At 56.0% G+C, this 68,711-nt stretch overlaps 2 protein-coding genes, 1 long non-coding RNA gene and 2 other non-coding genes across 12 annotated transcripts in view; 3 read left to right on the top strand and 2 right to left on the bottom strand.

The window, feature by feature from the left end:
- The window catches only part of LOC132243333 (zinc finger protein RFP-like), a 12,952-nt gene extending 11,431 nt beyond the window's left edge, over positions 1 to 1,521 (bottom strand). For all 3 annotated transcript variants that reach the window (XR_009455747.1, XR_009455746.1, XM_059715180.1), the window contains exon 1: positions 1 to 1,521. This exon is cut by the window's left edge and continues 434 nt beyond it. The gene's annotated coding sequence lies outside the window, so the exon portion shown is untranslated.
- A 12,179-nt stretch (positions 1,522 to 13,700) lies between these two features.
- LOC132244140 (maestro heat-like repeat-containing protein family member 7) lies at positions 13,701 to 28,006 on the bottom strand. Of its 6 annotated transcripts, XM_059715173.1 has the most exons (11): positions 27,504 to 28,006; positions 22,853 to 26,567; positions 22,206 to 22,677; positions 21,093 to 21,617; positions 20,558 to 20,672; positions 20,185 to 20,264; positions 19,929 to 20,031; positions 19,734 to 19,820; positions 19,423 to 19,530; positions 18,647 to 18,741; positions 13,701 to 18,429 (listed from the first exon to the last, which is right to left on the bottom strand). In XM_059715173.1, exons 5-11 carry the CDS (start codon positions 20,648 to 20,650, stop codon positions 18,288 to 18,290), a joined length of 708 nt encoding a protein of 235 aa, XP_059571156.1. In that variant the 5' UTR covers positions 20,651 to 20,672; positions 21,093 to 21,617; positions 22,206 to 22,677; positions 22,853 to 26,567; positions 27,504 to 28,006; the 3' UTR covers positions 13,701 to 18,287. The 6 variants fall into 6 exon arrangements, with proteins under 6 accessions (XP_059571156.1, XP_059571155.1, XP_059571157.1 ...); XM_059715172.1 differs by having other exon boundaries at positions 22,206 to 26,567; XM_059715175.1 differs by lacking the exon at positions 13,701 to 18,429 and adding an exon at positions 18,851 to 18,986 and having other exon boundaries at positions 18,652 to 18,741; positions 22,206 to 26,567.
- A 9,230-nt stretch (positions 28,007 to 37,236) lies between these two features.
- TRNAR-UCU (transfer RNA arginine (anticodon UCU)) lies at positions 37,237 to 37,309 on the top strand. The gene has a single exon. It is a non-coding gene; the product is annotated as a tRNA-Arg (tRNA).
- Positions 37,310 to 37,369: 60 nt separating this feature from the next.
- LOC132244139 (uncharacterized) lies at positions 37,370 to 43,154 on the top strand. The gene is made up of 2 exons (XR_009455745.1): positions 37,370 to 37,537; positions 42,049 to 43,154. It is a non-coding gene; the product is annotated as an uncharacterized LOC132244139 (long non-coding RNA).
- Positions 43,155 to 49,552: 6,398 nt separating this feature from the next.
- On the top strand, positions 49,553 to 49,634 carry TRNAS-GCU (transfer RNA serine (anticodon GCU)). The gene has a single exon. It is a non-coding gene; the product is annotated as a tRNA-Ser (tRNA).
- The last annotated feature ends 19,077 nt before the right edge of the window (positions 49,635 to 68,711 follow it).

The following is a 68,711-nucleotide window of genomic DNA, read 5'->3' as shown; positions in this document are numbered from 1 at the left end:
AGGGCACGGGGTACTTTCACTTTCCTGAGCTCAGGGCCGGGCTCACCCTGGGCTGTTTCCTTCCTGTGAAATAACTGCACTGATGCTGAGCTGGGAGGAGCCGGGGTCACGATCCAGCCCTAGGATCGCAGGGGATCTGGTAACCCTTCGTGGAGCAGCAGCTCGGCACAACTTGAGTGAAAACAGCAGAAAAAGGGTTTGAAGCCACTACACAATAATTCAACACACCCAACACTCCTCACTGCATCTGCTGTCAGCCAAGAGCTTTTCAGAGCTGTCAGGACTGTTATTTGGGGCTGAGAACTGCCTAAAACCTCAGAGCAGGCAAGTGTCTTTGGGTAGATCTGATATCTTTGGTTAGACCAAGTAAATAGTTGGGAAAAAGTTCTTTGCAAGTTTCCGGGCACAAACTCCCTTCTTCAGGCATTAGGAGACTCCTCCGCTGTTACTCCCAAGTTGGCGTAAGCAGGCATATTTACTACACAGTACAGGCGTGCACATGTAGACACGCACCTATACTGTGCAGTTATTTCAGTTACTGCGCAGTAAATGCACACGTGTAGATGCACCCAGCATCTATCAGAGCACTACAATCCCTCCCTGCCCCAAGGAGCCCCCATGCAGCTCCCAGGGAGGGTTGCAACAACTGAAAGGACACTCGTGCCTGTTGTCTCCTGGTTTCAAGCCACAGCCCTTCACACACAACTTTGGGCCATTTCTGCCGCGATGACATGGGAGAAGGTTCAGCTGCTCTGTGTGCCACTTCCCTGCTCCAGCTGGTTTGAAGCAGAAGGATCTGACGACAAAGACATCTCGGTCCTTCCCGCCTCCTTCCAGTAGGATTGTTTGCACAGACGCCTGAACAAGAGTGTTTGTGCCCAAAAGCCTGCAAACTTTTCCCCAATTATTTAGTTGATCCAATAAAAGATATCACATGTACCCAAAGAAACCTTGCCTGCCTATATCCTTAGACCAATATGGTTACAAAAAACAACCCTAAAAACTCAGGCTCTCCTGAAAGTGTTCAGTTTTCCCTGGACGAGCGGGATGGGGGAGATATAAAAGTATAAAAGAAAGAAAAATAATCCAGCTCTCCCCTCCATTGAGTCTGATCTCTCATGTTTCATTTCAAAGCTCTTCAATGGCAAAGGCTGCTCCAGACCTGACCCTGCACCTGCGGGGAGCCTGGTGCATCGCTCCTGAGAGGAACCATGCGGTTCTCCTCTCCAGCTGGGGCAGGGCCAGCGTCACCCCAGGGCACCTGCACGGGGTCGGGGGATCGGAGCCTCCAGCTGTCCCCGAGGACACCCAGAAACTAACACATGGGCGTCACTGCCACAGATTATTCAGTCTCTGCCTGGGGACTCTTCCAGCTCCCCGAAGTCCCAGGTCTTCCTGTGTGTCCTCAACCCGGTGATGTCCTGCTCCAGCATATCATCAGGTGGTTGCAGGCACCTGATGAAACATTCATTTCTCATGTCCTTGTGCCATCCCTAATTCCACACATTTGATCAGGATTTCACTGACCTGCAGGTTTTGCCCTTCCTCAAGCTGAAACATGTCAGCGCCTCCTGCCCAGCCGCTCGTAGAAATACAGATGACTTCCCATGGCTGGGTTTGATCTCTGCCCTGCTAGCCCCTCAATACAGTTCAAATCTCTGTTCAGGCATTTCCCATTCTCTGCCAGTTTCCCTGACAGAAGCAGACCAGGCGGAGGCTGCTCACACCCAGTTTAGTTTCCTGGTGCCCCTTAGGCCACCCAGGGACTCTGCTATGGCTGGAGCTGTGACCCCAGATCTGCATTGCCCTGCGCTGCTGTGCATGGATGGGCCTTTCTTGCCCGCCCCGCATTGCTCACAGCACAAGACTGAACAGCAACATGACGACCGCTGCTCCTTCACTCCGCACTTCCTGCACCACGGACCCTTCTTGTGGGATCAGGGGACAGCCGTGGAGTCAGGGAGAAACAGCCTCGTATTGACGGTCGGGGAGAGCAGCTTCGCCTGCAGCCCAGCTCTCAGCCTCACAACAGCCCCATTTGGAGAGACCGTCTCCAAACGATAATCTTTGGCTTCCCTGCCATTGCAACCCTGGCGGTCCCTGTACATCCCCCCTGGACTTTGCCCCGATCCTCCTGGCTGCTCCCCGGGCTCCTGCACCTGGGACTTTGCCCTCCTTCCCTGAGTTGCCATCGCTGGGATTTCCACCTCCCCTGTGTGGGTGGGTCTGTCTGTCCCCACAATGGCACCTGCCCTGCCTGTGTCACCCCCTCTCCACACCCAGCCCAGCCTCTCCAACCCTTCCCGCAGCCACAGACCCGTCCCCAGCTCCCATTTCTCACCCTGTAACCGCTGGTGCCAGTGGATCACGGGTAACAGCCCTCGCCCCTCGTGCCCCACAGGGACCTGCCCCCAGTGCCCTCCTGGCTCTCCCACAGCCCCATTACTCCCCAGAGCATCTCAAGTCCCGGCCCCTTTGAGCTTGGACCCGCTTGGCTCTCGCAGACCCCCGGGTTCATCATGCCTCGAGGGCCTGGGCAGCCTCCTCCCTTGGAGGGGCAGCGTGAGGGTGGCAGAGAAGACATAGCTGATTTCCAGCTACACTGAGCCCCCTGCCTGCCCCAGCCCTGCTCAGGTTCCTAGGCCTCAGCACGTCCCCAGCAGCAGGGTGGCTGCGTGCAATGGGACGCTGTATGAGGAGAGGGGCACAAGCAGTCTTGTGGTGTGTGGGGTCGCTGAGTACCTGAGCCCACGGGGGCTTGGATCTGCCACTGGGGCTATGTCAAAAGGGCCCAAACCAGAGTCGTGTGTCTAATCCCAGATGCTGTCTGTGCTCGTGGTCCAGGTCAGGCCGAAGGGCAGTAACCAGGGAGCTCTGATGCACAACAGGGTAGGCAGGGGCAAGATGCTGGGCTCAGAGGCTGGAGCAAGGCTGAGGCCTGGAGGGACACTGAGCACGTGGGGGTACCCCCAAAGGGAAGCACTTGAGTCTGTGTCTCTGTGACAGTGCCCTGGGATGATACAACACAGGCAACCTGCTGGGTGACAAAGCACAAGGGACCCTGAGCAAAAGTCACCGTGACCCCAGCTGGTGCCCAGAGCAGTTTGTAAGGGAGTGAGGCAGAGGAAGGGGAGGCACAATGAGCGGGGCTGCTGCCAGGCTGGTCTCCCTTGTGCCAAGGGCTCTGCTGGGCCTGATCCCTCTCTAGACACCAAGTCAGTGCAGGGGAGGAGCTGAGCTGAGCTGAGGCTGTTCTGAAGCAGTGAGCAGAGCTGGTACAGCATGGGCCGAAGCACCGGGAGCAGCAGCCTCATTCAGGAACTCCCATAGGGGCTGGGCCTCTGGCTGGGAGAGGGGAGCCGATGCCCAGAGCAGCATGTCCCGAGGGGCAGAGATGGCCTGGCTCTGCTTGGGGTTTGTATTCACTAGCGCTGGAGGACAGCCCTGGGTGGGGGCATGGTGGGTGCAGGCAGTGGCTGACTCCATTCAGGCACTACATTTTGCCACCTCGCTGATGTCGACTTTCCCAGGTGTTTTCTGTCTTTAGCCCCTGGATGTCTTGCTGTGAACACATGGAGTGTTGTCCATGAGGAGCACCCAAGGAGGTCCCCAGGGGCATGTCCCCATGGTGTGCTGTCATGCCAGGCAGAGACCCCTGAGCAAGATCCACATGAGCTGGTTCATCTCTGGGAATGACAAAGTCACATTAGCCCAGTGCTCAGCTGGGACCATCAGTTCAGCTCCTCAATGAGCGCAGTGACCCTAGGCAGGCTCCACGCTAACATGGCCAGGCTGTTCAAGGCCAGGAGTAAGGGCATTTGGCTCTCACTTGGGTCTCTGCAGGGCACTGCATTGGGCTGGGCACAACCACTCCTGGGGACCAGGGGTCTGGGTTGGGGATCAAGCTGGTTTCATTTCTTTTGAATGAAAGTCCTCCGTAATCCCACCCAGCCCTTTCCACTGCCCCAGCACCTGCCAGGAGGGTCCTATCACAAAGCCACCTCTGCAAACAGACAGCAGCTGGTTTTAAAACATGTCAAAAACAGCCGTGTCCCTCCCTAGTGTGCGCCCACCCCAGAGATACTGCGTCCCAGGGGCCGGAGGCTGGGCCGTTCCTGCCACCAGGGCACTTGGCCCAGTCCTGGGAAAAGAGTCCATGCAAGGGAACTTCAGCTCTGTGCACTCACGTACCTGGGCCCACGTCTTGTTCATAACAGGCCCCCGCACACAGGGAAAAACTGGAGAAAACACCACGTGGCCTGTGTGTGCAACAAAGCAGCACAGCCCCAAGGACAGGCAGCAATGAGGTGATAAGTTGTTCTGAACAACAAGTGAGGACAAGAAATTTTGAGCCACCAACAAGTGATCCTCAGCTGAGAAAAGGAGCAAGAGCAGACACATCCCTTGGTCCCCGTGTAATGACGAGTGGGTGACACTGAATAGGGCCTGCTGAAACAGGCGGGAGTCTGGGTCCCTCTGGCCATGGTGCATCACAGGGAGGAGGATGTGGAGCTGTTTCTTTCTCCCCCTCAATCCCTGGGGCAGCAACTGGCTGTGGATCGGGCCCCTCCTGACTCTGCCCATCAGCAGTTCTCACCAGCCCTGCAGTGGTGGGCACCAGCACAGACTGTGATGGGGGCACGCGGGCTGTCTCTGGCCCACAACAGTGGAGATGTTGGGCTGTAAAGGGGTTTCATACCATCTGGCAGGTGTGCAAACACCTATATGTGACTCACAAAACCAACCTAAAGCTTTGAAATAGCAGCATCAAAACCGTTTTTGAACTGTTGTGGCCTTTCTGAGTTCTTTGCACCAGAAGAACTGCTGTACAGGCAGTCCTCGACTTACAGCGTTTTGAGTTACAACGTTTTGCACTTATAATGTTTATAAACTGACTTTACCATGTCAGTTTTGACTTACAACACTTGATCCAATGCAATACAATGCCAGTGAAAAGTTTCGCTGTGTCGCTCATCTTCCTGGGGAAAATCTCTCCAAACCTGCTTGGACTCTTTCTGTAAGAAAGCAGACAAGACTCCTGAGAAGACGCCAGCCAAGAGCCCTTCAAAATGTCCAGCCAAGAGCCCTTCAAAAAGTCCAGCAAAGTCACCTCAAAGAAGTCCTTCCAAATCAATATGATTGCTAGTTACAATATAAAGACATGAATGTAGCTATATTACTCATCTATAATTGATCAAGTACAAAATTCTGGGGTATTTTTGGTGAAAATAGGGTATCAGGCCTTGGTTCAGGTACCAATCCTCCATTTATAACATTGTTTCTTATGAGAAAATCGGTTCCGAGTTACAACGTTTCGACTTAAGACATGGTTTTCAGGAACCAATTGTGTCTAAGTCCGAGGACTGCCTGTACTGTATTTCAGTAGCAAAGCAAGTGGAAACGAAGAGCAGGCATTTTCTGAGGGTGCCTTGGGTCTATTGAGGCGTGATCTTGACTCTACTAAGGTTGGAGAACTATTGATGTGGACTGAGAGGCAGCCAGCTGTGTTACTCTGAAGTCAGGGAAAAAGGCAGGATAGAGATGCACCTTATAGACTCCGGAGGGCTCAACGCCTGACCCATGGGGCAGATCTTGCCTGCAGAGCCAAGTCTCCCATCCCCACAGACCCAGTAATTTCGTGATGAGTGAAATTTGGGAGTTGTTGGGAGCCCCAGGCAGTAGCAGAGTGAAGTAGGAGATTGGGACACGTGCCCTGGGCACCGACCCCAGGGGCAGGAGGTGAAAAAACAGTAGCTGCTGCACTGCCAGGAGCATGGCTAGGGATGCTGGACTCCCCTCCCTGCTGCCCCCAACTACCCGGGCACCCTGTACCCTGGGCACTGAGGCACAATGTGATGTGTGCTGGGCCTGGGCCCTTGTGCAGTCCAACCCCACACGAGGCCCATGGTGTGTGGCCCTGGACTCGCACACCAGACAGCTTGAGCACCACCAGACTCCCTGAATCCCAGATGCATCAGCTTTCAGGAGCAAGCACTCACCTCATCAGCCCGTAAGAAATGATGTGCAGAGAGAAGGATGTGCAATGCAGAGGTATTTATTTTAAATATAAAAGGGAATGGAGGGAGGAGAGGGGAAGGGATGGGGGACAGTGCTGAGAGGGGCGAACAAAGTAACCAAGTAAAAACCCCAGAGGGACTGCAGGGATCTGTAAAGGAAGGAGAAGAGTTTGGGGCTGGTCCTCCAGAGGGGTGCTGTGCATCTGTGGATTGGGAGATGAGCCCTTGGCCAGGGCAGCAGCAGGGTCCAGGCTGGAGCAGCTCCTGTGATGGAGACCCCAGCCCTGCCCCCACCCTGGGGGCACCGAGGGGCTGGCAGTCGGGGCGTGGGCAGAGGACAACCTGTGCCATGGGGCATGGCGGGGACAGGGATTCCCTCAGGGCTGGGCTGGGCTGGGACCGGGCACAGGGTCAGGGGAGCCGCATTTCATTGATTCCCAATTATACTCTATGGCCGAATCTCCGAATTGGCTCCAAATCTACAGAAAAGTGATTTGAATCTCTGAATCGAATCAGCCAAATCTGAATTTGAATCGAATAGTTGCGTCTTTGCACAGGCCTATTGCCTAGTGGGGGAAGATGGTGGTATAGATCTCGGGTGAGTGGAAGAGGCTGCAGACCTCCAGGGTGACCAATAACAGTGTCCTGGAGATCACAGGGGATCTTGCTCCAGAGGACCAGGCGAATGACAGCTTTGTTCCCTTCGGACGTATGCAGCCACTCGTGGAAGCGTGCAACCCCCAAACGATACACGAGCTGGGCCTGGGACCTGGGAGTCCAGGGGTGGGAGCTGTGACCTTGGTGCCCATCGAGGGCAGCCCCAGCTGTCCGTGCCCTGCCATCCCCATGGGGGCCCTAATCTGCATGGGCTTTGCTCAAGCCAGTGGGCACCAGCCCAGCGTGAGTCCTCACCCACCCCAGGCGTCCTGCCCCAGCCCAAAGCATGCTGGGAGATTGCACCAGGCAGCAGAGCCAGGGGGCCTGAGCTATCTCCCTGCTCTGGGAGAGGGAGTCGGGGGCAAGCCAGGAGCCCGGACCCCTGAGCTCCCCTTGCTCTGGCAGGGGCTGGAGGGTTACAAGGGGGATCTGGGAACCCAGGCACCTGGGTGCCCTCCCGCACCCCAGCAAGCGCTCACCCACCTGAGGTCGGTCTTCAGCTCCACCGCCACGTCTCTGCCCCCCACGGGGAGAAGAGAAGGGGAAGCAGAAAAGCTGGATGGGGAAAGGGCAAGAGGGGCTGAGCCCAGGGCAGGGCACAGAGCACCTCTGCCTGGACGCCCTGCCTTGCGCTGGGCACCAGGGGCGCCCGCCCCAACTACATCATCCCAGCCAAGGCTTTTTCTAGCTGGGGCTTCAAAACCTCCAAGGATGGATATTAGGGAGCCTCTCTGGGAGCCTGTTCCTGTGCTTTACTACCCGCCTCCTGAGTTTTTCCTCTGATCTAACCTAAACTTGCCTTGATGCAACCTGAGACCATTGCACTTTCTTATACACAGGCCAATGTCTCTCCCCAAAAGCCAGCCACCGCTCCCATCCCCACTATAGCCAGCCTGACAACCCCAGAGCCAGCTGCAGCTCCTGTCCCCATTATATCCAGCCCAATGCACCCAGAGCCAGCTGCAGCTCCTACCCCTCTCTTTTGCAGCTGGTCACTCCTGCCAGACCCAACCTCAGCTCCTACCCATTATACCCAGGCTGGTGCCCGCCAGATCCAACTCAGGGCAGCTGGAAAACTGAGGCAGGAATGGTGTGACCCACAGCCCAGCAGCAGGTTGCCAGCGAATGGGGTGAGCACCCCCGTGCTGTCAGGATGTAGTCATAGGAGTCTGGCGGGAAGGGACTGTGAAGAGGCTCCCAGTGCCTCCCTCTTCAGAGAAGAAGAGAGGACCTGGGGAAAACTGATCGGCACAGGCGGAAGTGACCCTGATGCAAGGAATCATGTTGTGGCCAGAACGATGTCTTTCTAGCTGCTGCGTTAGTCAGATTGGTGCCCCACGCAGCCACTTCCCTACATCCTGGGAGGAATCTACCCTGGCAGGAAGCTTGTCTCAGGAGATGAAGCAGGAGTGCGTGGAAACTTTTCCCTATAGCTCGGCAGATTCACCCTGGGGAAGAGGCCAAGACCAGATACCAGTCTTGGAGCTCAGAGAAGCTCAGACTTGGCAGAAGGGCTTGGCAGAGCAGGGCGCCCTGAGAGCCTGGCACCCAGAAGCAAAGAAGACCTAATCGCAGGACATGGGACAGGCAGGAAAGGTCCTTCTTTGTTTTCTTCCTTGTGGGACTTCAGGTTTATTTAATTGAAAAAAAAAGGATTAAGACACTGAGAAAAGGCTGGCTTAGGTTTGTGTAGGAAGAAAGGAGTCGGGCCTTAAGTACCTGAGTATAAGTAGTGTAAGGGATTGTGCTGATTGACTGTGAGGGTTTGTTTTTTTTAATTAAAATCCCAGGAAATGTGACAGGTAAATCATGACACCCCAACCAGGAAGCTGGGGGAAAAAAAGAAAATATATAAGAAAAAAAATGATGGGAAGCAAATAAGACTTTGAATTCCCAAAGGATAAATACTTACCTGATGCCGGTCACCCGAGGTACCGCTCCACCCTATCTCCAGTGAGGCAGACTGCTTTCCTGCAGAAACTGGTGTAGCCCTGGTGAGCTGGAGGTAACCTGGAGGAGAACAGGATACAGAAGCTATTTTTAGGAGGAGAAATTAATTTGGCATAGACAGGAATACTAGACGACTATCAATTGCATATTAACAACTGGTCAGTGTTTGGCTGGAGTATAAGGGGAGGTTGGAGCCGCAGGAGGAGCAAGCTGGATGCCCCAATGATTAACCTTCAACACAGCAACACCTCCTGAGTTATAAGATACATCAAGACATGGCAGGGGAGAACTGGACTGTGATCATTGGTTAATTATTCAGGGCAAAGAGGCTCTGGCTCACAACACAGACCCACAAGATGCTGGGACACCAAGGGCCTCATCCTATATCGTGCCCCTCTGACAGACCCATACTACATACACAGACAGAATCCAGGTGTTCGGGCCACACACACATGCACACACACGGCAGCTGGGGTCCAAAGGTCGCTGGTAGGGAAGGCACGGTCCAGCCTACACCCAGCTTCCAGCCCATACACTGTCACCCCTTCCGGGAAGACCATTAGTGATGCTGAATCCATCTGTCTGCAGATGACGATTGGCAAGTGAGTGTTTGTTGGTTGTGACCAGCATGAGGGGCTCCCCGGGGCTGTGCGTCTGTCCATCTGCACTGCACTGCTTCCCACAGCTCTGGCAGAGATGCCCACATCTGTACAGCAAATATCCAGCCACAGCCAGAGCCAGCATGAGAATCCCAAGCGCTATGAGGACCACTTTTTGAGCAGTGACTGCATTACAGAGTGCGGCGAAGGCAGGAGGCCAGAGGAGCAGCAGGCACCCAGTGGTGCCATCTTCTGGAGAGAGGCTGAGAAGCAAAACCTGCCAGACGGCACTCAGGAGGCGGCAGCAGCAGCTCCTTGCAGACCCAATGGGCACAGAAGATGGCCAAAGGCAGGCCCTGGGGGCATTTGGAGCTAGGTGTCTTGGGGAGGGAAGGGCAGCCCCACTGGCTTCTAGGGCTGGCGGTGGGAGGACGGCACAGGGCAGGTGCTGTAGAGGCCCTAACCGTGGACTGGGGATCTGATCCTGCCATCTGCACCCAGGCAGCATTCCTGCTGAAGCCAGCACTGGTTGTATGTAGCGTGGGGGTAGCTTTGTCAGTGAGGGTCATGGTGAATGACTGATCTGTTTTTATTTTCTCTCCCTCTCTTCTTCCCCGGGACTCTCTGCCAGAGCTGGGTAAGTGCTGGTGTTGGTCTCTGCAATGTCTTGCTCACTGATCTGTGTCTTGTGGGGTTCGTGCCTGTTTGTCTGAACTCTGGTTTCTACCTCTTTCAGCACCTGCCAGAACCCAAAGACATGCAGGTGAGTGAAAGCGATGTTTTCTCAGGGCCTCCTGGCCCCTCTCCCCAGGTGTGTTGGCTCCTGACTCCCGGGGTGCTATCTGGCAGGGTCACAAGTGCAAGGAGACAGACCGTGCCTCAGAGCCCCCAGGGGCCCTGCTCTGGGAAACCCTGAGGCCATCAGACCCTGGTCCAGCTGCCCTCCCTGGCGACTGCTGCTTCCTGCTAGTGAGGTGCTGAGCTGACCCCAGCCCTGGCTGTGTCTGCTGAAAGACTCCTTCCTCTGTGTGTGATGCAGCGGTAGGTACCGGATGGAGGACAGGGGAGAGCTGGATACCCGCAGTGATTGCTGGGGTGAGGAAGAGGGTGTCCAAACCTCACTCACCAGAACTGTAAGGTCCCCTCCAAGGGAAACAGGAGCTGTGTCCCCTCCCCAGGACCCAGAGCCCTGCCTGCCCTGCTCAGCTGCCAGGGGTCTGGCTGCATCCTGGAGAAGGCAGCAGTGCAGGGGCAGGTACTGTGAGACCTCCTGCAGCAGGATAAGCAGGGTCTGTAATGCCTCGTGACAAGTGCCCTGCCACATGCACCCACCCGAGGCTTGTCCAAAAAAGGATGTGGAGAAGTTGGAGAGAATAAATGGCTGTGGGACTGGATTTGTGAGGAGAGGCTGAGGGAACTGGGTTTATTGAGTTTGGGAAGGAGAAGACTGAGAATGGATTTGATAGGAGCCTTTACCTACCTGCAGGGTGGTTTCAAGGAGCACAAAGCTGGACTGCTCTCAGTGGCCACAGATGACAGAACAAGGAGCAATGGGCTCAAGGTCCAGCAAGGGAGGGTTAAGTTGGACGTTAAGAAAACCCCTCTCGTTAAGAGGGTGGTGAAGCACTGATACAGGTTTCTTAGAGGAAGCCTACAAACATCTTAAATTCCTTCTTACCCACACCTTGGTTGAAGATTAACAATTTTACCACAGGTGGGAATTGAGCCCACAATCCCTAGCTTAGAAAGCCAGCACCCTGTCTATTGGGGTAGCAGAGCTTCTCGGTGGCCTGCTTCCCAAAGGATGGGGTTCCCTGCCTGCACCCATGTGTTCTGAAAACATCAGTGGACAATGAATGCTTTTCTTCTGGCACTGAATAAGGACTGCCATTTACTGGGTGAGACCATAGATGCTGCATGCCCAGCCTCCCGTGTCACACGGTGCTAGACAGCGGATGCTGAAAGGCAGAGCAAACGGGGTCAGACCAGGGTATTTTGCACGGTTCCTCTTCCACTTGCAGCCTCCAGTGTTTAGGGTCTAGGACGCTGCGATTCAGAGGCTGTCTGCTCTAGAAGCAGCTCCTGGGTGGCACCATGCTGTGCTGGATGGCAACGCGCTTCTCTTCAACCCCAGAAGCCAGGTTCCTCTCCTGCTCGCTGGCCACCTGCTCCTGCTCGCCCACCTCTGCAGCTCACATGCCTCCCTCTCCTGCTCCTGCCACCTGGTGCCAAGCTGGCAGGTTGACCAGCCACTCCTCCATGACGGTGCCCAGCTGCCCAGCAGGAGGGTGCTGTCCTACGCCTGGTGCTGGTGGAGACGGTGCATTCAGAGGGTCTGGTCAGCTGTTTGAACACGCCGTGGGGTGCCCAACCCACTATGCCGTCCTGCTGCTGATTGCAATGATGCCCCGGGTGCACATGAGAACCTGTTGCAGGGCTCTGCACTTCAGTGGTGCCCCGGGCAATCCCACACTTCCCCGCCGTGTGCGTCGCTGCCTGGAGGGCTACTTCTGCCTGTGATACGAGGCCCTGACCCCCGCAGCGGAGGTGGAGGTCACTGGTGCCATCAGTGAGTTTCTCTGCACGTGACAGCAGGGGATAGCGAGGTCAGGCAGGGAGAGAAGAAGAGGGGAGGGTGAGGAGGGGATGAGAAGGGGGCCGTGTGGGGCCCCTAGAGCCAGGCCTGCAGCCAGGTGTGGGCCTGTGAGGTGGCATGGGAACCGGTGGCCACAGTGCCCCCCACCCCTCACAGCCAACCCCCATGCAAGGGGCTTACCAGCTGGGCATGGCAGGTGGTCCTGGCAGGTGGCCTTGGCGCTTGGTGGCGGGGAGGCGGTCTGGCTGCTTGCGGGGTGCTCGGTGGCAGAGGCCCACTGCCTGCCACACGGCCACTGACCCCCTCCAGGAAGGAGCTGGAGCTGGCCATGGGCCGTGTCCTCCCTGGCCTGTCCTCTGTGCTCTGGCTGTGGGGAAGATGTCAACCCGGGCACCAGCACTGGATGAGGAAGCCATGGGCAGGGAGGACACAGGCCACAGATGCTGCCGGCATGAGGGCTCTTGTCTGGGTCTTCTCTGCAGGTCTGGGCTGGTGCAGGGTCTTTGGCAGACCTCCAGTGCTTGAATAGATATGCTGCCCATGGCCTGCACCCCAAATGTCTCTGTGTGAAGTTTCGGAGGGAAGGGTGGTGACAAACATCTCAGGGAAATGGCTACAATAATTTACAACCTTTTACCACCCATGGGGGATAACGAGGGCCCTGAGTGCGCGTGTCCTCTCCTGCCCTTGGTGGGAAGGACAGGAGGACTTGCACCGAGGTGACCCCTTTGGTCCACCCTGCTCCGAAACCCCTCCTGTCCATCACCAACAGGGGCTCATCCACGCGGTATCGTGCTCTTCACGGGAACCGTCTTGGGTAGGGAATCCCCCCTGGGCGGCAGAAAATGGAAGACATTCCCAAGCCGCGCAGGGATCAGAGGGTCAGGCTGGAGCAAAAGGGCCAGCTGGGTGAACGCGGGTGCATGATAAAACACTGCGGGGTGAGACCTGCCGCGCGCAGGGCAGAGAAATCCCATTCCTGGGGAGGGTTGTTCCTTCCTGGTGCCTGTCCAGGCAGCTGCTCAGCTTGCTGCCAAGTGCCCCCTGCCCCAAGATCCCCCGAACTCCTGGGGCTTTCTAAGCCGCGCCAGGGGAAAGGCCAGACTGGGAATGGGATGACAAGGTGTGTGGGGAGCACAGTGCCCACTTGGTGTTCCCACTGCGCTGCTCCACCACAACCTCTTGCGAAGTGACTACTTTTTGAGGTAGGATGTCTGTTATGTGGGCTGGCCTGGTGTGGGCATGGCAGGTGTGGCTGCACTGGCCTGCTGCTAACATTTCCCCACTTGGCTGGAGCCCAGAGCCCCCAAAACACACATATGCCCAGGGTCTCACAGTGCACAAAATTGCCCATCTTGCACTATTTCAACAAATTGGCTCCTGGCGAAGTCAATGGCAAGACTCCTTGTAGAGGTGAGCAGAGGGACAACCAGGTCATTAGTGCTTCAGCCCTGATTTATACAAGTCATTCACAACAAGGATGGGATTCAAACCCACAGTGTAGAACACAACAGACTAGTAGTCCATTGCTTTAACCACTCGGCCACCTTATCATGATTTGCTGCAAAATTAATTTTTACACAGAACCCAGCCGTAGTTTAGCTGAAGTTTGATGACTGTAATTAAAAATATGAGAGACGATGAAATGACAGCAAAAGTATATTCAATTACTGTTGATTGCTGTAGGCTTTTAAACCAGCTTGATTATCCTATTAATCTCTGTCTACTCATTGATAGAAAACGTTTTCTTTTTTTTAATTTAACTTTATAACTTAAATTAGCCGATGGTGCGACTTGTGTTGAGTTCATACATTTCCCCTGCATGCCTCTTATGTCTTGTACTGAAACTACACACGTAAATAATTTGAATGAAGCCAAACCTTTGAAAAGACTTAAATTGTATTGTTTTGCAGGCAGAAAGATCGATGAGTTTTTGGTCTTTGGGGAGCAAAGCTGTGCTGTATTGCATGGTGATCCTGCAGTGAGGTGTATGAAAGAGAAATGCATGCAGGCTTTTTCCCTAATTTTTTAAAGCAATTATCCGATCATTCATATTCCTCATCATAGAAACATTGGCCCTCAGTCTTATCTTTCTGGTGCCTATTTCATGCGTTTGGTTACTCCTGGATTTCATATAAAGGAGAGGAGACAAAAACTCTACCGAGAGGTAACACAGTCACCGGTTACCTAAGGACTTTGGAAAGCTGAGCTTCGTTCCACCCTCTGCCACAGCCTGCCCTGCTGACCTTGGGCACATCCTTTGGTCCCTCTGTGCCTCAGTGCGCTGACCGTGAGTGGGAATGATCCTTCTCTACCTCACAGGGAGGTTGTGAAGATATATCCACCGTAGGCTGTAAGGCACGTGGGTGCAATGGTAATGGGAGTCAGATGAGCTCCTAACATACAAAAGATAAAATGTTAATCCTTCTGTCCCCAGACTTCTGCTTAAACTGAGTTTTTTCCAAGTTCGTGGTCAATGGCTGGACCCCTCATTTAAAATTTCATTCCAGCATCCAAGCTCTGTGTTAGTCAAATATAAAATCCTCTGCTCTGCTTTTATCTCTGCTCCAGCACCATCGTCACGGCAATGTGATGGCAAAGAGGACACGCGTCACAAAGCAGCCTGAGCCCGGCCTTGTTGAAGCGTAGTCGGGCAGGGACACTGGGCCAGGTCCTGCCCCCAGTGCCCCACCAGACATTGCCATGGTATTTAGGTGTCTTGGGGATCCTCTCCCTTCCTGAACCCCAAGCAATGCAGAGGGGCAGATCCTCCTCCTCCTCTCTGATGCTTTATTATCCCTCAGTTGGAGAGCAATACTAGGCAACATTGATGTATTAATGGATGCATGTTGGAGCAGGATTCAAATTAGATGCTCAAGCATCAGGAACAATGGGTTCAATCCTGTGTTGGTTCATCCAGAGGCTAGGCCCATTTGGGATGCCATGAAGGGGTTAACTCATGAACATCCCCAGTCTCAGCCTTGTTGGTGAACCAGGTCCTGCTTTGAACATCCGTACTCAGCGGTGACCCACCCGGAGACCAGAGTCTGGCGGAGAAGCCAACCCTGCTGCCCCAGAGAAACCTGCCTCTGGAAAGCAGAAACCATTGGCCATCGTCTGTGGTTGTGCCGTAGAGCAGAGAGGCAGCGCTGTACGGGCACCGGACCGAACAGCAGTGGTGCCCATCAGCTCCCAGGGATCGGTTTGTCTCTTGTCAGCAGTGCCCTGTGCAAGACCAGAAGCTGTCTGATCTACCGACGCACGAAACTCTCGGTTGAGACCTGTGTGAAAACGGGGCTGAGCAAGCCGCAGACACACTCCCAGAAGGCAATAGGAGAGGGTGGTGAAGAGATGGCAAAGATCACGTAGCAGAGGGTCCACTGGCACAGACTGTTTAAGGACACCACCCCCACAGCCTCTCGCCTGGGGAAGAAAGCAGGGACGGTGAGGAAGAAGTTGAGGACAGCGAAGAGGAAAGCAGCTTGGGCGATGAAGACAGCGCCAGTGATGATGGACACAATGACAGCGCCATCAAGTAACAAATCAAGATTAGAGACTAAGGAAAGGAAGAGAGGAACAGAGGAAGTGCAATGGTGATGGGCGGAGGGTGGGGGCATGGGTGTGCAGGAGCACGATTTCTAATTGCTGCGTGGGTGCGAGACGCTGATCTGCACCTAGAGCAGCCCATCTAAAGGAGATGCTTTGTAGTGCCCGTTGTGCTCAGCCCCTTCAGCACCAACTCTTTGAGCCCTGGTAACGCCCCCACTGCCCTTACTCTTTGGTAACTCCCCCATTGCCCTACACCCCCAGCAAGAACAAGGAGCCTCCCCTACAGCCCCGTCCTGCTTGTGCTTCCTCCACGTCACCCAGTTCCCTAAGTGCCTCAGGGCTTTGGTCACCATCGCCCGGCAAACCAAGTTTAAAGCCCTCCTCGCTAGGTTAGCCAGCTTATCTGCCAACGTGACCTTCCCTCCTGCGCCTGGTGGATCCCAAGTCTCCCTACCAATGCATCTTCTGGAACAACATCCCATAGCTGAAGAAGCCAAAGCCCTGCTGGTGACACCACCTGCAAAGCCATGCACTGCTCTGCAAAATGCGTCCACTCCCTGTAAGACCCTTCCTCTTGAGCTCAAGGATTGAGGAGAAGACTACCTGAGCTCCTCACCCTGTGTTCGTTCTGGTGCGCAGTTGTTGTTTGGTCTCCCCATGTATTTTCCATCAGGGCATTTGGTGCATTGGATGAGGTATATCACATTCCTGGAGGTGCAGCTGTGAGATCCTGGGATGCTGATGGCTCTGTTGTGGGGTGTAGTAATCGTGGGGGCGATGGAGATGTGGGGGCAGGTTTTGCATTTCTTGTCCTGGCACGGTCTGGATCCTTTTGGTGTGGTCTGGGCTTGAGGAAGTTTGCTTCTGGTGATGAAGCTGGCGAGGTTCGGTGCTTGTTTAAAGGCTAGGATGGGCAGCTCTGGGAAGATCTTTTTAAGAATAGGGTCTTTCTAGTATGGGTTGCAATTTTTTGAGGATTTTCCGTACTGGTTCGAGGGAGGGGTGATACGTCATAACCAACGGTGTGCGATTTGTGGGTGTTTTTCTTCTGTACTGCAGCAGTTCTTCACGTGGTATCCGGGTGGCTCTTTCAAACGTGCGATCTCTCTCTCTGGAGGAGTGTCCTTGCTGGGTGAAAGCCTTTTTAAGATTGGTGAGGTGGCAATCCCAGGTGCTCTCTTCAGTGCAAATGCGGTGGGATCTGAGGGCTTGGCTGTATATCACAGGTTTTTTGGTGTGTTTCGGGTGATTGCTGGTTCTGTGCAGATATGTATGTTGGTCTGTGGGTTTCTTGTATACTGTGGTCTGTATTTTACCCTTCTGGATACTGATCATCGTGTCTAGAAAGGAGATGTTGGTGCTGGAGTATTCTAGGGAAAGTCGGATGGAGGGATGGGGATTGCTGAATTTCTGGTGGAACTCAATCAGAGATTGCAGGTTTTCAGTCCAAATGATGAAGATGTCATTGATGTATCTTAAGTATAGCAAGGGTTTGATGGTGCAGTTCTTGAGGAAGTCTTCTTCCAGGTGGCTCATAAAAGGGTTGGCATACTGTGGGGCATTTTAGTGCCTATAGCTGTTCCCATCCTCTGGAGGAAGTGTTGATTATCAAAAGTGAAATTGTTGTGTGTGAGGATGAAGTGTATAAGGACAGTAATATCTTTGGTTCTGTATTCTGAGCTGTAATCTTGTTCCTGTAGATATGTACGGCAGGCTTGGATGCCATCCTGGTGTGGGATGTTGGTATATAGGCTGGTAACGTCCATGGTGGCTAGGAGGGTGTTGCTGGGAAGGTGGTCTATGTTTTTAAGTTTCTGTAGAAAGTCTGTAGTGTCTTGGACAAAACTTGCTCTGTGGGTGACAAGCGGTTTTAGGATTGATTTAACAAAACCTGATATTTCCTCAGTTGGGGTCCCATGGTTGGATATGATAGGTCTGCCAGGGTTCCCTTGTTTGTGGATTTTAGGGAGCATGTAATAAGTCCCCGGGTAGGTAGCGGAGGGATGAAGGTCTGTAGTTTTTCTTGTAGTCTTGATGGAAATGATTTGATGGTATTGTTGTTTCTTGGTGAAAAGGGGAGTAGGAACTTCTTGTAGTTCTTTGTAGTAGGTGGTGTCTCTTGGCTTCCTTTATGTAATCCTCACGGTTTAGGATGACTATGGCTCCTCCTTTATCTGCTGGTTTTATTACTGTTTGGTGGTCGGATCTTAGAGATTCTGTGGCCTTTTTCTCTAGTGGAAAGAGGCTGTTGTGGTGGCGCGTTGCTGATTATTTCATTCTTCATTCTTTCCCTGAAGCAGTCAATGTAGCGGTCAAGGTTAGGGTTTCGTCCACTGCGAGGTGTCCAATCTGATGTTTTTTTGGGCTTTTTGGCATTGATCCTTTCCTGAATGTTGTCAGAGGATGAGTTGCTGTAGGGAGTGGGTTCAGTTCGGTTGTGGAAATATTCTTTGAGGCGCAGGCGTCGGAAGAATTCTTCTAGCTCTCCACATTGAAGTATTTTATTAGGGTATTTTTCTGGACAGAAATTTAGGCCTTTAGAAAGGACAGATTTTTCAGTTTTGGTAAGCGTGTGTGTGTAGAGATTGTGTGTAGGCACTTGGCACGCTTCCCGTTAGCCTGGAGGCCAGTGTCCACACAAGTCAGGGGAGAGCTGCAACTTATAGACAGGTGCAGGCTTCAGCCTCTGCTGACGTGACCTGCGGGTCACCGTTATCTTGAGCTTTATATACATATCTCACAGATTCAGTTCATCTATATGGTGCAAATCAACCTTGGCTTGTGCTAAAGCTCACACTGCCATGGCTAATGACCTCTCTCTGCTCCTTGCAATGCAGGAGAGAGACAAGCCGTGGCGCAGAGGCGAGGGGCCCTTTCTCAGTCCCCTGCACACAAGGTGGCTGCTGACCTTGTCCCCGATCAGGAGGCTGATATCCCCCAGGATGGCGTAGAGGAAAACCAGTGCAGCTCTCTTGATGTGCATCCGCCCATGCTGAATTGCCAGAATGGTCCGCTGCAGGAACGATCTCTTTTGTTCCTCGGACAAGATCTTTCCCAGCACCTGAAAGCAAGAGGATGCAAATCTTGGCGCATCTGAGAGCCAGGCTCCATCTCTGGGGCCTGGGACCATGTCGCTCTGCACACCTGCAAGGCTCTAACCCGCCGCAGGAAGATCCCTGCGAGCTGGAGGGAAGCAGCAGGCATTTCTCCAGAGCCCAGCACGCAGCCAGCCCAAGGAGACACAGCCCCAGCCCTGCAGCTCGGCGCAGCATCCTCACCTCTCCAACTCTCGCCAGGTCCCTGTAGCACTGGACCAGGCTCCGCTCCAGTTGGCACTCGCCCAACATCTCGTCTGCCCCTCGCATGTCTCAGCCTGCAAGGAGTGGAGACACGAGGCTCTGAGCTGCCATCCTAGCTTTGGACCAGGGTTGTGGGATGCACCGTCTGCATTGTGGTCCTGTGCTTGGGATGGGTCTCCTTACCCCTCTGGTGCAGGAGGATTCGAGTGAGCCAATACAAGCTCTCCATGGCGTCGCAGCTGATGGTCTCCACTGGGTCACCGATGGACAGCCCCAGGCGCGCTGCCATGTCCCCCACCTCAGGCACATCAGGAGAGCCCTAAGCAGAGGCAGAGGACGGGGGAGCCCATGCCTGTCCTACCTTCCCAAACCTGCAGCTTCCCGAAGCCCACCTGCTGCTCTTTCCATCTCCCCCCACCACCATTACAAAGCAGGAGGGGGCCAGAGATCATAGTGCCAGGGAATGAAATCCTTCTCTTCCCACAGGGACCTGGAGCCCAGGCACTGGCACAGGACCCCAGAACGAGTCCCCGTGCCTGCTGCTCCAGGGCTACAAAGGCCCCAAGACCCCGGGGGACGGGGACAGTGTGCCCGAAGCAGGCCATGGAAAAGAGAGCCCAAAAAGAGAGCCGGGGGCACCGGTGAGACAGAAGCAGAGCCCTGGAGTGAGGCTCAGTCCCCAGCTCTGACTCCTCTCTCCCAGGAGGGTCCTGACAACCGCAGGGGACCAGGACCCTGGGTCGGGGCTCACTGACCTCAAATTGTGGGAGCAGGAGGGCAGCAAAGGACATGAGGGTGGTGCTTGCCCTCATGCCCAGGGCTCGGTGCTGGGCATCCACCGCCTCCATCCAGAAGGTGAATTGCTGTGGCAGGAAGGCATCAAGATCAGCGGCCACATGCCCCTGCTGTACAGACCAGCCCTGTCTGCCGCCTCCTCACGGCCGAGGCTTTGAGCTGGGGCTTCAGCCTCTGCCTTAGGTCTCCAAAGGTGTTGAGACAGGCTCGTGCAGGTCACGGGGATGGAGGCCGGCCGTCCCTGAGCTCAGCCGCTCTGCATCCTGCTCACCTCCCACAAGAAATTCAGCCTGTCCAGACTGGGGGCGCTGGACAGCAGGCACCACAGCAGGCCCTCCAGGTTGCCTATGTGCATCCTCTGCATGGCCAGGAGGGGAAGGGAGAGCCCAGGTTCAGTACCAGGCAGCTTGTGCCCGCACCTGCCAGGGGCTGGTTTGTGGGACAGGGCAGTGCCAGGGGGACCTACCAGGTTGCTGATGTCGTCGTGCTCTACGGCCTCAAAAGTTTTGCAAGCTGCAGCTCGGAGGAGGCGCGACTGCAGGAAGGGGGCCAGGCACATCTCCCGGTTGCTGGCAGGAGAGAAGAGCCTGTGTGACACTGAGCTGTGCAGGGCAGGCGTGGCACTGGGCTTGGCAGGAAAGAGCCAGGAAACCTGGGCCTGAGCAGCAGAGATCCCCCTGGCCCATGGCAGAGCTAGGCTAGTCGGGCAGAGGTCCTAGTACCTGAGGCACCGGATGGCAGCTATGATGTCTGGGGTGGCATTTGCTTGATCTTCCTCCCTGGAGACATCCTCCATCAGCTCCTGTGAGACCCAAAGAGAAGGGCGAGGTTAGGGCAGCACAGCCACAGCCCCATCCCGCACAGGAGACCACCCAGTGCTCCAGGCGCAGGCACCAGGATCCGCCCGCCCCATCGGGGTGCCCCACACTCAGGGAGGAGCTTGGCAGTGTCTGTGGCAGGAGGGGACCCAGGTGGGGCTTCACAAATACACCCACCCCTAGCACTGCCCGCGGGCGAGCGTCTCCCCTTGGCAGCTCCGGGTCAGCGGGATGGGCTCCCCCGGGGAGGGAACAGAGGACTGAACGGGTTTCCTACCTTCCCGCGGTCCTGGAGGCGCTGGGTGACACTGAGCGCAGCTTCCTCCAGGGTCTCCTGATCTTCCCTCTCCTGGTCTTCCTCGTCCTGCATCTTCTTTGTGGCCGGACTGGGACTTATCACACCAGGAAGGAAAGTGGGGGGTGAGTCCTTTGCCCCCGAGGGAAAGACACGTGCGGTGTGGGGGGCAGAGATGGGGCCGTGCTCCCCTTGCCAGCCAAGGGCCCCCCATCTGCAGAAATCTCCCAGGCCCCTCTCCATCCCGCTCCTCCGCCCCCGCAACCTCACGGCCCCCATGGCTGAGAACACACTGGACTGCCTCGCTGCCCTGGGAGGTCCCTGTGCCCCCACAAGTGATCCTGCCTCCCCCATCACCCACCCCCACCAAGGCCACCCCACGCACGGGGACCTGGAGGTCGTGCGGCTCAGCCCCCTCGCCTTGGCCCGGATACCCCTGCCCAGCCCTGCTCAGGGTCTGCCTTGCCCCCCGGAGCGAATGGCCCTGAGACTGGGTGGCCCCAGCGCGGCTCCTCACTGGTGCAGCTGGCACCAGGGGCTGGGGGGCTCGTGGACCCCAGGGAGCCGTGTGGGTCCGCGGAGGAGGAGCTGCAGCTCAGGCTGGGGCTGGGGCTGGTGTAGGACAGGCTCAGGTCCTGCCCCAGGGAGGCTGGGCCCTCCTCCGCGCCTCTGCAGGGGCTGCCTCCTGCCGGGGGGCCGCAGGGCCGGGCTCCAGGCTGCTCCATGCCACGGGCGGGGGGCTGCACGGCTCTTGTGCCCGGCGCTCCTCTCCGGGCTCCCGCCTGCCCAGGCGCACCCAGGGCCACCTCCACTTGCACCTGGAGGTGGTGGGCTGCTGCAAATGCTCTTCTTTGGTGCTGGCACGTGCTGGTTTTTTTACGCCAGCACACGGGGCACAGCCACGTCCTCGCCTTGATGGGCCCCTCCTCTTCATGGCCGGGGGGGGCCCAGATGTTCCTGCCCAGGCCCCCCGCTGTGATCTGCTGGCACGAAGCACACCTTGGTGGTCCTCCTGCTCAGCACCCACCTCAGCCTGTCCATCCTGGCACCGAGCAGGAGCAGTCATCAGCTGGGCTTCAAGGCACCCCTGTACACCCTTCTGCCCCCGAGCCTCCTGCTCTCCAGGAGACAGGCCGGTGTCCCTGGGGATGCCCCCATGCCGCCAGCCTCCTGATCACTTAGGGATCATGGGCAGGGAAAGCCCTGGGCTCAGGGGCAATGACCAGCAGGCAGCTGGTTTGGACACAGCTCCCTGCTCCGGCCCCTGACCTCTGGCTCCACATGCCTGGCTCAGGGCTGAAGCCCCTGGGAGTCCAGGCAGCTCCTGGGATAAAACCCAGGGCTGGGATTGGGGAGTGCCGGGCAGAGAAGGGCAGGGACCCCTTCCCTGGGACCTGTGGGTGCCCGTCAGCGCCGCAGCTTTGGGCTCCCTGCCCGCTCCGGCCGGGCAGCGCGGGCTGAGCTGGGAGGGCTGGGAGCTCCTGTACCTGGGGATGTTTCCAACCCCGTGGAGTGGGTGTGAGAGCATCAGGGCCGTGGTCACCACCTTGGATCGGGGCGGACTTTCCTCCCCTTTCTGCAGTCCCCTGCACAGACATGGGACGCCCCCGCAGCACTGCTGTCCCCTCACCTGCCCGGGGGATGGAGCGCTGCTGGGCGGGCGCTCAAAGGCCCTCGGGATGCCGCGCACTCCTCCTCCAGCTCCGGTACTGAGGCCGCCTGCCTCGCCTCTGGGGAACGTCCCTCGCCGCCGGGATCCACGGTCGCTGCCTTCGCCAGGCGATGACGCCTGCCCCTGCAAGGGACTAGAGCATCCTCTTTGAAGCTATCTCTTCGTATACGCTCTTCCCCTGTAACAACTCTGCACCTCTCCTCCCTCCTACCCCTTTCCCCCTCTTTTTGTCCACTCCAGGAGTCCTGTCCCCCCACACCTTCCCTTCAGGCCCTTTTCTGCCATTAAAGGAAACTCTAATCGCCCTCCGGCACGTTTTTTCCACCTCTGGACTGCTCTTGCCTTCTCCCTGGACCTTGTTTCCATGCCTTTCGTGACCCAGGACAGCCGACTGCCCTGCTCTGCACCAGCAAAAACCGTGCCGCTAGATCTAATGTAAGAGGAACCCGTGTTTTAATCCACACTGGCTGTGCACCGCACTCCAGCCATCCTGGCAGGGACGGCAACCCGGGCCCGGTTTTGAAGCCCTGCAACACCTGTGCAGGAAAAGCTGGCCTGAAGAGGCGATAAAAGACACACAAGGTTAGAGCGCAAACATTTCTTACCACGGCCTGGGCAGGGGATGGCCCCAGAGCCCGCCCGGCTCCTGCCTCCTACACACAGCGCTGGCAGGGAGCATTACGCAGCCCCTCGCTCCCAAGGCAGGTCTTGTCAGCTCCGTCTCCGTTCTGCACTTCTCTCCAAACGCAGCCACAAGCCTGGAGGCAGAAGAGCCCCTCGCTCCCCTCCCAGACCTCCCGCTGCCGCAGCCTCTGGCGGCACTGCCGAAGGACCTCATCCTTACCTGCTCCCTGCTGGGTGAGAGAGCAAAGAGCGAAGTCCTCCCCGACCCCGGGTCTCCCATCGCTCTCTACACGGTGCGTGTCGATCACTAAAAGAAAGAAGATGGCAATTTGAAATTGCACAAAATACTTGTGCCTCTGGACTGTGATTTCAACAACAGAATGAATCCTCAGGTGTTGGGAGCGATCCGGGTTTGTGCTTCAATCCTGTGCTGCTTGAAAAGAGGTGAAACCCCAGGTCCAGGTGCCTTCGGTGCGGCCGCTCGGCCGGGCACGGCTCCGTTTCCTCGCTCCGGGCTTTACACAGGAACAAACCACCCCCGAGAGAAAGGCACTGGCCAGGTGCCCACTCCTGGCTCGTCACAACCTGCAGGATCGGGCACCACTGCCCTTCCTGGACAGGTGCTGTCATGAGGCTTCTCCGGCTCTGTGTCCTCAGCGCGATGGAGCAACCGCTCAGTGGGCTGTGGGGGGCATTTTGCCTCAGGGCTTTTGCCGGTTGCCATTTGGGGCCAGGAAGGAATTGTCCCCCAATCATCGATGGAAATCGCTTCTTTCTGGGGGGTTTTGCTGTCCTCTGAAGCACCGGGGCATCGTCAGACCATCCCGGCCCCTGTGGGCTTAGCAGCCTGCCTCGGCGCTCCCCCTGAAGGGACAATCCTTTGTGGGCCAAGGGGGAGAGAGAAAAGCAAAGGCACCGTGTGTGATCTAGACCCTAGACCAGGGGTAGCCAACGCTTTTTGGCCAGAGTGCCGCAACCCCGCATTGTCTGCCCTGCGCGGTGCTGCAGTGCCGCATGCCACAAAAGCAGACCTGGGGCGGAGGGGTGCGCGGCAGGACGCGCTGCGTATTGAATACTAGCAGCACTCATTAATGCGCTTCACTGTCTTACAGTCCTAGCAAGCTGGCACCAGGCGGGGAGCAGGTGCCCCAGGCCACAGCGGGACCCACAGCCCCGGCGGGGATGGGGTGCAGCCGGCCGCGCAGCCCCGCGGGGACGGGGCGCAGCCCCCCTGGCCGCCAAGGGCCGCTGCCTGGCTGGGCAGGCCCGGGCCCGGGGAGCGCCCTGCTCGGGCTCTGCGTGCAGGGCCAGCGGGAGCCGCAGGCTGGGCATGCGGGGAGGCCGAGCCCGGAGAGGGGAGCCCCCCGAGCCCGGCGTGCTCCCCTCCCACGTGCGCAGGGGGCTGTGGCCGCCGCCGAGGAGTGCGCGGGTGCCCCGGCCCCGCCACGGGCACCCCCGCCGCAGCCCCGCATCCCGCCCCGGGCGGAGGGAGAGAGAAGATGCCCTCCAGGTATGAAACAAACCATTGGTTAAAAACATGCCAGCCTCCGGGCACCAGTGCGGACAAGGGATGGGCACCACGTGGCAGGGAGTGTGCGGCTGTCACCAAGTCGGGCCCGAGGTCCCAGAGCCAGAGCAGGGCACCGGCAAGGCAAAGGACGCCCGACAAAGATGGGCAAGGGGACGGAGACCCTCGGCTTTGAGAAGAGAAGGCCCCCGGCCTGACTGAGGGAAAAAACAGCATCGGAGAAGTGGGGACTTGGCCGTGTTGCCCAGCATGGACACTGGAGTAAGGCACAGGTGCGCAGGGAGAAGAGCATTAAGACCAAGGCACAGATGAAGAGCCAGCTAGCAAAGGGCATACAAGGAAACAAAACGGCATCCTACAGGGATGCTACAGAGAAAACCGAAGGTGCAGCTCCCTCTTCTCTTGGGAAGTGGGCTCTAGTCACGGAGAAGGAGGACAAGGCGTCTGTACCTCGGCTGTCAGAATAAAGGGCTGTTCTCAGCTGAAGACAGCAGCTGGCGCAGGGCCGGGGGGGAAGTAAGCAGCCCAGAGTACAGGAGTATGGTTTTAGAGATGGCTTACTTGGAGATCATGGCGGCATGGACCGCATCTACAGCATCACTCCAGCGTGACCATAAGCTATGTAAAGAAATGTAGCACCTCGAGTCAGATCACTTCTCTTTATTTGAGGGAATCCCAGGGGAACTCAGACTAAATCCGATTCTCTGTCCCTGCTGCACCGCCTTTTCCTTCAGCGTGGCCGGAGAGTGGGGACCAGGTATCCGAGCAAAGCGTCTCACCAGGGAAGGTGGGCCCAGACTTAAGGGTGGCGGAAACTATTATTTGGGGAGGCCGAGCCCCACTTGCCCACCCTCGCTCCCTCCAGTAGTGCCATTGCACGGCCAGTGTGCACTGTTGCTGCACGTGGCGGCGGAGGAGCGGCACCAGGTGCTGCGGGCGGCCGGCGCTGTGGCGCTGCTGTCGCTGGCCGCTGCCAAACGCTTGCGGGGGCTAAGCCCCCTTAGTCCTGGCCCTCCGCCGCCCGTGGGTGCAGCACACAGAGCTGGCAGACGCTCCCCTGCTCCGGTGACAGGTGTTGACACCAGGGAAGCGCAGGCTCCCAAGGGACCTCCAGGGTCGTCCAGTCTGCCCCCTGCGCAGATGCAAGATTTGCTCTTCCTCAGCTGTCCCAGCGAGATCCCGCTCCAGACTCTTCCTTGACAACCTGCAGCGAAGGAGGTGCCACGACTTCCCTAGGCAGCGTGTTGCACTGCTGCTCTAGCACTCGGGAAGGGTTTCTTTGGAGAATGACTCGAGATCTCCTTGGCTGCAGCGTGAAGCCGCTGCCGCGTGTCCTGCCTTGTGTGGGGAAGGGCAGCGGTTTTTTCTCCACTTTCTTCACGGCAGCTTTACTTATACTCAAAAAATGCTCTTGTGTCATCCCGTCATCCGCTTGTCCCTAGACCAGCGATTCTCGGGGTTTCCCAGCACCCCGGGGTGCCTTGCGCTCCTTTTAGGGGGGCAGGGGTCCCACACAACGTTAGCACTGCTGGCTTTACAACCCTGAGTCCGAGACGGGCCCAGAGATTTCAGGTAGAAATCCAGAGTTGTGGTTTTTCTTCTTTTCATGGTTTTTCAGCAAGCAAAAAAGACAAAAAGAATGAAAACTAAGAGCTGGGATTTCCCAAGTGAAGCTGACTGGAAACGTTGATTTGAAAAGACCAAAACCTTTTGCAGGAATGTGGTGTTGTTCGTTGTTTTTTAGTTTTGTTTTTTAAGAAAGAAAGTGACTTTAAAAAGCTGAAACGTCCCTTTTCAACAGCACAAGGATGAAATGTTTCTAACTGGTTTTGGTGGCGGTTGTTCAGACTAGCTGTTCATGTAGAAATGCGGTGCCTTATCATCTAAAAACAAACTGAAAATGGTTAAAATCAAAATGAATTGTTGCAAATATTCATTATTTCCTCTTTGCCAACTGATGTTTGCCTTCACAAAAGTGTTTAAAATTTTAAACCGTCACCCTGAGTGCGGAGCAGGAAATCATGGCGGTTTTGTGCTGTAGGAATCCCATTTCTTCACGAGCTCTGCCGTGCAGACCCGGGTGAGGGCAGACACGTCCTGCAGGTGCTGGGTCGGTGTGGACGGACGTATCAGGCAGGCGGGGCAGCATGTCTCTACTCCATTGTTAGCTGCGGAGACAGCCGTGTTTAGTGGGCAGGCACAGGCCAGGGTGCCCCATGGCTCAGATGGTTTTGGTGCAACAAGCTCTGCTTACCTACTGCTCACAACCATTTCTGGGTAGGTCAAACAAATGCTTTTTTTAGCTGGAAAGGAGATTTTAAGGAAATGGCAATGGCAGAGGAGGGCCACCGCAGGGGGAGCAGGGGCTCTCCCTCACCCCGCCAATTCAGCTAGCACTGCCTGAAGGTAGAGCAAGCCTCCTGTCACTACAGCGTGGTATCAGAGCAAGGTAAGGTTGGAAGGGGCCGCAGGAGGTGGTGCAGTTTAGCCAAGGGCAGATTGGGGTGGGGGTGGTAGCAGGGGCAGCCGTGCGGTCGCACCCCATGGATCTGAGCTCCCCACCTCGTCCGTGCCGGCTCCTGCCCGAGCTGTGCGTGTGCAGGGACCCTCTGCGCTCCCAGCTGATGGCTGCAGCTCTGGCAGGAGCCGCCGCTGTCACAGCGCTCCGGCGCTCGGGGTATGGGCACTGCTGCTGTCCGCCCTCGCCCTCCACCCCCTCCCCGCCAGCCCCTGGATTCAGCACCAGAGGAGGCAACAGGGCGAGCAGCAGCATGAAAGCAGCTGCTCTGGCTGGGAGTTGCACTGATCAACTGGGGAGCTCAAGCTGGTCGGTGGGCACAGGTGGCAGAGCCAGGCAGGGCTGTGGCTGCGTCCCTCATCGCCCTCCTGCTGGATCCACCGCTGAGTCCAACCCTGCTCAGAGCCGGATCCAAGCACCCTACACAAGTGCTACTTCAGTCTATGCCTAAGCCACACAACGACCCTGTCACACCACTGCAAGGCATATTGCCCCTAAACATGAAAAATGCCCTCACCTGCCACAGGTAGAACAGGGGGGCGAGGGTGCTGCCAATGCCTGGCTGGTGCAAGGGTTGCTCACGTACCCTCAAGAGATCCAAGGAAGAGAGCTCTGCCCTTCCCTCGAGACGGCAGCAAAATGCCCTCAGTCCATCCCCGTCTGGCCACGTTGTAAAAGCTCTTCTGAGCCCAAATGCAGGATGAGTCTGACCCTGAATGGAGGGCAGACCTCTCCCCAGGAAGGCCGAGGCTTTAGCCCTCGCTGCAGCACTGGCACCCCCGGCACCAACCTCGCCTTGGGGGCAGCCCCACCCAGTGCTCGCGGGGAAGGTGAGGAAACCCGGACACCTGTAGCGACAGGAGGGGAAAACATCTCTTCCTGGCGCCGCGGGGCACCGGCAAAGCCCAGGAGCAGGGGCACACACGAACCTGCTCAGTGTGCACCGCAGCCTGGGCACAGCAAACACAACCGCGCTTCACACCGGCCGCAGAGCCAGGGCTGCCCCGGCCCCTTCCCTCGTCCTGCCCCACGGAGCTGGGTGCGGGGCTCCGCTTCCTCCTCTGCCCCAGCGCGGCCGAGCACTGGGCTGGCACGTCGCCCCCACTGGGAGCCTGCAGCAGGGGCAGGAGCTTGCTGCCCCGCGCCCGCTCGCCCAGCTCAGAGCCAGCCTTTCTCCGCGCGGCTCCCCTTGAGCACGCAGCGGCGCGGGGCGCGGGCGCGGGCGGGGGAGCGGCACCACGGACACGCGCTGTGCGTGGCCGACAGACGGGGCTGGTGGAGGGAGACTCCCCGCCCTCAGCGCCCGCCCGGGGGCCGCAGTGCCGGGGCTGCGGGGCAGGACGGGGCAGGAGCCGGCCGGGGGCTGTGGCGGCCGCCCCGCGCTGCCCCGGCTCTCACTGCGAAGCGAGCGGCGTTGCGGCCCCGCGTGCGGGAAGCGGGGCTCGGAGCAGGGAGCCCTTCGCCGGCTCTCGCAGCGCCCAGGACCTGCTGCAGGCTGCCCGGCCCGGCCCTGCCCCGGGTCCGGGCTGGGGGGAGCGGGCGGGGGTGTTTGCCCATCCCCTCCTCGGTCTGTGCCAGGCTGGAGGGCTGGCAGTGGGAGTGGGCTCCCTGCAGTGCCCGGCTGGCCAGGGGCGAGGCTGGTCCCTGCAGGCCTCTGCCTGCCTTTTCCAGTTCAAAACAGACCCCAGCCCACTTGCTTCCCTCGGTTCAGTCCGGGCAGTTTAGGGAAAGCGGGGACGTTGAATCCACCCAGCCTCAGGCTTTCGGATGGTGTCCAAGGAGGCAGCAGCAGGAGAGGTCCCGGCCAGGGCCCGGGCAGCCCCTGGACTCGAGGGAAAACGTCTGTGTGACACCTCCCGGGCAACACGGAGCTGCCAGCAGTGTCCTGGCTTCTGGAGCCAGGCTGAGGAAGCACCTGCTCCCGGTCCTGCAGCTCTGCAGCACATCCCATGGGGAGAGGCTTGCAGTTGGGGCGCCTCCAGCAGGTGAGTATCGGGATCGGGGTTTTGCATTTCCCACCGAAAAGGGAGTAAAACACAGATTTTCCCCCCTATACCTGAGGAAAACACGGATTTCTCACTTTAATGGAGAAACCCATGGATCGTGCATGTTTGCAAAGAGCTCTCTGCAGGCTGACAGACTTCAGGCCCTCAAGAGGGTTGTGGTGGGGACCAGGAGGAGGGCGGTCAGGAAGGGGCACTAGGTGCATGTCTCCAGGGCAGCGCAGAGCTCCCAGAAGCAGAGAGCTTTCCTGCACAGCCCTGCTTTGTCCTGAAGCATCAGGTCACACCGATCAGACTGCAGGCCCCAGGGGAGGGCAGCAGGGCAGGAGCCCAGGCCCACAGCCCACAGTGCACCCACCCCTGTTTCACACAGATCTGAGAGGTGTGGTTCCCTCTTGCCCCTCAGGAATACGCTTAGTGGCGGGGAGCTGGTTTCACCCCCAGCCGAGCCCCCAGCAGGTAGGCAGCAGTTGTGGGGGGAGCCGGGCTCTGCTTTGCTGCAGCCACTGCCTCCTGCAGCCTCCACGCTGCCTGCAGTGGCTTGCTTGAGCAAGGATTAACCCACGCAGCTGCCTCAGTGACCGGATTGAACCTTTAGGAAAGCTGATTTCAATGAACTCAGGCATTTAGACAAGGATGCACTGCAGAGTAGGAGTTTTGAAGAGATGGGAGCCCAAGAAGGGTGGCTGTGCCTTAAGGAAATGATCCTTCGGGCACAAAGGGAGATGATCCCGATGTGAGGAAAAAGAGGGAAAGGGGCCAGGAGGCTTCCTTGGCTGACCAGAGAAATCCAGGGCAGCCTACGGGCCAAAAGGGTGGCACATAGAAAGTGGAAACAGGGAGAGATCACCGAAGACGAATATACCTCCTCTGCTCACGCTCGTAGGGAGGCAGTTAGGCGGGCCAAAGCTACTATGGAGCTGAGGATGGCATCCCAAGTAAAGGATAACAAGAAATTGTTTTTTAGATATATAGGGAGTAAAAGGAAGGCCCAGGGAGGAATAGGACCCCTGCTAAATGGGCAGAAGCAATTGGTGACGGACAGGGGGGACAAGGCTGAGCTCCTCAACGAGTTCTTTGCCTCAGTGTTCCTAAGCGAGGGGCACGACAAGTCTCTCACTGGGGTTGTAGAGAGGCAGCAGCAAGGCGCCGGACTGCCATGCATAGACCCTGAGGTGGTGCAGAGTCACTTGGAAGAACTGGATGCCTTTAAATCGGCAGGCCCGGATGAGCTCCATCTGAGGGTGCTGAAGGCACTGGCCGACATCATTGCAGAGCCACTGGCGGGAATATTTGAACACTCATGGCACACGGGCCAGGTCCCGGAGGACTGGAAAAGGGCCAATGTGGTCCCCATTTTCAAGAAGGGGAGGAAGGAGGACCCGGGCAACTATAGGCCAGTCAGTCTCACCTCCATGCTTGGCAAAGTCTTTGAAAAAATTATCAAGGCTCACATTTGCGAGAGCCCGGCAGGATAAATCATGCTGAGGGGAAACCAGCACGGGTTCGTGGCAGGTAGATCATGCCTGACTAATCTAGTCTCTTTCTATGACCAGGTTACGAAATGTCTGGACACAGGAGGAGGGGTGGATGTCGTATACTTAGACTTCAGGAAGGCCTTCGATACGGTATCCCACCCCATACTGGTGAACAAGTTAAGAGGCTGTGACGTGGATGACTACACAGTCCGGTGGGTGGCGAATTGGCTAGAGGGTCGCACCCAGAGAGTCGTGGTGGATGGGTCAGCTTCGACCTGGAAGGACATGGGCAGTGGGGTCCCGCAGGGCTCGGTCCTTGGACCGATACTCTTTAATGTCTTCATCAGCGACTTGGACGAGGGAGTGAAGTGTACTCTGTCCAAGTTTGTGGATGACACAAAACTGTGGGGAGAAGTGGACATGCTGGAGGGCAGGGAACAACTACAAGCAGACCTGGACAGGTTGGACAAGTGGGCAGAAAACAACAGAATGCAGTTCAACAAGGAGAAATGCAAAGTGCTGCACCTAGGGAGGAAAAGTGTCCAGCACACCTACAGCCTAGGGAATGACCTGCTGGGTGGCATGGAAGCGGAAAGGGACCTTGGAGTCCTAGTGGACTCCAAAATGAACGTGAGTCGGCAGTGTGACGAAGCCATCAGAAAAGCCAGTGGCACTTTATCGTGCATCAGCAGATGCATGACGAACAGATCCAAGGAGGTGATACTTCCCCTCTATCGGGCGCTGGTCAGACAGCAGTTGGAGTACTGCATACAATTTTGGGCACCGCACTTCAAGAGGGATGCGGATAACCTGGAGAGGGTCCAGAGAAGGGCCACTCGTATGGTTAACGGCTTGCAGGCCAAGCCCTATCAGGAGAAACTGGGGCACCTGGACCTCTTCAGCCTCCGCAAGAGAAGGTTGAGAGGCGACCTTGTGGCTGCCTATAAGTTCATCACGGGGGCACAGAAGGGAATTGGTGAGGCTTTACTCACCAAGGCGCCCCCGGGGGTTACAAGAAACAATGGCCACAAGCTAGCAGAGAGCAGATTTAGACTGGACATTAGGAAGAACTTCTTCACAGTTCGAGTGGCCAAGGTCTGGAACGGGCTCCAAAGGGAGGTGGTGCTCTCCCCTACCCTGGGGGTCTTCAAGAGGAGGTTGGATATGTATCTAGCTGGGGTCATCTAAATCCAGCAGTATTTCCTGCCTATGCAGGGGGTCGGACTCGATGATCTATTGAGGTCCCTTCCGACCCTAACATCTATGAATCTATGAATGTATGAATCTATGCAGTGGCTTGCTTGAGTGAGGATTAACCCACGCAGCTGCCTCAACGACCAGATTGAACCTTTGTTGCTGAACCAGTCATATCATTTTATCAAACTATCAAATCATGCGCGGACGCTCCTGGTGCCTTTTGTGATGATGACACGTTCCTGTGAAGTTGGAGCTACTGTGAAGTTGGAGCCAGCGCTTGGTCTCTCATCAAGTCACAGAAAAGTGCCACCCTGGCATTTGCGCCAGACGTGAGGATGACACCAGGAGCACATGTGGATTCCTGCGGACTCTGCCCGGATCTTGGAGATTGGATTTAGGAACGTGCATCTTGGGCAGCGGTCTGTGCGGAGGAAGCCACTGATACAAAGGAGACGGCTGGGACCTGCTGGGAGCGGGTGTGCAGCTGCCAGGTTGGGCTCATGGAGTCGTGTTGGCTCCCTGGGGCTGGGAGACAGAAACGTGAAGCCCAGGCCCCGGGTTCTGGTCATTTTTGTGAAGCATTTGCCTCCTCCCCTGCCAGCCTGCCCCCACCACCAACTTCTTTAGCCCACGCAAAACACTTCTGCCTTAATTCCCAAAGCAAACAAGTGCTCTTCACTGGTGTGAGATGGGGGGGCGGGGAAGCCCTCTTTTGCTATGGGCACTGTGGCTTAGTTGGTTAAAGCACCTGCCTTGTAAAAAAGGGATCCTGGGTTCAAATCCCAGCAGTGTCTGTGTTTTCATAGCTCACTGCAAAACAGTAGTTTCTTACCTTTAGAGCAGGATTGGTCCTGTCGTCAACATGTAGTTTGCTGGTTTCTTCTTCCCACCTCATGCGACTTTGGTAGACCCCTCTTCTTGCTACAGCATCTAAACCTGTCTCTAATGAACAAGAAATGGGTTCTCCTGCAGGATACGTGCAGTGTTTACAGCGGGGCAAGATCAGAAAAAATGGGATCTCTTCCCTGTTTCTATGTGCAACTGCAGGCCTGTGCAATGTAAACCCCTATTCGTCATAGGAAATGCATGTTTCTGAATGCTGTTCTTCTTGTCAAGAGACTGTCTCGTGTTTTAAAGGTCCTCTCTGGTTGTCTGGGCCAGGCCCAAGTGAAAGGAAACTAGATCCCAGGAGCCGTGCCGAGCACCACAATCCAGATTTCAGGGGCATCCTTTCTGAAATAGGGTTTTTGATTTGGACTTTCCAAATGCATTTAATGGGTCACAGATCAAGGATGGGTAGGAAACCGCCGAGGAGAAAAGTCATCTAGAAATGGACCGAGAGAGAGAGAGAGAGAAACTGAACGAGAGGCTGAGTCTTGCGGGTGCCTGGGCAACTCCTTTGGACCCTCTGGGTACTTCTACATGAGATGCTTTAATGAGCATTAGATTAATCTGATGTGCATTAAAGCATGGCCGTAAAACCATGCACTAGGCTAACGCACATTCGATTAGTGAAATGTGCATTTTTCTAATACCTGAAGATACAGAGAGTTTTTACACATGCTCTAAGGTGTGGGGTAAGGTGCTTTAATTAAAGTGGATCCAAAATCCACCCAAATTAAAGCACCTGGAGTGTCTCATATATCAGCATCCCCACACTTCAATACATCAAACAAGCTTTAGTTGTAGTGCCCCTGCCACCATTTTGAAGCACGGGGACACTGCTACATGAGACGCGGAGGCTGGCTGTAATCACAGCGCGTGTGAGCAGCCTCCTGGCTCATGTACAGTCACCAGCAGGTACTAGATTTAATGCTCACGAGAGCACCCTGGCTGAGACTCCCTCCAAACAGGGGGCAAGGACGGCTTCTCTGCCACCCCTGCCTGGCTGTAGCTCCCTGGGGCCAGCTTCTGCCTGCCTCCAGCTCGTGGGGGTTTCCTTGCTGGGCCTGTCTGGGCAGCAGCAGTGCTGCACAGGCCCGGCTGGAGCAAGGAGGCTCTGCCGCTTGCTCCCTGGCCCCTGGGCATTGTGCCCCTGTGGTGCGGCTACGTTCTGGCTCCAGCATGGGAGCCAGTCCCTGGCCTTGCTGTGGGGACCTCATGGGGCATCTGCCTGAAATCCCTGGTAGAGAAACCCAGTGGACATGGCAGCTTCCCTGCCCCTGAGACACTCGGTCCTTGGCCCCAACTGGGCAGCAGAAGAGACCACAGACCTTCTGGTGATTTGGGGCAATGCCGAGGTGCAGCGGCAGTTCTGCCAGGGCAGGTGGGCCAATGCTCTCTTGGAAGAGATGGCAGCCTCCATGGGACAGCGTGGGCACGACCACTTTGGGAGGCAGTCCAGAGTCAAAGTGAAGGCTGCGTGGCTGCTGCGAATGGTGGTCACTGAGCACAAGAGATGGTCCAGAGTAGCTTGCAGCACCATGCCCTGCATGCAGGAGCAACCCAGCATCCTCACTCGCAGGGACCCAGGCCATGGGCAGCATATCTATTCAAGCACTGGAGGTCTGCCAAAGCCCCCGCACCAGCCCAGACCTGCAGAGAAGACCCAGACAAGAGCCCTCAGGCTGGCAGCACACATGACCCGTGTCCTCCCTGCCCATGGCTTCTGCATCCAGTGCTGGTACCCGGGCTGACATCTTCCCCACAGCCAGAGGGTAGAGGACAGGCCAGGGAGGACACCGCCCATGGCCAGCTCCAGCTCCTTCCTGGAGGGGGTCAGTGGCCACGTGGCAGGCAGTGGGCCTCTGCCACCCAGCACCCTGCAAGCAGCCAGACTGCCTCCCTACCACCAAGCACCAAGGCCACCTGTGAGGACCACCTGCCATGCCCAGCTGGTAAGCCCATCGCGTGGAGGATGGCTGTGAGGGGTGGGGGGCACTGTGGCCACCAGTGCCCATGCTACAGGCCCACACCTGGCTGCAGGCCTGGCTCTAGGGGCCCCACACAGGCCCCCTTCTCATCCTCTCCTCGCCCTCCCCTCCTCTTCTCTCCCTGCCTGGCCTCGCTGTCCCCTGCTGTCACGTGCAGAGAAACTCACTGATGGCACCGGTGATCTCCACCTCCGCTGAGGGGGTCAGGGCCTCGTATCACAGGCAGAAGCAGCCCTCCAGGCAGCGACGCACACGGCGGGGAAGTGTGGGATTGCCCAGGGCACCACTGAAGTGCAGAGCCCTGCAACAGGTTCTCATGTGCTCCCGGGGAACCATTGCGGGAGGGCATAGGGGTTGGGCACCCCTCGGTGTGCTCAAACAGCTCCATGTGGCATGACCTGGGAAGTCTCAGTAGGGGGACGCTTGGGGCACAGTGCGGGTAATTCCCCATCCCAGCTTTCTGATGAGACATACTGGGGAGAGAACAGGGGCAACACCTGCTCGGTGTCCCAGATGAGTGGGAGCCCTAGTCCCTCTGACCCTGGGCGGTGTGACCCAGCCCCCATGGGAGCAAAGTGCTTGGCGTGCAGAGGAGAAGGGAAGGAGTTGGTCCAGGGCAACTGTTACGTCTCAGCTCTGTGTTCTTGGGCAACCCTGGCACAGGACACAGCTTGTCTGACTCACAAAGTACTCCCCACCTCCCTCCCCCACCTCCATAAATGAACCTGATTAAGATGCAGTGGGAGACACACCTAAGACCCTCCAGATCAGGGTGACAAGAGTGAAAATACTGTGGGGTCTGCTCATCAAGAGGCCAAAGACTGGGACGTGCTGAGTTTGAAACACATAAGGGGATCAGCTTGTACAGGGTGACTGACCCAGTTTAACTCAGACGTGCCCTTATGAACTGAATGCTGGCCCGTGAGGGTGTCAGCTGGACACCCAGCCGGATTCAGAGGGATTCTGTTCACCAGTGTGCTTGTGTGAGACTGCGGTTTATTGTTGCTCTGATGAACTGACTCCTGGCATCTGAGGGTGTCAGCCTGTCCATGCTGATCAACCCGGCCAGGTCAGGCGTGTCATGTTAATTTGTGTGTGTTTGTGTGTATGACTGATTTGGGGACTGGAGGAACCCAGCCCCATTGAAACTGAGTCCTGCAAGATAGCTCCATTGAGGTGAGGACTTGCAGAAGGGAGATATACAGCTCCGTATCGAAACACAAGTAACACAAGCAGCACATTAACAGAATTACCAAGACCCTAGAAACCTATCCCTAATAAATGAGCATCCCCCAAAGTAATGGGCAAATCTGGTAACACAACCCTGGCAGCTGCTACCAAGGGCCAACCCTGGCCTGGCCTGGGGAGGGGATCAGGAAGGCAGGCTGCCTGCAACAAGAGCCAAGCGGGCCACCTGCCCCGTGGAGGGAGTGGGGATGGAGGGCTTGTGCAGTGGCCACCCATGACAGGGGCTGCCTGGCTAACTTCCCATGGTCCCTGGGCACCTATACACGCACGACCCCGATCTAAGGCTGGGTGGTGCACAGTCCCTGGGTCTAGTGCCCGTTACCTCCGAGAGGTTGCATTCTCTCAAAAAGAGGCTCTGTCTTCTCCTCCTCCCTGCCTTCTCAGGCAATGAGGGATGCCCTTCCTCTAACTGGCCAAGCTTTGAACCTGGCCTCTCCTTTCCCTGGAGCAGTCCCACAAGGAGAGGCCTGACCCTCCTCAGCCCGGGACCCTCGGGAAGCAGCTCTTCCCTCTGGCCCCTTTCCCCTTTGCCCACAAATCATCTTGTCCTTCACGTCACAGTCCTTTCCACTGCAGCCCCTTACAGTCCCCTGTTACAGGGCATGTCTACATGTGGCGCTAGGTTGCCGTAGCAACACACTACAGTGATGTAGCGTCTGCAGGTGTCTGCACATAACCAACAGCATGTCACCACAGCGACGTGCTCCCCTGGTGTAGCACTCTGCTAAAAATAACTGTGTGCCACACGTAATGGCATACTACGGGCTGTTACTGCGCCATGATGTAACACTTGCAGAAGGAAGTACTACATCATGGTGCAAGAACAACACTGCCATAGTGACACATGTACAAGTGTCCACAGTGTCCTCGCTCTGCAGGTCCAGCAGCTGTGCGTGGGGGAGAGGCACCAGCTGCCACCGGGGATGCAGCATGAGGAATGGTGCCCCGATGACCAGACCCTCTGAATGCACCGTCTCCACCAGCACCAGGCGTAGGACAGCACCCTCCTGCTGGGCAGCTGGGCACCGTCATGGAGGAGTGGCTGGCCAACCTGCCGGCTTGGCACCAAGTGGCAGGAGCAGGAGAGCAGGAGAGGGAGGCATGTGAGCAGCAGAGGTGGGCGAGCAGGAGCAGGTGGCCAGCGAGCAGGAGAGGAACCTGGCTTCTGGGGTTGAAGAGAAGCGCATTGCCATCCAGCACAGCATGGTGCCACCCAGGAGCTGCTTCTAGAGCAGACAGCCTCTGAATCACAGCGTCCTAGACCCTAAACACTGGAGGCTGCAAGTGGAAGAGGAACCGTGCAAAATACCCTGGTCTGACCCGGTTTGCTCTGCCTTTCAGCATCCGCTGCCTAGCACCATGTGCCACAGGAGGCTGGGCTTGCGGGATCTGTGGTCTCACCCAGTAAATGGCAGTCCCTATGCAGTGCCAGAAGAAAAGCATTCATTGTCCACCGTTGTTTTGAGAACACATGGGCGCAGGCAGGGAAGTCCGTCCTTGGGGAAAAAGCATGTCAAGAAACCCCAGTGGCCCAATAGATAAGGCACTGGCCTTCTAAGCCAGGGATTGTGGGTTCAAGTCCCACCTGGGGTGATCTTGTTAATCTTTAACCAAGGTGCAGATGAGAAGGCATTAGAGGTATGTTTGCAGGCTTCCTCTAAGTAACCTGTTCCAGTGCTTCACCACCCTCATAAGAAGAAAGGCTTTCCTAACATCCAACTTAACCCTCCCTTGCTGGACTTTGAGCCCATTGCACCTTGTTCTGTCATCTGTGGCTACTGGGAACAGTTCAGCTTTGTGCTCCTTGAAACCACCCTTCAGGTAGGTAACACTGCTATCAAATCCTTTCTCAGTCTTCTCTTTTCCAAACTCAATACACCCAGTTCCCTCAGCCTCTCCTTACAAATCCTGCCCCCCAGTCCCACAGCCATTTACTCTCTCCAACTTGGCCACATCCTTTTTGTACAAGCCTCAGGTGGGTGCGTTTGGCAGGGCACTTGTCAGGAGGCATTACAGACCCTGCTTGTCCTGGCTACAATCCTCTGCTGCACCCTTAGCTTGTTTGGAGCGTCTGAGTTTGGGAGCTGCATCAGACACAGCCGAGCTGAGTGGCCCTGCCCTGCACCAGGATATGCACCATTCAAGGTGCCAGGCAGCCAGGGTTCAAGCAAGCAAGCAAAAATGAATCATGAAAAAATTGTGACAAAATTAATAATTTTTTTTCAAAATAATCTTAATCTCCCCCTTGCTGCTTGCTGCCCTCCAGCACCCACATCGCTGGGCTGCAGAAGGACACTCTTTGCTTTCCAGCCTGCTGTTCCCACGCGTCCTGCACTTGTGGCTGCCTAGCGGGTGCTGGGTGCTGTGCTCCGTCCTGACCTCAGTGCTGCTCGTGTCAGCCGCATGCACACTGGGTGTGACCTACAGACCCCGAACACAGCAGCAGCGTAGGCAGGGATTTGGTGACTGAGCAACTGGGAGTCCCCGTGCTGCCCCTGGCCTGGCCTGAGCCAAGTGCTTTGGAGCCTGAGCTCCAGCTGCCTCCATGGTTTTTGTTTCCAAGCTGACCTATCTCCTACACATGTATTGAGCTCTCCAGGTGCCCCATCGCTGTCCTACTGCCGCACCAAGGGGCTTGTCCTGCTGCGGGTGCTGGCAGTCCTGGTCCCTGGGATCATCGTTCTGCATGTGGTCACCAGGAGGAAGCATCAATGTGACTGAGAGGAGAAGAGAGGGGGATGGGTGGAGGGACTGCCATCCCATCCTGACCTTTCCCCAAACCCCTCACGGCGTTGGAGTGTCACTGAGGAAAAACTGAAAACTTTTCTACCTTGGGCAGAGATGCCAGAGAGTGTCTGCATGTGTGTGTGTGTATGCGTGTGTGTGTGAGAGAGCACATGCATGCATGCACGTGTGTGCATTTCTTGCCTTTTCTAGAGATGCAAAGGCCCTTGCTGCTGCTGCTGCCAGCACTCGGTGTCCTTTTGCCGTGGCTGCTGCTGTGGCAGTGTGGGCTCCCCAGGAGCTGCCATTGTGGTGCCTCCTCTAAACCTGCACCTGGAGCTGGCTCGCACTTGCCTCCCACTGGTCACACCACTGGACTGACAGACTCGCACACTCAGCCCACAGACCGAGGAGCTGGTCTGCCCCACGGCTTTGGCTGCAGCCTCCAGGTGCAGAGGGAGCAGCAGCTGTTCCCGATGCCCCTGGAATGGGCCCTCATTGCTTGCAGGTCTGTGCTCCAGTCCTGGCCCCCAGGAGCCTGCCTGCGCCTGCTCTGTGGTGGGTACAGGCTGCCGCCTCAAGCACCGCCTTGTCCCATGCACTGTTCTGGCCTGGCACCTTCATCAGTTCTTGTGTGGACGCAGCTGTGCAGGCTTGATTGCAGTTTTCCTAATTAAAGAGCATCCAAGATCCAAACCTAAGGTCTGCTCCTCCTCGGACGTCTCCTCCACAAGAACACAAGAGCTGCCGCTTCTCAGGGCTGGATGAGAGCTGGGTGAGGGGCTGTTCTTGCCTGGTGTAGGACGGGGGGCACAACAGGGCCAAGCATGACAGTGTGTTCTGGTCCTGTCACACGTGAGCTTTTGATCCTGCCATTCCCCCACTAGTGTGGCCCCCAGAACCCTGCTCCAGGAAGGGAAACCAAGAAATCCCAAGTATTAGCAAAGAAATGATAATACTGAAAGGGAGGGAATATGGGCATGGGCATGAGAGCGGTAGGTGCCACCCATTAATGCCGCATGCCCCGGAGACAGAACCTCGTCTGCAGTGACATTCAGCAAAATCAAGTGCAAGCCCTGTGCTTGGGATGGAGGAACCACATGTACAAATACAGACTGGGCAGTGACTGGCCTAAGGGAGGCAGTGCGGGCACCGTCCCCTGGAGCCACAGGCAGCAGCCCTGGCCTCTCCTCTGCAGCCCATAAAAGCCAGAGCCAAGCCTCGGTCTCCTCGTCCAGGCCAAGGCGAGTTCATGCTCCTCATGGCTCCTTCCCTTCCCTCCTACTCAGGTTTTGCCTCCTGGCCCTGACTCCAGGCAGACCCGGGGCATTCCCTGCTCCTCAGGCTGGTTTGCCCTTTGCCTCTGGGATGGCATTTCTGCTCCCGGTTCGCCCTTGGCTGCCGTTGTGTCTGGGTCACAGTCTGAGCCCAGGTTGTCCTGACTTGGCTACAGCTTGCAACCCAGTCCCACCCCGGCCCGTCCAAAACCTAGCACCTTGGGGAGCCGATCTGGACTACCCCTGTGCTTTGGGCAACTAACTCCTGGGCTACACCCCCCGTGCCGCAGTGCTGAGCTCTTCCTCTGCTCATGCTTCTCACACACGTGTGCCGGGAACTGTTGGAGCAGCAGAGGCGATGGGCAGGGGTAGACGATGGGAAGCATTGAGCTGTGTTTGTGCTGGGGATGGGTCAGCCGCCTGGAGTCGTTTTTTGGACACAGGTAGGTAGGTTTGGCTCAGGTAATTCATGTGGGAGGGTCCCTGGGCCCCCACCTTGGCTGGGTTTGGGAGCGCTCCTCGCAGCGGGATGAGGCTTGGGTATTGGAGGGGTCCTCTTGCTCCAGGGCACTTTGGGGATCTCCGGACCTCCTGGTGGGGCTCTGCCCCGGGGTTTGAGGCCTTTGCAGGCAGGTCCCTTCAGTCAGGTAGTTGGCAGTGTGCTGCACGGGGCTGCTGGAGTAGCCTGAGCTAGGGTTAGAGAATGGGATAGTTCAGAGCTGCCTTGGTGGGATGCCTGGAGGGCTATTTAGGATGTGTGTAGGTAGCCACCTCCATGCTAATCATATGAGGCTGAAGCTTGGGCCCCACACGGGGTTGGGTCTGGTAGGTTGAAAGCGGTGGGGTCAGGCTTGGCTGTGGAGGGCTCCTCTTCCTCCGGGTGCGTGTTGCCAGGAAGGGATCTCCCAGTCGAGCTCAGTGGTGGGCTTTTGGGCTTTCCCCAGGTTTGGGGATGCAGATATTGTGGTCACGGCCCGGGGGCTCCTGGAGACAGCTGAGCTCAGGCGGGGCAGAGAACAGGAAGGTTTGAAGCTCTTTTCCCTTGGCAATGGGAGTTGTCCGAGGGCTGTTCCCAGGACACGAGCAGTTTGCCCAGTCCCTGCTAAGTGGAAGTGGGATGAATCCTGGACCCCCTCGCGTAGGCTTACATTTTGGAAAGCAACAGTGTCGGCCTCTGCAGGGTACTTGGGGGCTTTCCCAGCTACTGCCTGGCAGCAGCTTGCCCAGGGTCTCCTGCCTGAGGTTGCTGGAGAAGCTCATGCTGGGATTGGGGTTGGGGTTGGGGCTTTGGCTGGTGACAGAGAGCAGGAAAGCATGGAGCTGTCTTTCTGCTCAGGGTTTGTAGGACTCCCTCTTGGTACCATATTTTGGAGAGAGATGTGTCTCCTCATCCATTTCACAAGGCCGCTGAATGGACTCGCGCCCCCTTGCCCCCAGGGTTGGATTCAGGCGCTGTCTTGGCAGTAAGGGATGAGGCAGCCGGGCCCAGCAGTGGGGTTTGGGGCTGTCCAAGCCAGTTGCTGTCGCCAGACTGCACGGGGTCTCCTGCGGAGCAGGCTGAGCCATGGGTAGGGCCACCTGCCCCAGGCTCTGCAGCCTTAAGAGGCAGAGCTAGGACTCAGCCTCCTTCTCTTGGCCAAGGTGAAAGTGGTTGCTCCTTATTGCCCTTTCACTTCCTTGCTGCTCTGCTTTTGTCTCTGCGCTCTGACTCCACGGTGCTCATCCACGACTCCACGCTGCCCCTACCGCCCCTCGTGCTGCTCATCCCTGCGGGCACCAGTGATGCTGCCAGGGAGACCCTGAGAGGATCACAAGTGACTCCGGGGCTCTGGGTGCAAGGCTGAAGTGTGAGGAGCTCAATTGGGAAGGGCCTTAGAGGGAGTGGATGCATCTTGCAGAGCAGTGCATGGCTTTGCAGGTGGTGTCACCAGCAGGGCTTTGGCTTCTTCAGCTATTGGATGTTGTTCCAGAAGATGCATTGGTAGGGAGACTTGGGATCCACCAGACACAGGAGCGAAGGTCATGTTGGCAGATAAGCTGGCTAACCTAGCGAGGAGGGCTTTAAACCTGGTTTGCCGGGTGATGGTGACCAAAGCCCTGCGGTACTTAGGGAAATGGGTGACACGGAGGAAGCACAAGCAGGACTCCCTCCGCCCATCACCATTGCACTTCCTCTGTTCCTCTCTTCCTTTCCTTAGTCTCTAATCTTGATTTGTTACTTGATTGCGCTGTCATTGTGTCCATCATCACTGGCGCTGTCTTCATCGCCCAAGCTGGTTTCCTCTTTGCTGTCCTCAACTTCTTCCTCACCGTCCCTGCTTTCTTCCCCAGGCGAGAGGCTGTGCGGGTGGTGTCCTTAAACAGTCTGTGCCAGTGGACCCTCTGCTGCGTGATCTTTGCCATCTCTTCACCACCCTCTCCTATTGCCTTCTGGGAGTGTGTCTGCGGCTTGCTCAGCCCCGTTTTCACACAAGTCTCAACCGAGAGCTTCATGCGTCAGGAGATCAGACAGCTTCTGGTCTTGCACAGGGCACTGCTGACAAGAGACAAACCGATCCCCGGGAGCTGATGGGCACCACTGGTGTTCAGTCCGGTGCCTGTACAGCGCTGCCTCTCTGCTCATGAGTTTGAGCACTGCCGTCACCCGCCAGAGCTGCTTTACTTTCTTCCACACCTGTTGGAGTACGGCACAACCACAGACGATGGCCAATGGTTTCTGCTTTCTAGAGGCAGGTTTCTCTGGGGCAGCAGGGTTGGCTTCTCCGCCAGACTCTGGTCTCCAGGTGGGTCACCGCTGAGTACGGATGTTCAAAGCAGGACCTGGTTCACCAACAAGGCTGAGACTGGGGATGTTCATGATTTAACCCCTTCATGGCATCCCAAATGGGCCTAGCCTCTGGATGAACCAACACAGGATTGAACCCATTGTTCCTGATGCTTGAGCATCTAATTTGAATCCTGCTCCAACCTGCATCCATTAATACATCAATGTTGCCTAGTATTGCTCTCCAACTGAGGGATAATAAAGCATCAGAGAGGAGGAGGAGGATCTGCCCCTCTGCATTGCTTGGGGTTCAGGAAGGAAGAGGATCCCCCTGAGACACCTAAGCACCATGGCAATGGTTGGTGGGGCACTGGGGGCAGGACCTGGCCCAGTGTCCCTGCCCGACTATGCTTCAACAAGGCCAGGCTCAGGCTGGATTGTGATGCATGTCCTCTTTGCCATCACATTGCCGTGACGATGGTGCTGGGGCAGAGATAAAAGCAGAGCAGAGGAGTTTTCCTGCTCGCTCTGTGGTTGGCACAGGTGAGAAGAGTCAAGTTAGCGGGCTGTCGCATTTCATTGTAGCCGTAGTTGTCTTTTGTTTTTTCTTGTTCCATGATCTGTATTGTTCATCTTTAGTGTCTGTAGCCAGTAGTATTAGCACTATTGGGAATTAGTCTTAGTATTTTTTCAAATTAATATAGTTACTAAGTAGTTAGCACTCATATTTATTAGCATTATGAGGACATAGTTGCCCATCATGTTAATAATAACCCCCTTATTTCCTAAGCATCCTGGCCACAGAGGCGTGGAGGAAAGGAGCAGTTCACAGACTGTGCCGGTCTGCGACTTGCTGGGAGTTTTCTCACGTCTGCTCCTCCTGGCTGCCAAGTCTTGCAATCTGGATCTCTCTCTCCATTGTTGGAGCATTTCCTGACGCAGGACAAGGCCTCCAGTCCCCCACACCCTCCTCCCTGGGCCGTCCTAGCGCCTGGGCACTGAATGAGCAGAGCTCTCCCTCGGGGAGCAGTGATGCCGCTTGTCCTTGCCTGATGCTCGGGGAAGCAGGACACGGGGACTTCAGTGCTGGGCCCTGGGGCAGCGCTGAGCTGGACGAGCCCCTGCGGCTTGCCCACGTCCTGCTGGGGAGTTGTTTCGAGCCTGGGGGAGAGGCTGGGCCCCAGGTTGGTTTCTGCGAAGTATCTGCTGTCTTTCTTCAGCTGCCCCTGGTGGAAGTAAAGCAAGGGAGCGAGAATCCCCAGCCACCGCCCAACACCTCCAAGGGCAGGATGAGAGCCCACATGTTTTGGGGCCCGCGGAGGAGGAGATGCTCCGGTGCCAGGTTTGAGGACCTTTTGAATACGTGACTAAAATCCATATCCCTAATACACTGGCTGAATGTCAGGGGAGGTGCTCCCTTCTACATCCCGAGGGTAGAAGAGCTCAGCAGGAGCATCCTTCGGTGCGAGTGAGATCCACGATGACTGCCTGTCCTCTCCCCAGCGTGCGTCTCCCAGGACAAAGGAAGAGCCAGGCCGCCCTCCCACTGGTATTTCTCTGAGTCAGGCCCCGTGGCCCAGGTGGACTTAAATCACGCAACTGGAGTAAATACGTGGAGGGGGCTGGGCTGAGGCTGTCAGGCCATGAGATGGGGGAAGAGAGCAAAGGACTTCTTCCAAGGCCCAAGGGAGGAGACTGAAGCTGCCCCCCACCCCGCCCCGAGCCTGGGCATGGGGATGAGGTGGGTCTTGGGGGGCAGCGCATGCAGCCTGCGAGTGCGGCGTGGAGTGGGGCAGCCCCGGGGCTTGTGCGGGCTGTGGTTTGGGGTGATGGGAGGAGCCCTGGGCAGCGCCGGGACTGGGACAGCACTTCGCTCCCTCCGGTAGACACATGCTGGAGTTAGACAGAGATGAGCCCTGCCTCACCCCTGCCCAGGTGTGCAGACCAAATATACAGTGCAACTTTATTTATGCAGCATCATTCGCACACACATTACATATTTTATATACATATATTTTAGCTGGCACTTGTCCTAGTTTTTCAACCAAAATACGTCACAGGGAAATGTAGTTTTTAGGGCACAACTAAAACGCCATTTCTGACATAGCTATAGTATCTCGCGTGTGTTAAGTGATGTTCCCAGCTGCCTTACAGTAAGCCCTGTGACATGTCTCTCTGACAACCCGACAGCATTGCTCAGTGAAAGTTGAGCGCGCGTTGCAGGTGTCCAGCTTGTGCGGCGGTCTGCGGGCATTTCTATGCGGGGCGGAGAGAAGGATTTATTCCGTCCCTGTTCCCACACGTGCCCTTGTGTGCATGTCACTGTGGTCTCCGCTGACACTTGGGGAGGAGGAGGTAAAACTAACCAGATACCCCATAGACCTGCTCTAGGCCGATGAATAGACCCACACGATCCTACAGGGAGCCCCAGGGGAAAAGACAGACTGGCAAAGACATGAAACCTCCCGCTCTATCAGATATATTACTAGAGCCTCTCTTCTTCCTCAGCACTGCACCAAACCATGCAAAAACCGGAGCAAAAATCACCTTATGCTTCTCTCTTAGAGCAGATGATCCTAGGATGTGGGGAGTGTGTCACCCTGCAGTACGATATTCGCTTAAACATATTTTGAAAAGCCCCAACGCGTCACAAAGCAGCAGCTTGTTTCTTCCTCGCTTTGTACCTAATTAGCATTAAAAACATCAGGGACTTGGAAGACGTGAGCGTCTAGGCTGAATCAAACCAGTAATCCATCTCGTCAAGTAACCAGTCTCCAGCAGCGACCAGTATTGGGTGTTTTCGAGGGAGCAGGGAGGGAGGGGAGGTAGAAAGTGATCCTGCTTTTAGCGCCACAAGTCCAGACCCCTGCGTGGTGCAGGGACGCAGCACACGCTCTGGACATGGACCTGACGAGACATGTACAGTAAGAGCCCCAGGAGGCTGCAAGAGCCACTTTGTCTCCAATTACTCCTGAAATACAGGTTTAAAATTTCAGCACAAAACACCCAATTACATTTTACTCCTTCACCTGATTTCTAATACCACTGAAAACAAAAAGCCGCTTACGCACACAACCCTCCCTTAGATAACATGAATCAAAAATATGTGGAAGTGTATTTGAAGTCTTGTGGGAATATTACCGCTCTTAAGATTCATTAAAAAAAACAACGCAGCGATCAAGTTTATAAATGCCTTAATAAGCCACACTTGGCGTTGTATAGTACATAATGACATCTTGAAGGGCTAGTGATGAAGCTAGGAGAGTCTTCACATGCAAACAAGATGCACGTGGAAAGGAAATACATTACCGGTAAAATCTGACAATAAAACAGAAGAGGGACAAATATGGCAAATGCTTTGTGGGAAGAAAAATTACTGAAATATATAAACAAACCTGCTTTTCCCTTAGCTTCCTGCAGGAGCCACGACTCGATTTTACCTGCACTGCTGCTGTGCCCCGAGGTGTCACAGGGCTGCCCTCTACCGACACACGGTGTTCATCCACCCGGAGCTTAAAAGCAGAATTCAAGTCCATATCATGCAAAACTAGTGTCACAGGCTTACTGAGACTACCGGAGTATGTAAGTGCAGGACAGGCTTTGCAAGAATTGAATCTCAAAGGAGCATCTCGGTTAGACACCTGTAGCAGGACTACAGCCCACTGGTTCAAACTCAGCTGTTTTGGTTTTTCATTCCAGTTTATACTTGACTAACACAGAGCTTGGATGCTGGAATGACATTTTAAATGAGGAGTCCAGCCATTGACTACGAACTTGGAAAAAACTCAGTTTAAGCAGAAGTCTGGGGACAGAAGGCTTAACACTTTATCTTTTGTATGTTAGGAGCTCATCTGACTCCCATTACCATTGCACCCACGTGCCTTACAGCCTACGGTGGATGTATCTTCACAGCTTCCCCGTGAGGTAGAGAAGGATCATTCCCACTCACGGTCAGCGCACTGAGGCACAGAGGGACAAAAGGATGTGCCCAAGGTCAGCAGGGCAGGCTGTGGCAGAGGGTGGAACGAAGCTCAGCTTTCCAAAGTCCTTAGGTAACCGGTGACCGTGTTACCTCTCGGTAGAGCTTGCGTCTCCTCTCCTTTGCATGAAATGCAGGAGTAACCACAAACGCATGAAATATGCACCAGAAAGATAAGACTGAGGGCCAATGTTTCTATGATGAGGAATAGGAATGACTGGATCATTTCTTTTAAAAATTAGGTGAAAAGCCTCCATACGTTTCTCTTTCATACACCTCACTGCAGGATCACCATGCAATACAGCACAGCTTTGCTTCCCAAAGGACAAAAAAACCCAACAATCTTTCTGCCTGCAAAACAATACAGTTTAAGTCTTTTCAAAGGTTTGGCTTCATTCAAATGATTTACATGTGTTGTTTCAGTACAAGACACAAGAGGCATGCAGAGGAAATGTATGAACTCAACACAAGTCGCACCTTCGGCTAATTTAAGTTATAAAGTTAAAGTAAAAAAAAGAAAACCAACACACATAACAGTTGTTCTACCTCAAAAAGTAGTCACTTCACAAGAGGTTGTGGTGGAGCAGCGCAGTGGGAACACCAAGTGGGCACTGTGCTCCCCACACACCTTGTCATCCCATTCCCAGTCTGGCCTTTCCCCTGGCGAGGCTTAGAAAGCCCCAGGAGTTTGGGGGATCTTGGGGCAGGGGGCACTTGGCAGCAAGCTGAGCAGCTGCCTGGACAGGCACCAGGAAGGAACAACCCTCCCCAGTAATGGGATTTCTCTGCCCTGCGCGCGGCAGGTCTCACCCCGCAGTGTTTTATCATGCACCCTCGTTCACCCCGCTGGTCCTTTTGCTCCAGCCTGACCCTCTGATCCCTGCGCGGCTTGGGAATGTCTTCCATTTTCTGCCGCCCGGGGGGATTCCCTACCCAAGACGGATCCTGTGCAGAGCACAATACCGCGTGGATGAGCGCCTGTTGGTGATGGACAGGAGGGGTTTCGGAGCAGGGGGGACCAAAGGGGTCACCTCGGTGCAAGTCCTCCTGTCCTTCCCACCAAGGGGAGGAGAGGACACACGCACTCAGAGCCCTCATTATCCCCCACGGGTGGTAAAAGGCTGTAAATTATTGTAGCTATTTCCCTGAGATGTCTGTCACCACCCTTGCCTCCGAAACTTCACACAGAGACATTTGGGGTGCAAGAGAGACGAGTGTACATTCGAGTACGCACAAGGAAGAGTTTTCCAGTCCAGGCTCACAGGTCATTTCCTGATATTTCGTACTTTCTTAAATCAAATGGCACTTTTTTTGAACCCGAGCATCCCTGGGGAGAAGTAAAACCAGGCCAGATGGCAAGTTTCAAACATCAGCCTTTCCATACAGACCACCGTAGGCAGCACAGTTCAAATCACCTCCGAGGAAACACTGGCATTTCTGACTCATAACTGACTCCAAGATGAACATGAGCCGGCAGTGTAACGAGGCCATCCACAAGGCCAATCGCACCCTGTCGTGCATTAGCGGGTGCATGACTAATAGCTCAAGGGAGGTGATGCGCCCCCTCTATGCGGCACTGCTCAGGCCGCAGTTGGAGTACTGCGTCCAGTTTTGGGTGCCGCACTTCAAGAGGGACGCGGGGAATCTGGAGAGGTCCAGAGGAGGGCCGCTCGCATGATTAGTGGCCTTCGTGAGGGAGGTTGAGAGAGCTGAATCTCTTCAGCCTTCGCAAGAGACGGCTGAGGGGAGATCTTGTGGCCGCCTATACATTTATTAGTGGACGTCAATGGGGAATAGGGGAAGAGCTGTTTCCTAAGGCGCCCCAGGGAGTGACTAGGAATAACGGGTGTAAACTAGTTGAGAGTGGATTTATGTTAGATATTAGGAAGAAATGTTTCACAGTAAGGGCGGCCAGGATCTGGAGTGGGCTCCCAAGAGAGGTGGTGCTGTCACCTAGCTTGGAGGTCTTCAAGAGGAGGCTAGATAGTCACCTGGCTGGGGTCATCTGACCTCGGCCCTCTTTCCTGCCGGGGCAGGGGGTCGGACACGATGATCCATTGTGGTCCCTTCCGACTCTACAATCTATGAATCATCTTCTCTCCAACGGGCCATGGTTTGCTGTCCGGTGAGCCCACACAACCCCAGACAGCCTCAGGCTTCCTGGGTATAAGCAAGAGTGGATTTTGGCCAAATGAACATCTCTCTTCACCTGCCGGGCCAGTAGAAACACATATAACATGTCTCTGCCCCAGCGAGTTCCCTTCTCCTTCTTCGCGTGGAGAGGACATGAGTCCAGGAAGATGCGGAGGGACCCAGAGGCCAGCTCTACGCTGGGCTCCAAGCCTGCGCCCCAAACCCTGCAGGATCCCTCTGCGCAGGTACTTAGGTCTCAAGCGGACTGTGATCTTCAAGGTTCAGTAATGTTGCCGAATCTGGACTCCATTTCCTCGTGTTTTACCCTTGAGGTTTCTAACAAGCTCCACGAGAGTTCACGTGTGACGTAGTGAAATACCTTTGACCACGCTCGGTAGTTTCCCCGTGCGGTTATGCGCTTTGCCGTTGTAAACGACAGCTTCACCCGAGAAGATCAGCTTGGGCTGGATTTGAGAGCACCTGTCCAGCGCGCCCTGAGGAAGAAAGAGAAAAGAGACAAACAATTGCACCATGAATCGCTGCAGGGGAATCCACTGGTGCTAAATCCAAAGCCTAGTCTCAAAGGAGCAATAAGGGAATAAGAGGGGCCACACACATGAACATTAAAGCACTGACAGCACCTGTTCTTTCCACCCCTGCCCCCAACGTTTTGATGACCAGTGGTTTGGTGAGGGCCAACCTTTCTCGTGATCCAGCATCTGACTCGGCCACTTCAATACTGCAGGAAAGGCCCAAGACCTTCCAGCAGCACTGCTACCTGCAGGGCGAGATTTGCAAAAGGTCCGACAGGATGGACTTAGTTGTTTTGTGTGTGTTGCGCGCAATGCAGGTATTGTAATGGGTTTGGGTGGAAAGTGGGGCTTTGTATGGGTGTGCAGGTGCATTTTTTTTGTATCAATAAAGGTTTTTCCTTTTGTGGTGAGAGCAGTAACTGGCCTGACAAGGTGGCCGAGTGGTTAAGGTGCTGGACTGCTAATCTGTTGTGCTCTGCATGCATAGGTTCGAATCCCATCCTTGTCATGAGGTACTGTTGTGGGGTGAGGTGGGCATGTTGGAGGGGAGGGCCAGGATCCAGCTATATCTGGACAGGTTTCAGAGGTGTGTGCGTGAGATTAGGCTGGCATATGTGCATGGAGAAGGAGCCTGCAACACACCTATAGGCTGGGAATCACCCCTCTTGCTAACACGGTTGCGGAAAGGGATCTGGGAGTCATTGCTGACTCCAGGATGGATGTGAGCCACCAATGCGAGGAAGTGGCCAGCAAGGCTAATCGCACCTTGCTGTGCATCTACAGATGCATCACTAGCAGGTCCAGGGAGGTGATCCTTCCCCTCTATGAGAGGGAGACCATTTATTAAAATATATAAATATTGTTCATATATATTATTTATAATAAACATATAAATATTGGGCATACGCTAAGAAAAAACTCTGACTACTCTGAAGCTCAATGAACGTCCGAGCCATGTCGGAGGCTCCCCGAGTGGGAGAGCCCACCTCTACTCTGTCTGCTTCCGTGTGGTCTCAGGACCCGCGCGGCCTGGGGCAGGGCTTTCCCATGGGGATGGAGACACGAGGCTGGCCAGGGACGGTGGCCCAGGTCCCCCCGTACTTGCCCTGCACATACAGAGCAGAAGTGTGTGTCTGTGTTATGCAGAATAACGATACAGAGCAGTCACACAATAATGACACGGAGCAGAAGTGTGTGGGTGTGTGTTACAGAATAAGGATAGGGAACAGATGTGTGTTTATGTGCGTGTTGCAGAATAATGATACAGAGTAGTAATGTGTGTGTGTGTTATGAAATAACGATACAGAGCACAAGTATGTGTTTGTTTGCATGTCTTTGTGATACTGAAAAATAATACAGAGCAGAAGTGTGTGTGTTACACAATAACGATACAGAGCACAAGTGTGTGCATGTTACAGAATGATATGTAACAGAAGAGTGTTTGTGTGTGTTGCAGAACAAAGATGCAGAGCAGACATTTGTGTGCATGTGTGTGTGCATGTGTGTGTTACAGAATAATAATACAGAGCACAAGTGTGTTTGCATCTGTTACAGAACAATGATATAGAGCAGCAGGCTGTGTGTCTGTGTGTGTGTAACAGAATAATGATACGGAACAGAAGTGTGTGTGTTTGTGTGGGTGTGTGTGTGTGTGTGTGTTGCAGAATAATACAGAGAAGAAGTGTGTGTGTGTGTCAGAATGATACAGAGCAGGCATGTGTGTTTATTATAGAATAATAATAAGGAACAGAAGTGTGTGTGTTTGTGTGTGTTACAGAATGGTACAGTGCAGATGTGTGTCCATGTGTAGCACAATAATGATAGAGAGCAGAAGTGTATGTGTGCACGTACACGTGCATGTGTGTGTTACAGAATCAGAATGTAGAGCAGCAGGTTGTGTGAGTGTTACGCAATAATGATACAGAGAAGTGTGTGTGCGTGTGTGCATGCGCGTGTGTGTGTATATATGTGTGTGTATGAAATTTAATCCCAGGCTGGTTGCAGGGACGTAAAAGCCCTGACGTGTCAGCCCCAGCGGGCAGAGCACGGCGCTGGCACCTGCTGTCTCTGCTGCTCGCCCAGGCAGGCGGGGGCCGCGGGGCTGGTTTGTGTGCAGCTCTCGTGGGTTTTCATTCCCCGGGCGTCTGGCACAGTAACACCGGGCCAAGTCTGCAGGCTGGAGCCCGGTCGGGCGCGGGTGACTTGGCTGCTGGAGGTGTCTGTGCCGACCGTGAGATGGCTCTGGAGAACAGTGCTGTATCTAGTGTCTCCGCCGCTCCAGATACCTCCGACCCACTCCCGCCCTGTCCCTGCACCTGGCGAACCCACTGCACATGATGTGCAGCTCGGGCTGAGGGGCTGTCCAGGCTTCACCACCCCAGGGACAGACTCCTACAATGACATCTGGGACCAGACACCTAATGCAGAAATGCACACCATGTTAGCTAATGCCCCCTCCCTCCTGCCTCTGCATCCCCCTGCTCCCCATGGCATAGGCGCTCACCCAGGGGGCTGCCAGCAGGGCCAGCAAAGCCAGCGTTGGCGTCAGGGTTGTTCTGGCTGATGCCCGGGGTCCTCAGCAGGCGGAAGGGGCAGGTCTGGGGAGACACGGAGGCACCCGAGCAGGGCTGGTGCTAGAGGAGGAGCAACCAGCCAGGACATAAGCAGGAAATGGGGGCACAGCGTCTGCGTTCACTTGTTTTATACGGGCCCTTTTCAGATCTCACTGAATACAATGCAGATCTGGCTGTTGAGTAACACAAGTTTGGGGCCCAAGGGGTTTAGGAGCCTGGAGAAGTAGATGAAGTCCTAGAGGATTCCCAGACTCTGCCCATGAGCAGATGTCAAAACTAATCCCTCCACAGCTCTGGGCCTTCCCGTCCCTCGGAGGGATGCTCTGGGATATAAAAATCTACTGAATGCAGCCCAAATTGGGGAAAGAGAGACTCCCAGCGCCCGAGGGTGAAGGCAGTGGACTCACTTGGTGTCTGGGGCCTGGTTCTCAGGGTGTCAAACATCTGGCCTGTAACAGGGCACACGAAGGACAGGGGTGTGCAGCACACTTGCCTTCTGGAGCTCGGGTTCAGTCCCAGGCATGAAGTGTTGTTGTTTTGATGGGTGGAGCCCATCCACCAATCAGGAGGCAGGAAGAGGAGTTAAGGTACACCCCTTTCCTGAAGGGAGGGGGAGAGGAGTCCCCCCGCCCCCGGACCTGATTGAAGACTGCAACACTCAGGTGCGGGACTTCAGGGGCGGAGCCCTGGGGCGTATAAAAGGAGCTGCACACCCAGCACAGGGGTCGCGTCCGGGACAGAGAAGAGAAGAGAAGAGCGGGGCTTAGAGGAGGTGAGGAGAGCTGCTCAGCGGGGCAAAGCAGTGCCCAGAAGCGCCCCTGAAGACTTCCATCGGCGCGGAGCGGCGGACGTCTCCAGCGGCTAGGCTCTACGTGTGCAGCACGGCGTCTAGACCTTGGGAGCTGCGTGAGGCGGCTTGGGTCTGCACCCGCCGGCGTGCGCCCAGAGACACCGTGAGAAGCCGGTGCACAGAGCAGGGTCTTTGAAGCACTCGGGCGGCTCAGGCCCTCAGCCCCCAAAGCGAAGCTGGGAGCTCGGTGCAGGAGGCGCTGCACGGAGGTCCGGGAGCGGACCGAGCCTGGTGCTGCACAAGGGGGCCCAGGTCTCCGACCCACAGCGAAAGGTTGAGTCCAGGGAGCCAGACGGTGCTCGGGCTCCTGAGCCAGCAGACGGGGCTGAGGCAGAGGCCCCAGACGCCCTGCACAGAGCAGCCCTGTTTCGGGACAGCGACCCCCCCAAAAGCCCGCGGCAGGTGGGAGCAGCTTGGCGCAGAGGACAAGGACCATCCTCCAGGCCTGGGAGCCGTGAGTTGCAGGGAAAAAGGATTCCCACAGGGTAGGGGGGGTCCCCCCTGGCTAGTTAAGGGCTCCTGAAAGGGGAGGGCCCACGGGGAGGGCCCCCCCCGAAGTTACCAGCTTTCTTGTAGGGCTTGGGCCAAGCCCAAGGGCATTGGGTATCCCCTCCGGACTGAGTGTATCTTTGGGTTCTTGCGCCATAAGTAGTGTGGTGTCACGCCTTACATTTTGTGACCTCTCATGTTTATAAATGAGTAGATGTGTGGAGTCCGAGGGCTCTGCTGGGACCCCCGTTGCTATTATTTCACCTGTTGTTACTTGTATTTATTTGTGGCTTCTTTATTGCTCACTCAGACTTAGCTATAGTTCATCTGTTGGCTGTCCATGTTTATTCTGGGGTTTATCTGTTTCAGATCAGGTACTTACTGGTATCTGGAGCACTGGTGTAAGGTTTTATAGCATTTACCCAGACGCTATTGTTTATGTTATTTGTTTAGAGGTATTTATATATATATATGTCCCTGTCTCTTTTCTTGTGATGTTAATGTAAATACATCTGTATATAGTTAAGTCCCCTGACTGTCCTGGCCTGGTGCTGTAGGGACGGAGGGAAACTGAGCGCTCTGCAGTCCCCTGCAGGACACCTGCCAGCTAACAGTCCCCTTCAATTGGAGAAGGGGAGTATATACCCAAGTCACCTGGGCTAGGGATGGAAAAGTGGAGCATAACAATTCGTCCTTTCCTCACATGCGCAGTTCGTCCTTTGTGGTTGGCTGTTTTCTGGCTGTTTGGTGCCAGTGGGGTTCCACTGTTTCGGCTGGCAGGCCGGATGGGTTGTGCGGTGGCTCTCCTCCTGTGCCCAGGGCAGTGTTGCACGCCCCATCCATGCCCATGGAGCGCGGTGGTGGCAGCCCGGGTCTAGTGCTCACATAGCAGGAGGTGACTTAGCCCGTCCCAGTAGGTGAGGGGGGAACGTGGCTGGGTCCAGATCTAGCCATGGGGTGGGAGGTGGCTTGGCCTGGCCTGGTCCAGTTGCTGGGGGGAAGTGGCATGGACTGGCCCCAATTCACTTGCTGAGGGATGTGGCATGGCCCAGCCCCAAACCACCCATGGGGGATGGTGTGCAACACAGCTCCAATCCCTGTGCGGGGCTTGGGGTTTGGGAATGTGGAAGGGAGAGTGGGTGTAAATGGGAACTGCTGTCCTGCTGCACTTATCTCTGCCTGTGCAGGTCTGCCGAGTGCCTGTTGCGTGGTGCCCGTGCGTGCCGGGCAGTGCGGCATGCAGGGATCCTGTGCGCCCGTCTGCATCAAGCACATGGATCCCTGCACTTGTCGGGTGTCTGGGACAGGAGAAGGGCTGGGGCACGGGCAGGGATGCACCCGGCCGAGCCGTGGTCAATCCAGTGTGGCCTGTGGCTGTTCTTCCTGCAGGGATGAGGGCTGCAGGGGACGAGCGCGCAGTCTGCAGCCACAGCACAGCTGGCGTCGTGCCACCACACAGACCCCAAACTGGGGAGGACCCAACCCCGGGGACCCTAAACTACTCTGACTCCTTTGCAGACCCCCAATTGTCTGGAGTTGTTAACCCACTGAGTGCCAGTCCTGCACAGCTGCATGGAGCCCCAGCTCCGGGTGTCTGGAAACCTCCTGCCCTGGCTCAGCTGCCTCCAGTCCCTTCCCCTCTGCCTGCAGGCAATGGGCCGTGCCAACGCTGCTCTTGAGGGCTGGTGATGGGGCATCTCCCAGAGCCTGGCCCGAGTGTGTGTGCAGGCAGCAGGGCTGGGGCTGGGCCCTGTCCTAGCAGGGTTGTCCTGGCTCCACCGGGATTTGCATTAACCACAGACAGTCTCACACCCCGTGTCTCTGCTACAGTCCTGCTAGGCCATGTCCGCTGGGCTCAGGCTGCTCGTGCCCAGGTGCACGGTGCTGCAGGAGTCGTCTCTAGATGCTGAACGGCCCCTTCACCTCCTCGCTGTGGCAGGTTGTGGGGCTGTGACAAGTCACATATTCCTGTCCCTCACTTCAGTCCCTTCGCAGGCACATGGTGGGGCTGGTTTATTGAGCTGCTGCTGAACATGAATCGGAGGCTTTGCAGAGGTACAAATCCCTCCCCAGACACCCACCCCTGGAGATCACGTCGGGGCCGGGAGGAGTCTGAGGAATGGGAGCTTTTTCCCTCCGTCTGTAGCAGGGTGGGAGGTGTAGGAGGTGTTTGTTAAACTCTGGATTTGCAGATTGATAGGGGCACATGTGCCTGTGTGTGTGCCTGTGTGTGTGCATGTGAGTGTCACTGTGGGGACTGTGTGTGTGCAGGTGTGTGTGCTCTGTCCAGTACCAGGAGAGGGAAAGTAGTGGGCATTGCCACACGCTGCGCCAGGCCCAGTACCGCCAGGCAAGGCAAGGCAGCCCGCATTGGAGGCAGGCCTGTGCTGACACTCGCTCCGGCCCATTGTCCCTGAGATCCCGTCACTCCTCCCTGCACACCGCGGGGCTCAGGCCGAGCTGAGCCGTGGCCCCAGGAACCGCTCTGTGCTCCCAGCCCCGGGCCCTGCCCGCGTGTGCCCTGACCCCCACGGCAGAGAGCAGAGAGGCCTGAGGATCTGGCCCCAGGGCGCGGGGTTACCCAGGACCCTGCCCCAGGGCTGTCCCTGTGCTTCTCTGCCAGCCCCAAGAGTCACGGTCAAAGGTCGTCCGGGGCCGGGGACCCCCGCAGGCCAGGCCAGACCCCCGGCGCCCACAGCCCCACGCTCAGCACCTTGCCCCAAGGGGGATGAACAATCTGGTTGCCATGGCAATGGTGCTGCTGCCTCCAGTGTGACATCACAATCCCCAGCCTAACTGTCAGCCCGGCTCCGCCCAGTGCGCTCGTGGCATCGCCGCAGCCAGTCGCACGTCCCAGTCCCCCTGTTCAGTCGTTAGTGCTTGGAGAGTTAGTTGATTAGGTGTTAGTTGGTTTGTTAGGTTCTTAGTTTCATTAGTCTCATAGTTCATTAGTTTATTCATTCGTTAGGTAGGTAGTTAGTTTATTCATTAGATAGTTCCTTAGTTCAGTAGTTTGATAGTTTAGTAGTTCATTACTTTAGTAGTTCATTAGTTCAACCGTTTGTTTGTAAGTTAGGTAGTTAGTTCGTTCATTAGATACTTTGTTAGCTCATTAGTTTATTCATTAGTTAAATAGTTAGTTCCTTAGTTAGTTAGTTAGTTAGTTAGTTAGTTAGTTAGTTAGGACTGTAGTTTATTTCCCATAGTTCCCCACCCGAGTGGCGGGAGTGTGCGCCTGCGGGAGCTGTGAGTGTCCATTCTCGCGCAGCCGTGGGCAGCACCGGGGACACCCGCGGGCCTGTCACTGGCACTTGTGGGCGACGGGGCGAGGTGGGCCAGGGGCTCAGGCTGTGCCAGGCCCAGGACGCGGCCCCGGGCCTCGTCCCCGCTCTCGCCAGCCCGGCTCCTCTCGCCCTCCTGCAGCTCAGGGCTGTGTTTGGTGCAGATGCTGCAGCGCGAGAAGCTGCCACCGCTGCGCCTGCGCTCCAGCACCCCGGGTGAGGGCTGGGCACGGCCCCCACAGCACCAATGCGGGTGGGCGGCACGGGAGGCTTCTGGCCCGGCAGGGTTTGCCTGGCAGGCCAAGCCCCGCTGTGCCAGGTCCAACCTGGACAGACCCGGCTCTGTGCCCCCAGCTGTGCCCCCTGCTCCGCACCAGCAAGGTCCTGGAGACGGGGAGCAGGACTAGCCCCCACGGGCTCCTCACTCTGTCCCTGCCCCTGCCCCTGCCCGAGTCTTGCCCGTGGCAATGGCCCTGCTGCCCTCTGCTCCCTTGCAGGGGGGGCCACACGGGCTCTGGGACCCCCGTCCTCACAGCGGTGCTCAGTCCCCCCAGCCTGATGCTCAGCCCTCGTCTCCCCTCAGCACCAGATGCCACCCTGGGCGCAGGCAGGCGGGCAGCAGACAGACTCCCCACCATTAAGGGTGCTGCGGATTTACCTCCCCTGGGGGCAGGCCAGGAGCGGAGGGAGCCTGCACCCGGTGAGTTTGGGTCGCCTGAGCTGGGGGACTTGTGCAGTTGTGTGGGGAGGGGGCAAGGTCTCTGCATGGGGGCACCCCCTCTCCCTCCGCGGTCTCCATTCCCAGGGGTCGAGCTGATCCAGCCCCTCCAGCCCCACAGCACTTTCTTCCACCCTCCAGATGCCTGTTTGGGCCAGGAGACCCCTCCCCAGCCTTACTGCCCCTCATCCCTTCGTGCCCTGGCACCTACCCATTCTGTCAGCAGAGTGGGTGCAGCTGACGCGGTGCCCCTTGTCTCCCCCAGGACCAGGAGCAGTGCCGGGGGGAAGTGGAGGGGTGGGGGAGACCCTCCCAGCTATGCGGGGCAGCTCTGCCAGGGCTGAGATGTGGCCGGACCCTCCCGCTGCCGTGAGTCTCTGCCCTGCCCAGGAGTGTGTGGGGTCTGATCTGGGGGTCAGGGGTCTCTCCCCAGGTGCCCTGTGCCCCTCCCACCTCCATGCATGGCATGAGATCCTGGGGAATAGTCTCACTCCCTGCTGACTCCACGGGCCCTGCAAGAATAAGGGAGGGGGTCGTGGGCTCATCCCCCGATCACAGGGACAGTCCTTCCCAAACCAGAGTGTCGGAGGGCACCTGGGACCCTGAGTGGGAGGTGGGGGCTCACCTGAGATGGGTGGTAACAGCCAACCCCTGGCATCCCTGGGACCCAGGTCTGTGAGCCCTGCCCAAGCCCAGGGCTCTGGGGGCTGCCATCCCTGCACCCTGGGGAGATGGGGAACTTGGTGCCCGGGGGAGTCCATCGCCCCAGCAGCTCTTTCCTTCCCCAGGCGGAGAAACCCCGTGGCAGGCAGCACCGTCAGCAGGTGAGCGGGACCCAGGCAGGCTGGGGGCTGTGAGGGAGACCGAGTGGGCTGGGCATGGCTGCATGGAGCGGTGGACCAGAGGGACAAGGCTGGGGCTGGGCTGGGGGATGGCAGGTGAACGCGTGGGCAGAGGTGCAGATGGGGTCAATCGTTGGCTACGTGTGCAGACAGACAGGCCATGGCGTGACGTCTCCCTAACCTGCACTGTCTCGTTTGCTGCAGCTGGAGCTGGAGGCGCTTCAGGCCCGGCTGGCACAGGCAGAGCAGGACATGGAAACTGTGCTGTCCTGGTAGGTGTGGTGCTGGGGAGGGAGCTGGCTGTTCCCGTTGTGCGGCACAGGGCTCGAGGCACAATCCCAGGGCCCATCCCACCTTCTGTGCATGTTTCTGCCTGGGGAAGGGGTGTTTTCTGGGACGGCACCATCCATCTCTCTCAGCCCAGTAATGGTTTTTTGTCTCCACAGCGCACGGCAAAGGGAGGAATGGCTCCAGGTGAGTTTGCATGGGGCAGGGGTCCTCAGGGCTGTGGGGCAGGGGAGGGAAGAGGCTGAGGCAAGCTTGGCCAGGCTGGGGGACATCCCAGAGGCTGCTGAAGCTGGGAGCAGAGTCCCGACACATGGCGTGTGGGGAGAGGAGGGACCTGATGGGTACGCACCTGGACCCTCAGGGAACCACTGATCACCGCCAGGCAAGTGAAGGTTTACCCAGTGGAAACAACAAAGGTGTGGCGTGGCATGGGCTGGCGTGACCCAGGGGGGTGGGACTTGCCTGCAGCCCATCAGCCACTGCGTCTGGCAAAATGCTGTCACAAACCCTTCCCCACTGCCATAAAAGTCTCTCATCAATTTGTCCTGTCCCCTTTCTGACACTAGGCCAAGCCCAGGACGATTGCAGTCAGGCCTGGTGTTGGCAGTGGGATGCTAGTCGAGAACCAGAGAGGGGTGAGGACGCTGCTGCGCTGCAGACTCCCCGTGCAGTTGGCCCAGGCACAGCAGGACACCTGATCCAGCCCATCGCCCGACTTCCCACTGCATCCAGAGCTGCCCTGTGTCCCAGCCCCAGCAATCAAGGTGTCACGGTATGTCTTCCCGTAACCCTTTCCGTGTTCTTTGAAATGTAGGGGAATGCGTTTTGGGCTGCCTGACATAGGTCAGGGCTGCCTTTTTCTCCTGTCCCAGTATGCCAGGTAAGGCTTTTAAAAATACCATTAATTTGTGTATTCCCTGGTCTTTTAATTTTGAAAGGCTCCTGTACAGAATGGGTGACATTCAAGTAGAGCTGTGATGTGCATGTAAAAGGTGCATGTTACAGTTCCCCACATACAGCATGTCCCACAATATAATACACACCTTGTTCTTGAAAGTGAGAATGAAAAGAAAAAGATGTTGACGTGTAGTACCTAACTGGGGAGCAGCAGCAAGGAGCCGGAGCCTGCTCGGTGCTCTGCACCCTGGAGATCACATGAAGGTTTGGCTTTTGCTTTTGCCCAGTAACTGGCACAAACTGCTCTTGCCCTGTGTCTTGCATGTAATGAACCATGGGACTTCCAGCAGTGTTTTTTTGCAAAGACGGGGGTATGTTGTATTTTGAAAAAGACTATACTTCCCAGGCTGACATACTAAAAAGACCCTGATCCCAGAGGAGAGGATCTGCTGGGAGGGAGGGACTGTTGCCCAGTAGTATCATGGAGATCCTGAATGAACATAGCCGGGCTAAACTGATCCTTTCTCAGTTTTGCTCTCTCCTAATATGCACTTTGCTGCATCAGTTGTTTGAGGAAGTCCCAATCTTATGGGGCGCTGCAACACAAGGCCCAAAGCTTTGGCCCTGGCAGTTAGCCTTGCAGCTGCCATTCCCTCTCTGCAAACATGCGGGCATTGATCCCTGGCCTGGGCTGGGGAGGGACACTGGCACACCATGGGAACTGTGTTCAAAGCTTACGTTTGAAAGGCTCTGGCTGGAGTGGGAGAGGAGCTTGTGTTATCTCTTCTGCTGAGTATCCTGCTCCACTTCTGGCCTCTGCTCGTGCAAGCACCAACTGCACAAGATCCTTTCCCAAAGCTTTGCTTGATGGGCAAAGTGTCTGTGTGCATGTCTCTATACACTGGCTACTAACAGCGGCTACTGGAAAGCAGCTGCACAGAACTAGCCCGTGATGTGGAAATTACAGGGGATTTCGCTCACACAGGCTTTTTGTTCTCCTTTCTTTTTCTCTCATAGGCAGCTTTCTCATGGCATCCTCACAAGGATCATAACTGTGACATGATGCTGAGAGGCTTGCCTGCTATCCTTGACATCAAGAGTGATGCCATCTGTGGCTGTGTACTTCTGCTAGGGTTACACACGTTGGCAAAGATGAGAGCAAGCTGCCAGGCCAATAGTGCTCCGAAAATATGGAGAAAAGTTATTGATGGTGGAGCGAGCAGATGAAGCAGAATATGTCACGATTGTGGCAGGGGCAGAAGTAGGTTGCAGCAGAACAAAAATCTTCAGTCCTTCTGGTTTTTCTGGCCATGGGATTCAGGTTTCCTTCCTGTGAAGTACTGTGTGGTTGCTGGTTGCTGATGCACGATGCAATCCCCATGTTAAAAAAAGACATGCATAGGCCTCTTGCTTTAATAGCAAGTCCCACAGTGATGGGTGGATGGCAATAGGGCAGACATGCGTGATTACCAGAAGCCCCTGGTCACGGACCTTCCCCAGTCACAGACCTGCACGTATGGAGCCAATGACAGGAGGATGATTATTTGTACATTGAACTGAGACTGGTGTGCAATGAGGCAGCTGCAATTATGACTGAACAGGCCCATTTTGATCAGCTCTGCTCATTGTGTGTGTAGGGGACACTAGAAAAGGAACCTTGAACAGCCTGTGTCATGTCACCTGCCTGAATCTGCCCAGATCAAGTACTGAGGTCTGCAACCTGGACTATCCGCACCCTGGTGCACAGCACTAACGGCGACCGACTGGCCTGAAGGACAGCACTTGTGTCCAGAGCTGCATGGATTTCTTTCCCTGAACAAGTGTGCAGAAAATGATCTACTCATCTCAAAGCAACTCAACGACACAGTGAAACGTATGACAGGTACTTGCAGATACACTCATGTTCCTTGGCTGTCTCTTCTATCTCATACCCCTTCTCAAGTTCGAGAGAAAGAGGCTACAGTATCATGGACCCCACATCTAAACTTCCTGGTTTTCTTTTACTAAGGCAGAGTTTGACTATGTTGAACAAGGTTCAGAGTGGACAACTACCTACTTCGGTACTGGAATTGTATTAAAGCACCCAAGTGTGAGTGTGGCGAAATCCAGACTGTAGCACATATCACCGAGGACTGTCCTGTTTATCTTTGTAATGACTGCATTGAGGACCTGCACCAGGCTGCTGACGATGCCTCGCCATAGCTATCATACCTGATACAGTCACTCTCGCCTTACCCCTCAGTGCCGTTGCTGATAGGATGCTTAGAGCTTGTTCTGTTATTTGGATGCTGTACTTCATACAAATAAATCACTAAGCAATAAATGGGAGCCATTGTGCAAGACCCCCGCTCAAAACCCTGGCTCCTAACTGACTGTATCCTAGTGCATTGCAAAGTCCCCCTCGGCACAGCTACAACCAGCGCAGTGCAGGACACCAACAGCTACAGCGGCCGTAGCAGAAGCGCTCACGTCGTGGCCCGGTTAGATCCTGACAATCTGCAGTGCTGCTGAATCCCTGTCCTCGACCGTCTCAGGCAGGACATGAGAAGAGGAGGAGAGGACGAGCAGTACAAAAGGCTGCTGGATGGATCCGCATTTGATATGCTCCACCATGCCCGTCCGCACGGCCACAAACTGCTGTCTGCAAAAGAAGCAACCAAAGAAGGGGTTCAATGTCAAGTCCTGGAGAAACCCTGATAAAAGACATCATCTCCACCAGTTCTTCACGGACAAACACGCCAACTGCCCTGACACTCTTGGCACCACTGATCACTCAACGAAGAGCGAGAGCTTCAAGAAAGGCGTCCATGAGACGTGCTAAAAATCTCAAGGCTTCTCCAAAAAGAAACATCATGACTTGTTCAGTGAGAATGACAGCCTTTAGATTACGCAACCATTCAAAACTGAGAGAACAACATGAACTTTAAATAGAAGTATCTGCATCAGTGTGTTAGAAAAGGACTCCACTAAATAGGTGTGTAATCTGTAACATGTCATAAAAAATGGGATAATTTATTATACCAATGCTGCAAATCCTGATGAAATCTTCCCTGGGCTCACATAAGGGCTTCACTGAAGAGAAGGTGCTTGGGTTTGCTTTACCACGTCATCCTGCAGGTTTCCCTAGTCATTGCTTCCCACCTGCCCTGAGGGTTTTCTCCCCCTCCACTTCCAAGAGGACTGTGATCCCTTCCTCAGGCCGGGTCAGGGCCAGGTTTCAGATGGCAGATCACATCAGGATTTCTATGCAGGTACCGTCCATGTGGGAGCTTTCACCTCTGCGGTCCAGCTCCCTGGCCTGACACATGCAGAGATCCCAGTAAATGTGAGGACATGGGGTCGGTCCCTCAGCGCTGTGGCAGCTTGTGGGATCCAAGCCTGCCCTCTTCTCACCTCTTGTCACCATGGGATATAAAGGTGACCTGGGAAATGTCCGGGTCATCCTGTCCTCGTCCTCTGGGTGCTCAGGACCAGTCCTGCCGTGAGCATCTCACCAGAGCACGTCCACATGAGGTGCCAGGGCTTGAACTCCCCTGGAGAGGCCATGGCTGGTCACGGGCCCTGTTCTGCAGGGCACTGCTGTATCCAGTCATCTTTTCCTTCTTGCACTGGTGTCACTGGGGTCACGGCAAGAAATCAGGGTCCCCGTTCATCCCACCTGACCACTGCGGCAGGGTCCCCTCTAGGATACCTTGCTTGGAGTCTTCCCCAGGACCAGGTCCAGGAAGACAGAGCAGGCCAGAGAGCACAAGGGGAGCTGACACCATGCTACACCTGCCATTGCTGAAGGGCTGTGTTGTCTGCACATAGCAGAGGGCTAGGGGAGGGCCTGACTGCCTCCTTACTGGGGACCAGCAAGCAGGTGGGACAGTCTGCAGCCCAGGACAGGAGCATCTCTAGAGAAGGCAGGAGCTGCCTTGTGATGGGTGGAGGTGACACGAGGAGAGCAGCATGAGGGGAGATGCTGATTAAACAGGAGAGGCAGGAGAGTCCATCAGGAGCTTTCTTAACAGCGGGTCACAGTGCGATACATGGAAGGGGCTGAGGTTGGATTTAGCATTTCATATAATGCTCATGAAACTCTAACTTCAAGCAATAATTAAAAAAGCACAAACCATGTGGGAAGAGATTTCCATCCATGTTAAATAGGAAATTCTTCACTGGGGAGACCTCATGGGCTCCATGTGAGCAGATGTGTCTCCAGGGAAATGGGATCATTGAACAGGAGGACTGGAAGGGACCTCACAAGGTCATCTCGTCCAGCCCCCTGATCCAGGCGCTCTCATCCCTGAGTATCCCATCCCAGCCAAGTGTCCGTCCAACCTGCTTCTCACAGTTTCCCATCACGGAGATGCCACCGCTCCTCTAGGCAGCCTGCTCCAATGTCTGGCCCTTCATGGTCAGAAAGTCCCTGGTGAGGCCTCCCCAGCGCTGAATAGAGGGGAAGAGTCATTTCCCTCGATGGACACATGACACTCCTGTTAATACAGCCCAGGACACTGTTGTCTTTTTTGCAACAAGCAGGAGGGAGAAACAGGAGACACGGACTTGTAGCTCAGTTCTTGGTCAGGGCCACCTGCCCATGGGCCAAGGAGTGCAGACCACAGTCCTCCCTGATGTAAACTGAGGGCTGTCCAGGTTGATTGTGTGTCAAGCCGGCCTCCTCCTCTATAGGCAGGGTCAGGGGCCAGCTCTGTTCTCACTCAAGCAAGATTTTCCCTCTGAAACGAGGACCCATGACCCACCCGTCTCTGACCACCTGTTCTGCAAGGAGCATGCGTCAAGCGGGCCTCAGGTTTGCCTCCTGCTTCACAACCAGGTGTTGAGCCTGGGCATCATGCAGAGCCTGCTGATTTTCCTGGCCCTGGGGAGGGGGAGAAGGTCAGATGAAACACCAGCTCTTTGACCCCCGCAGAGCTGCACCAAGTCAGTTGCTGTGGCAGCATGCGGGCTCAGCCCAGGCCCAGGTGGCAGTCAGGACCCCTCTGCACACCCCCAGCCAGGCCAAGCAAGCTGGTGTTTGGCTGTGGGCCTGCAGCACTGCTCAGCTGGGCGACGTGAAGCCCCAGTGGGGTCCTGAACCTCAGACAGAGCCGGCTTGCTCAACAGTTTGCAGCATGGGCCCGGGACTAAAGCCCTGGATGTGGATTGGGGAATGCTGTGCTCAGCTCAACAGTTGTGATCTCTCTGTGCCTTCCTCTACATGTGGAGTAGGGCGATAGCAGCCCCAGCCTCTGCTGTGACAGCCCTTTGGGATGTTCTGGTGGGAAGTGCTAGGTGAGACCTATGTAACATCATGGCATAAGTCAATGGATCCCGCAGCATCTGAACGGACAACGGAGGCTCCCGGTTTGGTGACCCTGGTGAGTAGAGACACTCAAAAAGGTCAAGGTGGATTTGATCTAAGTTATCCTTTTTTCTCTAAGCGGTGTAACTTAGATTGGTAGCAAGAAGAGCACACCTCCGCCCTTGCCAGTGGGTGCAAATCTTAGACCAGTTTCCTCCGTTTTAAACAACGATGCCAAACTTTTCTTCTGTAATTCGTACAGACCAGTTTCTGATCACTTATTCTGGTTCAAGCGTAATGTCTGCCTGTTGTGTCTTATTGTGTTTTCCGTGCACTGCCCCTTTCAGGCCAAAGCCCTCCTGTCCTCCACTGCAGGGGCCCGTTGCTGGTGGCAGTTTTGCAGCACTGGGGACGCCCTCTTTCTGCCACGAGGAGCCGGAGGCTTTCTTGGTTCCTCCCCACCGCAGGGCTGGACGGGTCAAGTGAGAGCAGAGCAAGTATAAACTCTGCACACATGTACCGAGGGCAAAGGTTAAGATCCACATGGATGTGATTTCAGAGGGTTATAATAATAAATAAGTGTAGTTCAAAGCAGGAGTGTCCAGAGGGTTGATGCTGAACTCCCAGCATATTACAGTCCCACCAGTCAGAGCTTCTGAGCAGGGCGATTTTACCCGGAGTAGCACACTGTTCAGCTGAGGGACTGGGACGTCTCACGCGGTCGCAGTCCCTAGCGCAGAACGTGTCCTTCTTCCCTTCAGACACTTGTAACATCCCTATGGCTTGGCCTTCCTTTCACCCACATGGTAGAAAAGAGTGGACTCCAAGGAGACCCTGGGAAGGGCCCAGGAGTCACTGAAATAATGGCAACCTCAAGTAGGACAGTGCAGCCCCAGTGACATGTCCTATGGGGCAGCCACAGTATGACTGTATGTCTTTTCCTGAGACAAACCTTGAAGCTGGGACAAGATCCCAATATTTAAGTCATGTTATGTGCTGAGACAGTCCAGGTTTTTCAAGCCAGGAGTATCTGTCAATATCTTCCCGTCAGCGTAATTATTGACGTATCAAAGCCCTGCAGGCACGATAACTCGTTCCCGGCACCACTTCCGTCATCGTTAGCTGTAACCTGAAACTGTACGCTTGATCGTAATCGTTGCATCGTTAGCTATAACCTGAAACCATATGCTTGATTATAATCGCTATAACCGGAAAAACTGCAACGGAACAAAGGCTCAGCCTGCGTTGCATGTCACGGTGACATAAATAAACAATGTCCTGTAACCAACAGGCGTCTTTGCCTGGTTAATTTCACCCCACCCATCACTACCTGCCTGTCAGGTAAAAGTTTTATTGCTCCGGTGGTGGTGGGGTCAGCAAACAGCTGCCAGCGCTGCTCTGATCTCCGACACCCACATGTATGTGTGTGCATGTGCATGTCTGTGCAATTGCACTGGTGTGCACATGTGAGCATCTGCATGCACATGCATGGGTGTGTGTGAGCACGTGTGAGGGCATGCATGTGTATTTATCAGTGCAAAAGTGTGTGTGTGTGCACTTTTGCTTCCCATCTGATGGCAGTGGCCCCTGGGTTGTCCATTAATCCACCTATGGTGCCTGGGGGTTTAACCCACAGTGGGCACCAGTGTTTACAGCCCTGCTAGGGCTCTAAAGGTGCATGCGCATGCACGCACACACACGCACACACTCTTTCAAACCTATAAATGCACATGCATGCTCTCACACACATGCGCTAACACACACCCATGCACGTGCATGCACATGCTCACACACATGTGCACACAGGTGCAGGCGCCCACCTGTCAGTGCAACAGGGGCCAGGTGGGAGTGAGACGTGGTTGGGGGAAGGGGAGGGGCTGCCTTAGAGTGATCCAGAGTGGGGAGGGGGAGGTCCTGTAAGGGGAGAGTGTGTGCTTGGGTGTACGTGTGTCTTAGTCTGTGTGTGTGTGTGTGTGTGTGTGTGTGTATCTCTGTGTGAATGTGTCTATGTGTGTGTGCGTGCAAATTTGTGGGCATGTCTGTGTGTGTGCATGCATCTCTCTGCATGACTGTGTGTGTGCACATCTGTGCAAGTGCATCTCTGTGTATGTGCATAACTGCATGAGGCTGTGTGCGTGTCTGTTTACATCTGTGTCTGTGCATCTGCTCCTGTGTGTGTCTGCGTGTGCACGCCTGTTCATCTGTATGTCTCAGTTTGTGGGTGTGTCTGTGCATTCGTGCGCTTCTGTGCGTGTGTGCGTCTCTGTGTGTGTGTGCAGGTCTGTCTGCATTTGTCTATGTGCATCTGAGTGTCCATGTGTCTGTGTTCATGGTAGGGAGCGTGTGTTTCTGCCAGTGTATCCATGTGCAGAGAGTGAGTGAGAGTAGAGTGCACGCCTGTCTGTACGTGTGCATGTTTGGCCCCAGCAGGAGAGGGGGGTTGGGGAGCAGGGAGAAGAGGTGGGCGTGTGTCCCTAGTGGCGGGCCAGTAGGGGGCGCTCCTGTGTTGCGCCGCCCACCTCCCTGCACCCGACCACCTTCCCGGCTCCGAGTGCCTCCCTGGGGTGCCTCCCGTCCGGCGGAAGGAGCACACCCGCTAGCCTGGGTTACTGCTGCCACCATCAAAGGCTCTGGACCCAATTCTGGCTCTGCGCACCTTGGAGAATACAGGCCTGATCGTCCAATGGGTCCTAGACCCAATACAGGCACTTGGGGCACTTCCCCAAGTCAGGGGCTTAATAGGAAAGTCTCCCTTAGTCCACAGATCTAAGGGGCCTCCTCGGCATAATTCAGACCCACCCCTCAATAAGTCTCCCACACCGGTCACAAGGAGAACTTTATTGATCACGGGGGGTAGGGCGGGAACAGGGTAAAGGTAGAGCGGTATCACAGAAATATCAGAGGGATCCCATAGAGCAAACCAGTACGGCTGAGGTAGCCTTTTGATCTCGCATCTGAGTTACTGTAAGCTAAATATCTAGCCTGATCTCGAGTAGCTCACTCACATGCATCATCCAGAGGTGGTTGGAGTTTCCTCTGGAGGCAGGGCACTCTTGGAGCATGCGGTGATGAGGAGAGAGCCAGTTTCAGATGGTGAAGCTCCTCTCCCAGGTTCAGATTCACCCGGATGACCGCATGGCTAATGGCTGCCTTCTTCCTGGCCTGGACCTTTAAATAACCTCTCTGACCTCAGCAGCCCAGTCCAATCGAAGCTGCCAGTGCTGCCCACAAGACAACCAATCTAAAAAGCATCACTGGGTCCCTGGGCCGGTGAGCGGGGCTTTTCCGTCCCCCTCCCCAGGGGACCAGAGCATCCACATCGGAGGCGCCAGGCTTTTGTCATGTCGGCAGGGAGGGAGATCCCCGCTCTGAGGGATTCAACACCAGCCTCTCATGCTGGCAGAGACAGATCTCTGGAGGGGGCACAGACGGTGGCATTTCTGCCACAGGGCCCAGGTCACTACATGGGCACCAGCGCCAGAGACTCCTAGAAGAGCTGGGCTAAAGGGACCCCAGCAGGTCATCTCGTCCAGCCTCCTGCTCAGGGCAGCATCATGCCCATCTCAAGAAAGCTGACACGTGTTTGTCCCAGCTCATCCCCCTCGCCTCGAGAACAGCGCTCAGGCACAAGGACCAGGGGTCTCACGCCTGAGACCTCGGACCTGCTATCAGTTGCCACAGGCAGTGCAGGTGGAGGGGGCACTGGCGCTGTCCCACCACTGCCAGGGCAGGACGCAGGTGCCAAACAGCCCTCGGGAGAGCCAAGGAAGGGGCCCAGGCCCCACTGGAGGGTGGACAGGACCTCCCGTGCACCGTGCGCAGCTGAGCAGTGGGAAGCCATCGGGACCACGAGAGCCCCTCCGTGAGCGAGGAGGACATCTAGCACCTCTCCGGGAGACTGGTGGCTGTGGAGAGATCCTGCAACATTGCCGAAGCCACCGCACGAGAGTCACCAACCAAGCCAATCCGCCTGCTCAGAGCTGTCCTCCCCCCAGACTTCAGCTTGTGCCCAAAGAAGCAGCATGGGAAGCCCCTCGTGGGCGAAGGGTTCGACAAGGCCATCCATCAGCCCTGCCACGCCAAGGCTCGCGAAAGAACAGACACCGTGCGGTCGTGGTCCCCCGCTTGCCAAAGAGAGGACGCTTGAGTCGTGCGGGTGGCATTTTGTTACCCCTGCCTCGGGGCTTTTGCCACTCACCATCTGGGGCCAGGAAGGAATTTTTCCCTCTTGTCCCTGGAAGTATCATCTGGGGGGTTTCGCCTTCCTCTGAGGCACTGGGGCAAAGTCAGCCCATCCCGGCACCTGCTGTGTGAGCAGCCTGCCTTAGCGCTCCCCCTGAAGGGACAGTCCTTCGAAGGC

The sequence above is a fragment of the Alligator mississippiensis genome, chromosome 11, assembly GCF_030867095.1.
Source record: "Alligator mississippiensis isolate rAllMis1 chromosome 11, rAllMis1, whole genome shotgun sequence".
NCBI classification, from domain to species: Eukaryota; Metazoa; Chordata; order Crocodylia; family Alligatoridae; genus Alligator; species Alligator mississippiensis.
This window is presented reverse-complemented; position numbering and strand designations above follow the sequence as displayed.

Bases quoted from the DNA above. Each gene is read 5' to 3' on its own strand.
- LOC132244140 (XM_059715172.1), bottom strand. From the start codon at position 20,650: ATGCAGGACGAGGAAGACCAGGAGAGGGAAGATCAGGAGACCCTGGAG. The intron at 19,531-19,733 runs GTGAGCAGGATG...TTCCTGCCACAG, and splicing joins GGCTGAATTTCTTGTGGGAG to CAATTCACCTTCTGGATGGA. The intron at 18,430-18,646 runs GTGAGGATGCTG...TCTTGCTTTCAG, and splicing joins ACCTGGCGAGAGTTGGAGAG to GTGCTGGGAAAGATCTTGTC.